Here is a 71,908-nt window from a genome sequence, read left to right as displayed (position 1 = left end):
AATGGGCCCTGGGGACAAAGGGGGTCCTGGGACTTCACTATGGGCCCTGGGGACAAGGGGGTCCCCAGGATGTCACAATGGGCCCTTAGGACAAGCGGGGTCCCCAAGGTGTCACAATGGGCCCTGGGGACAATGGGGAGTCCTGGGACATCACAACAGGCCTGGGGACAAGGGGGATCTCCACCCTGTCACAATGGGCCCTGGGGACAAAGGGGGGTCCTGGGATGTCACAATTGGCCCTGGGGACATAGGGGGTCCCCAGGATGTCACAATGGGCCCTGAGGACAAGGGGAGGTCCCCATGGTGTCACAATGGGTCCTCAGTGAGAAGGGGGTCCCCCATGGTGTCACAATGGGCCCTGGGGACAAGGGGGATCCCCAGGGTGTCACAATGGACCCTGGGGACAAGGGGTTAGGGGGTTGTGTTAGGGGGTTGGAGGATTAGGTGGTGCAGGATTTGGGGGTGCAAGGATTTTGCGGGGCCTGATTTGTGGCTGCAGAGTCTGGGGTTGCAGGTTCCAGGGGTGCAGGATTTGGGGGTTCAGGGTTAGGGCAGTAGGATATTTGGGTGCAGGAGTTTGGGGTGCCGGGTTTGGGGGCCAGGATTTGGGGTTGCAGGATTTAGGGGTGCAGTGGTTTGGAGTGCAGTGTTTTGGGGTGCAGGGTTTGGGGAAGGAGGATATGGGGGTGCAGGGTTTAGGGTGCAGGATCTTGGGGTGCAGGGGTTTGGGGTGGGGGGCTTGGTAGGGCAGGATTTGGGGGTGGAAATTTTATTGGGTAGGGCTGGGGGTGCAGGATTTGGGGGTGAAGGGGTTGTGGGGTGCAGGGTTGTGGGGTGCAGGGTTTGGGAGATCGGTACGTGGGGCTGGAGGATTTGGGGGTGCAGGGTTTGGAGCAGCAGGATCTGGGGGTGCAAGATTGGGGGTAGCAGGGTTTTGGGGAGCAGGGTTTCGGGGTCAGGCTTTAGGGGGACAGGGTTTGGGGGGCAGGGTTGGGAGGGATGATTTTGGGGTGCAGGGTTTAGGGCAGCAGGATCTTGGGGTGAAGGGGTTTGGGGTGAAGGGTTGGGTAGGACAGGATTTGGGGTGCAGGTTTTTAGGGTGCAACTTGTGGGGGTCAGGATTTGGGGTACAGGGTTTGGGGGTGCAGGGTTTAGTGGTGCAGGGTTTGGGGGTGCAGGTCTTGGGGACGCAGAATTAGGGTGCAAGACTTGAGGGTGCAGGGTTTGGGGGTTTGGGACATGGGGCTGGAGGATTTGGGGGTGCAGGATTTGGGGTGCAGTGTGTGGGGGTGTGTCCTGGTTTTGTTAAAAACAAGTTTCTCTTTTAGTGAATTTGCCTGTCAGCCAAAGCCTTCATGTCAGCTGCATTTTCCTGGAGAACCAGACACATGTTTTGGTTAAACCCAGCAAGGGAATGGAAACTTATTGACAAGCACAGATGGACATCTCGCGAGAGGGGCAACGAGAAACTGGTGATCGAGAGACTGACCAACGGTGAATAACATTCCATTCACGTGAATACTTCATATAAAAGTGGGAGATCACGAGAATCTCGTCCCCTTTGCCTTTTCCCTTTTTTCCTCATGGCCGACATCAGGAGAGGACCTTGCTGGTCGTCCCTGCGAACGGAGGCCAGTGAGAGATTGAATCCAGCTCCGGTTGGCTGCAGAGTCTGATCCAGGACTTTGGGTGCTGGCTCTGCAGTTGCTCAGACTTACAAGATTGGTTTTGTATATTTGTATCATTTTCTCTGTTCTCATCAGTAGCATCAGTAAAACATCTTGAACTTTTCCAGCTCTCTCCCCTCTGTGCTTCTTCCCCTCCCGATCGCCTGTGCTGAGTGGGAAGGGGGGAGAGGGAGGGGCAAAAGGGGGAGTGGGGGGCAGAGGAGGTTGACAACACATCTGCCAGGGTTTGATTGTCACCCCGCAATCCTAACCCTCGACAGATAATTGGCGCCCAACGTGGGGCCAGAGAACGGGGTAAATTTGGAGATTTTTGGCTTTTCTACTGCTCTGACGTACCTTTCAATTTTCTTGGCACGGTGCCAGCTCATAGAGTTGTGATACTCGCGCGTCTGTTTGATTCGGATATTATTTAGTCGTGATGATGATCCTGTGTGGTTTGGCACTGGTTTATTTCATTATACTGCAGCCGCTAATGAATTTCTACTCGTTTTTGCTTTACCTTGAAAAACCTCCAGGAGAGATGAAAGAGCAGAATGGCTCTATATTTGCTAATTGGTCAAGCGAATCTTTAGAAAGGCTGACTAACAATACTTTTGTGATTTCGCTGGGACAGTTTGCAAATGTTTTAGAGAACTTTGAATACCCTTGGAGCTTTGATAGAACTGTGATGGTGTTATCTGGTTTGCTGAATGTGTGTCAGTTTGTGTTACTGTTAAGAGAAATGAGGTTCAATAGGAGGTTTGCGTCTCTTTTTAGTCTGAGATTTGCGGTGCGCCTTCGGAAGCTTTAGCAAAAAGCACTCCGAGCCGCTCGAGAAAAGGCAAAACAGCCAAAGCTGCTGCTGCAGCCACTGCCCCCCAACCGCGGCTTCGCAGGCTGAAGCTCCAGCTCCTCCGCATTGCTCCTCTGCCAAGGGCGCTGCAGATAACGTTACTTCTCCAGCCTCAAAGGCTGACAAGGCAGCCCCCCCGCCTTCACACACTGGGCACTGTTGCTGCTGTAACCACAGCAATCACTGTGACAGCCATTCAGACTCTGGAAATGAATCAGATGATGGTGAACCCATATCAGCATCAGTTGCTGGTTGTAAGAAAGTCACTAGAAAGACCACCCGTGCAGCAGGTGATGGCACAGGGCCAACATCAACCCAAGGGGCATCATCAGGGCAGGGAGGAGATGAAGTGACCACCACTCGGTCCTTTTCTCCAGGTGAGCTGAGAGACCTGCGAAAAGACTTCAGTCGTCGTGAAGGCGAGAATATTTTAACCTGGCTGCTGCGATGCTGGGACAATGGGGCAGAAACAATTGAATTGGAAGGTGGTGAAGCCAGGCAGCTGGGATCTCTGTCAAAAGATTCCGCCATTGATAGGGCAATTTCAAGAGAGTCTAATGCCGCTACTCTCTGGACCCGACTCCTGCAGCTATGAAAGTCAGATTTCCCTACAAGGAAGATTGTATATCCAAGTTAGGGAAATGGAATACTATGGAGAGAGGTATCCAGTTCCTGAGAGAATGAGCTGTGCGAGAGATCATCTATCTAGGACCAAACAGCCAAGAGGGGACAGACCCAGATAGAATCAATTGTACACGATCTATGTGGCGCAGATTCGTACAAAGTGCACCACCTGCATATGCTAAGTCATTGGCAGGAATGGTCTGGTCAGCTAGAGGTGTACAAGACATTAATGAAGTGATTGAGCAGCTCTGGAACTTTGAGGACAGCCTTGCTGGTTCTCTACGGGCTTGTGCTCCACTGTGGAGAAACTGTGTGAAAAATCTGATGACCGGTTTGAAAAGCTGTTGCAAGAAATCCAAGAGCTCAGAGCAGACTCGTACCGTTCACGACCTGCACAAACCTATGTTTCAGCTGTTAGGAGAAGGCGTTTCCAATCTCAAGAGAGAGGGCAGAGACAGCCCACAAAAAGAGGTTCACTGTGGTTCTTCCTACATGAGCAGGGAGAAAACATGAACAAGTGGCATGGAAGGCCGACCTCAGAACTTCAGGAACGAGTACGTGAGATAAAAGGAAAAACTCCTAGGAAGGTGGCTGCTCCAGTTTACAAAAGGAGCAGAAGAAATTCTGATGCTCTTGAAGGAACCTCTAATTCACACCCAGAGACTGTGCAAAACAGGAATTAGAGGTGCCCTGCCTCCAACCAGGTGGAGGAAAGGGATAACAGAGTTTATTGGACTGTACAAATACAATGGCCTGGTACAACACAACCCCAGGAGTACAAAGCTTTAGTGGACACTGGTGCTCAGTGCACAATAATTCCTTCTGATTATAAAGGAACGCAATCCATCAATATTGTTGGAGTGACTGGGGGATCCCAGGAGCTGACTGTTGTAGAGGCTGAAATGAGCCTAACTGGAAAGAACTGGCAAAAGCATCCCATTGTGACTGGTCCAGATGCTCCGTGCATCCTTGGCATAGACCACCTCAGGAGAGGGTATTTTAAGGACCCAAAAGGGTATAGGTGGGCATTTGGTATAGCAGCTGTGGACACTGAGAAAATTGAACAACTGTCTGATTTGCCGGGTCTTTCAGATGACCCCTCTGTTGTAGGACTGCTGAGGGTTGACGATCAGCAGGTGCCAACTGCTACCACGACGGTGCATCGCCGGCAATATCGCACCAATCGAGACTCTTTGATTCCTATCCAGAAGCCGATCCGTCAATTGGAAAGCCAGGGTGTGATCAGTAAGACCCGCTCACCTTTTAACAGCCCAGTCTGGCCAGTGCGTTAGTCTGGTGACGAGTGGAGACCAACTGTAGGCTATCGTGGCCTGAATGAAGTTACAGCACACTGAGTGCTGCTGTGCCTGACATGCTAGAACTGCAGTTTGAACTGGAGTCAAAGGCAGTGAAGTGCGATGCTACAATTGACATTGCTCATGCATTTTTCTCTATTCCTGCAGCAGCAGAGTGCAGGCCGCAGTTTGCTTTCACCTGGAGGGGCATCCAGTACACATGGAATCGCTTGCCCCAGGGGTGGAAACACAGTGCTACCATCTGCCATGGGCTGATCCAGACCACGCTGGAGCAAGGTGAAGCTCCAGAACACTTGCAGTATATTGATGACATCATTGTATGGGGCGACACAGCGAAAGAAGTCTTCGAGAAAGGTGAGAGAATAATTCATATTCTTTTGGATGCTGGTTTTGCCATAAAACGGAGCAAGGTCAAGGGACCTGCACGGGAGATCCAGTTTTTAGGAATAAAATGGCAAGATGGCCGTCGTCAGATCCCAATGGATGTGATCAACAAAATTGCAGCAATGTCTCCACCTACTAATAAAAAGGAGACACAGACTTTCTTGGGCGTTGCAGGTTTTTGGAGAATGCACATTCCTGACTACAGCCACATTGTGAGCCTCTCTATCGAGTGACTCGTAAAAAGAACCAATTCGAGTGGGGCCCTGAACAACGCCAAGCCTTTGAACAAATGAAGCGTGAGATAACTCATGCGGTGGCCCTGGGACCAGTCCGAACTGGACCAGATGTTAAAAATGTGCTCTACACCGCAGCCGGAGATAATGGACTTACCTGGAGCCTCTGGCAGAAAGCACCAGGAGAAACCCGAGGTCGACCCTTAGGTTTTTGGAGTCGAGGATACAAAGGATCTGAGGCCAACTGTACTCCAACTGAAAAGGAGATACTGGCAGCATATGAAGGAGTTCGAGCTGCTTCAGAAGTGATCGGCACTGAAGCACAGCTCCTCCTGCACCTCGACTGCCGGTGCTGAGCTGGGTGTTCAAAGGGACGGTTCCCTCTCCACATCATCGCACCAAAGTTACATGGAGTAAATGGATTGCACTGATCACGCAATGAGCTCGAATTGGGAGTCCCAACCGTCCAGGGATCTTGGAAGTGATTACAGACTGGCCAGAAAGCAAAGACTTTGGGATGTCTGCAGATGAGGAGGAAGTAAAACGTGCTGAAGAAGCACCACCATATAATCCGCTTTCAGAGACTGATAAGCAGTGTGCACTGTTCACAGGTGGATCCTGTCGTCTGTAGGAAAACATCGACGGTGAAAGCTGCTGTGTGGAGTCCCACACGACAAGTTACAGAAGCCACTGAAGGACAAGGTGAATCCAGTCAGTTTGCAGCAGTGAAAGCCATCCAGCTGGCTTTGGACATTGCCGAACGAGAGAAGTGGCCAATGCTTTGTCTCTATACTGACTCATGGATGGGAGCAAATGCCTTGTGGGGGTGGCTACGGCAATGGAAGAAAAGTAACTGGCAGCGCAGAGGTGAAACCATTGGGAACCACGCTGTGGGAAGACATTGCTGCTCGGCTGGAGAGCCTGCCTGGGGAAGTTGGTCATGTAGATGCTCATGTGCCTAAAAGTCGAGCCACCGAGGAACATCGAAACAACCAACAAGCGGATCAAGCTGCTAAGGTTAAAGTAGCTGAGGTGGACTTGGGCTGGCAACATAAAGGTGAACTTTTCCTAGCTCGGTGGGCCCATGGTGCTTCAGGGCATCAAGGTAGAGATGCAACATACAAATGGGCTCGTGATTGAGGGGTGCATTTAACTATGGACACTGTTTCACAGGTTATTCATGAATGTGAAACTTGTGCCGAAATCAAACAAGCAAAACGGTTAAAGCCTGTATGGTATGGGGGGCGATGGTTAAAGTGTAAGTATGGAGAAGCTTGGCAGATTGATTATATTACACTTCCACAAACACGCCAAGGTAAGCGTTATGTACTTACAATGGTGGAAGCAACCACTGGATGGTTGGAAACATCTGCCGTACCTCATGCTACAGCCCGAAATACCATCTTGGGCCTTGAGAAGCAAGTCCTTTGGCGGCACGGTACGCCAGAAAGAATTGAATCAGACAATGGTACTCATTTCAAAACCAGTATTATAGACAATTGGGCCAAAGAACATGGTATTGAGTGGGTGTATCATATTCCATATCATGCACCAGCCTCTGGGAAAATGGAAAGGTGCAATGGTTTGTTAAAAACTACACTAAAGGCACTGGGTGGTGGGGCCTTTAAAAACTGGGATTCACATTTAGCAAAAGCCACTTGGTTGGTCAACACCAGGGGATCAACCAATCGAGCCGGGCCTGCCCAATCAGAAATTCTATGGACTGTGGAAGGAGATAAAGTCCCTGTAGTACACATGGAAAATATCTTAGGAAAGGCAGTCTGGGTTCCTCCTGCATCGGGCACAGGCAAACCTATTCGTGGGATTGTTTTTGCCCAGGGACCTGGCAGCACCTGGTGGGTGATGCTCAAGGATGGAGAAGTTCGGTGTGCACCTCAAGGGGATTGGATTTTAGGTGAAAATGTGCAATGCTGAACTGTACGATGTGAATTGCCGCACTAACAATGTTTAATAAGTGTCTTTCAGATCAAGACAATGGTGATGAAACCAGCGCTGGCTTCTTCGAGTGGCGCCCGACACCTTCTTGGAAGTTGGTGTCCTTAACCCACCAACAGGGGTCATGAGATGCACTTGGACCATTTTCCCTGCCCTGGGAGACTGTGGTGACAAAATGAACTTAATGAACTTTTCAAAGGATGGTCCACTGATTAATTACTCCTGTGTATATATGTACATATGTATATATATATAGTAGTAGTGATTAATTAGATTGTATTGATAGATTGTATTGATAAGGTTTAAGTATTCAGTGAATGTCATATGATAAGGGGTGGAATGTCCTGGTTTTGTTAAAAACAAGTTTCTCTTTTAGTGAATTTGCCTGTCAGCCAAAGCCTTCATGTCAGCTGCATTTTCCTGGAGAACCAGACACATGTTTTGGTTAAACCCAGCAAGGGAATGCAAACTTATTGATAAGCACGGATGGACATCTCGCGAGAGGGGCAACGAGAAACTGGTGATCGAGAGACTGACCAACGGTGAATAACATTCCATTCACGTGAATACTTCATATAAAAGTGGGAGATCACGAGGATCTCGGCCCTTTTGTCTCTTTTCCCTTTTTTTTTTTTCCTCATGGCCGACATCAGGAGAGGACCTTGCTGGTCGTCCCTGCGAACGGAGGCCAGTGAGAGACTGAATCCAGCTCCGGTTGGCTACAGAGTCTGATCCAGGACTTTGGGTGCTGGCTCTGCAGTTGCTCAGACTTAGAAGATTGGTTTTGTATATTTTGTATTATTTTCTCTATTCTTATTACTAGCATTAGTAAAACATCTTGAACTTTTCCAACTCCCTTCTCTCTGTGCTTCTTTCCCTCCCGATCGCCTGCCCTGAGTGGGAAGGGGGGAGAGGGAGGGGCAAAAGGGGGAAGTGGGGGGCAGAGGAGGTTGACAACACATCTGCCAGGGTTTGATTGTCACCCCGCAATCCTAACCCTCGACACTCTGTCTACAACTACCTAATAGGGAGTTATAGAGAAGACTGAGCCAATTTTTTTTGGAGGTGTATAGCAAAAGGACAAGAGGTAACAAACTGCAGGAAGGGAAATTCCAACTGAAATAAAAATATATCAGCTTCACCGTGGAGTGGGTTTAGTGGTGTGACAAGGGTCGGAGAGGTTATGGGAACTCCAGTCATGGAAACATTCAAAACTTGGCTGATCAGCCTGACCTGACTTTGAAGCCAGCACTGCACAAGAAGGGTTTGGACAAGAGAGTGTGAGCTAAATTATGAGTTTATGAAGATTGAATGAAAGTAACACATGGAAATGCATTCCCGGAGTCCAGAGCTTCTTTCACACTCAATTTCAGGAAGAAAATTGTGTTCCCGTAGGGACAAACAGGATATCAGGAGATCTCAAAAACTCAAGAATATTTAATGTGAAGGAATAATCAAGAATGAATCCAAAAGGTAAGGAAGGATTTCAAGAAAAATTGGACCACTATTTCAATAAACATTATGAAGCCCAGGAGCCAGACTCCCCCACTCCTGAAGCCACGTGATAAACAAAACAACACCTGAGCTCAGTCGCTGCTCCTGCCCCAGCATCCAGACCTGGCAGGACATTTCCTAATATCCCACAACCTGAGCACCTTTCAAGCAGGTTACAGTTAAAATTAAAGCTTCCCATGGAAATGCTGCTTTTCTCTCTCTGCCTTTCAAAGCACAGATTAACTAGAAGTCAGGAGTTAACACGACCCACATCTAACATCAAAAGCTGCTGATGTTTAGCTGAGCATAAGTGACAGGTCTGATTCTTTCTTGGCACAAAAGAGTTATTAACTTTTTCAAGGCCCTGTTTTTGCATTTCCCACTACGTCATTACTTCAGTTCTTGTGTGATGGACCAGACCACAAGGCACCAAACTTTCAGTACGTACTTAGGAGAACAGGTGTTAAGAAGGACAGCAACAAGTTACAAACCGGGGTTCTACAAGAGTTTATGGTGTTCCAAACCTCTCGATTTGGCTGCTGAGAACCTTCTCAAATTTTACTAATCAGCCTTAAACTCTGAAAGGCTCTTTGAGCAGTAATATCTACTGCTTCAAAGAATGAGATTTCAGGGGAAAAAAAAGTCTCTCCGTTGTTGGAAGAAAATATTTCTAAATCTGAACAACTTCCCCTTGGTACAGAACTGGCTCTGGTGGAAATTCAGTTTTAGCAATTAAGTCAAAGCTGGGTTTGATTCAATTATCACCTTTTTAAATGCCACCCTTCATGCACATACTGAGCATCTGACCATCAAGAAGCTCAGAGGACATGCCAGTACAGGCCAACAAGCTAAGCTGGATCTAACTTCAGGGCCAGTAACCCACTAACTATCCACCACCTGCTTCAGTACAATAAAATAATTTGCCTGTGTGGTGGAACAGTGCCATTAATCCCCACATTTACACGTGTGGAACTGAGGCTCCCAAAGATGAGCGCAGCTCCATCGCACTCACCATCAGTCATTTAAGTGCTGAAGTCGGAAGCCCAAAGCTCCCTTCAGCTGGTCCCTTCTACAGCCAGAGGGCGTTTCAACCCACCCCAAACCTGCACATCCATCTGGAACTACTCATCCCTCCCCGCTGACCACAAGAGGCTGGAAAGTAACTAAGCTTCTCAAAGCCATGGGCAATGGTTCTGGAATCCATCCAAAACTAACAAGGAATTAAGGAATGGCCTAAGGTCACCCACTTTACTCAGGGCACACATGTGCTGTGTCATTTTTAGGTAGGAGACTGCATTCTGCCCACCAGAGCTAGAGGAACACAGCTCCGCAGCCTCTTGTAGCATCGGGACAAGCTTCAAGTCCCACAGGACAGCAACTGCGCTTACTTGGAAGATATTGGAGAAGTCTCTCAAGTTGAAAATGTAGTGGAACTTGATGGCTGTTGGAAGGAATGTAGCGGCTACTTTTTGGTGCAGTCCCAGGGCAAGGGCAATCAGCTGCTGAGCTGATTTTTGCACAGCCCCCGAGAAATTTCCACTTGTCAGGTGCTGCGTTAAAATGGTGCTATAGATCCTGGACAGGGCATCCTGCCCAGGGATGGACAGCGCGAAGACACAGAAGTGACGCTGAGGGAGAGAAAGGAAGGCATGGAAAGGTCAGAGAGGTAGAAAAACACCTTTCAAGCAAAATGCCCTTGGGGATTTGCTGTGATAATCTCATCTAGGCTCCCTTTCCCATGAAATGCTGGACCAGATGATCTTTTGAGGTCCCTTCCAACCTGGGTTGTTCTATGATTCTCTGATTTGCAGTCCACCTGAACAAGGTTATTTCCCTCTCCCAGTTTGCCAGCAGAGCTCAGGTGGGAAGTGACATCACTCTGCTCACTAAACCAGGGATTTTCAACTGCATCTCACCAATGCTGCACTGGAAGTGCAGTCCATTGAAGAGCCAAAGGGCTCTGAAGGTCCCACCGACCTCTGACAAAGCCCAGTCACTGTCTCTATTAAGAGCAGCCCCTGGAAGGTGCCATCTCCCAGAGGACCTCTTTACTAATTTGGAACTTGCAAAGTTGCCCATGGGACACTTCATTTTAACTCCACACCTTGCTGAAGAGGAGCCAGGGTCCAAGCTGACTCTGGTCATTAGGTTTCTCCATGATGAAATGAATTTTGCTCACTGCTACCCAGTCCCTCCATCGGTTGGCAGCTCCCAAAAATCAAAGTCTAATGTTTAAGATCTCTTCCCAAATCTTCTGTTATCAGCAGCGCTTGAACTGCTTTTTGTTTGGCTTGGGGTTTTTTTGTTCGGTTAGGTTTTTGGGGGGATTTGGTTGGTTGGTTGGTTTTGGTGTTCTTTGTTTTGTTGGTTTTGTTTGGTTGCTTGGTTTGGGGTTTGTTGGGGTTTTTGTTGTTGTTGTGTTTTGGTGTGGCTTGGGTTTTTTTTTAGTTTTGTCTGTTTTCTTCGTTTGGGTTTCTCCCCCACACCTCTTTTTACTGACAGCTGCAGCAGACAATTCTGGAAAGCAGGCGGCGTTAATGCACCATGCTTCAGAGCTAAATACGAGCTAAATGAAGGCAAAATCTGCCTGTATGGACCAGAAGGTTGTCCTGAAAGTAGGTGTTAAGCTGGCTGGCAACTTTTGACTTCCTCCTCTGACGGAGCTGCAGAATGCGAGGAAAAACAAACAAGGGAATAAGGGACCCAGTTCGGTGCTTCACTATTAGGAATCACAGTCACTCGACAGATTCGTGCCATTTGTACTGATAAAACAACAGCAGGATCTGCCAGTGGTTGTCCTCTAACCTCACGTTTAAATGATCCACCCCAAAATAAACCCAGCGATGCACCTGCCGTTGTGCAGGGCTTTACCTGCAGCCGAGGGTTGATGGTGAAGCTCCCCGCCGTCGGGTTCACGCACGACACATACTGCACGTTCGTGATCTCCTTCAGCGACAGCTTGGTCCGGTCGTACCTTCGGGCAAAACACAAGCAGCAGCACAGTGACCACGGCCACTGCCTCTCTCAGTACGTGTCCCTGGGCTGCCAGAGGCCGCTTGTCTTCAGGGGGTCAAATTCTGCGTCTTGCCAAGATGAGGCCCAGGCCCAGGTTGCCGGCCTATCTGTACACGGCCTGGCACACGCGAGTCCTGCTCCTGGTGGAAATCCTTCAGCTTCAACAACCTGTAGCTAATATTTCTATCAGTAATAAGCACTGAGCAAAGCCCCTGGGCCATACTCTTCACTTGCATGGAAATGGCAGAAAACAGCAGGAGTGTCTCTGGTTTGATCCCAACCCGGGACAGGGTGTGAGAGACTACAAGGGTGACTCTCAAACACTGTGGCAAACCCAGCCCTGCAACACCCAGTCATGGGAGACGGGCCATCGTGAGCAGGTGAATGGTGATTTACATGTCAAGGCCGAGGTGACAGCCACAGACAAAGGCTGGGTGACACAGGCAGTGCTGTGTTGAAGGACACGCAGCCTGTGCGCTGACAGGCCCGACACGGTGTCAAGGCCCAGGCTGAGAGACCCTTCGGGCCTCCCCCATCTTCCACAATCACCCCCAGTGACGCCTGCACAAAAGCCCAGGTGATCCCGAGGGCTATAAACCCTATAAAACCTGTGCCAGCACGGGCAGGGTGCCACCCTGGGGACCCTTCCACCCACCGGGCTGACCACGGGAACCGAACCACACACCACAGGGTGCTGAACCCTGACTACAGACCCAAGCATTCCTGCACAGGAACTGGACCTGAGACTACAAACCCCTCAAACACACCACGGAGCCCTAAGGGTGGTGAGACCTTTCCTTTCCCTTTCCTTTTCCTTCCCTTCCCATTTCCTTCCCCCTTCCTTTCCCCTTCTTTTCTTCCTCTCTCTTTCCTTCCTATATTCCTATTTCTTTGCCTTCCTTTTTGTGAGTAATACAGTAACATAAGGTTTAGAGCCCCACTTGTGCCACAAAACTCTTTCATGTGAATCTTTTCGCTGCTAAACTGTTTATCGATTGAGCTTAAGTAACATAAATCCTTCTGCCACTGAGTCATTTGCCAATTGGACCAAGCTACAAAAAATAAAGGTCTTTTGTTTGTGGACCTTCAGGATTGTATGTACTTTTTTCCAACCCAGGGGACTGACAAATCTCAGTCACACTTCCCCCAACCATAGCGCCAGGTGGGACATGACAAGGGTCAGCAGGCTGCTGCTGCCGGGGGAGGACAGGGAGTCCTGGGCTCCCTGGTTTAAGAAGGACAAGGAATTACTGGAGAGAGTCCAGCGGTGGCTACAAAGATGCTAAGGGATCTGGAGCACCTTTCTTGTGACAAGAAACTGAGAGAGCTGGGGCTGTTGAGCTGGAGAAGAGAAGCTGAGAGGGATCTGATCAATGGGATCAATATCTCAGGGTGGCTGTCAGAGGATGGACCAGACTCTGTTCAGTGGTGCCCAACGCCAGGGTGAGGGGCAACGGGCACAGACCGAAACACAGGAGGCTCCATCTGAACATGAGCAGAAACTTGTTTGCTGGGAGGTGCCAGAGCCTGGCCCAGGCTGCCCAGAGCGGGTGTGGAGGAATTGAAAACCATTCCAGTGGTTAAAATTCAGACAGTCAAGAAAACACACCTTCAATGAAAATAAAGAAATAATGGGAAGGGTTATTAGAATGGAGTCGTGAGACAGGTAAACTGAGCCTTGGCAGCTAGGAAGTGTCAGGTAGTCTGTAAACCCTGCCGTACCCAACCAACGGGGAACTGGGGAGGGAATTTGCAGTTGGGATTAGGGGTGGATATAAGCAGTGGCTTTTTGCCCTGTTTTGTGTGCCTACCTTTAGGTGGAACACCCGACCTTGCAAAACCGTTAATAAAATATGCTTTGCTGAGAGATCCTACCTGAGCCTATTATATTGGTGAGATGATAACTTCCTGCATGCAATACAGTGCCCAGTGGGCACTGCTGAGCACATGGGCAGAAGGCCTCGATGTGTCTGGGAGGGGACCCATGGCATGCTGCATCCGCCCGCACCTCGCTGCATCCCCTGTACGTTGCTGCATCCCCCCGCACCTCGCTGCATCCCCTGTACGTTGCTGCATCCGCCCGCACCTCGCTGCATCCCCTGTACGTTGCTGCATCCGCCCGCACCTCGCTGCATCCCCTGTACGTTGCTGCATCCCACCGCACCTCGCTGCATCCCCTGTACGTTGCTGCATCCGCCCGCACCTCGCTGCATCCCCTGTACGTTGCTGCATCCCCCCGCACCTCGCTGCATCCCCTGTACGTTGCTGCATCCGCCCGCACCTCGCTGCATCCCCTGTACGTTGCTGCATCCGCCCGCACCTCGCTGCATCCCCTGTACGTTGCTGCATCCCCCCGCACCTCGCTGCATCCCCTGTACGTTGCTGCATCCCCCCGCACCTCGCTGCATCCCCTGTACGTTGCTGCATCCGCCCGCACCTCGCTGCATCCCCTGTACGTTGCTGCATCCCCCCGCACCTCGCTGCATCCCCTGTACGTTGCTGCATCCCCCCGCACCTCGCTGCATCCCCTGTACGTTGCTGCATCCCCCCGCACCTCGCTGCATCCCCTGTACGTTGCTGCATCCCCCCGCACCTCGCTGCATCCCCTGTACGTTGCTGCATCCCCCCGCACCTCGCTGCATCCCCTGTACGTTGCTGCATCCCCCCGCACCTCGCTGCATCCCCTGTACGTTGCTGCATCCCCCCGCACCTCGCTGCATCCCCTGTACGTTGCTGCATCCCACCGCACCTCGCTGCATCCCCTGTACGTTGCTGCATCCCCCCGCACCTCGCTGCATCCCCTGTACGTTGCTGCATCCGCCCGCACCTCGCTGCATCCCCTGTACGTTGCTGCATCCCCCTGCACCTCGCTGCATCCCCTGTACGTTGCTGCATCTGCCCGCACCTCGCTGCATCCCCTGTACGTTGCTGCATCTGCCCGCACCTCGCTGCATCCCCTGTACGTTGCTGCATCCCACCGCACCTCGCTGCATCCCCTGTACGTTGCTGCATCCCCCCGCACCTCGCTGCATCCCCTGTACGTTGCTGCATCCCACCGCACCTCGCTGCATCCCCCATGCCTCACTCCATCCCCCACACCTCGTTGCATCCCTCTGCGCCTCACTGCATCCCCCTACTCCTCGCTGCAGCCCCTTGTGCCTCCAACGCTCCCTCGCAGCTCCCTCACCCTCTATCTGCCTGACTTCCCTGACACCCACAGCCCAAGATTTCTGCCTCCGCTCCACTGTCTCTGTTCCTCGGAAGCTTTTGGCAGAGCTCAGGCATGCACACAGCTGAGGAGAGTGGAAATTGCAATGCGTCCCTGCCCTGTATTCCCTGTGGAGAGATGCAAATATTCATGTCCCACACAGAGCTGCTGGCTAAAGTGTAAAACACACCAATCTCCTTCCAAAACAGCCACTGCTTTTCCTTCAAATCACCTCTGCCTAGATAATGGTTGTTTGCTGCTGCCTGACAGAAGACAATGTTAGGTGCTCACAGCAGGGGGGTTCACCCCAGCTGAGGCCAAATCCACAGCCGCCTCTGCTCTCAGCGTCGCGGGGCAGCAAGGCCGAGCATCGCGCTCCCCTCGCAGGCTTTGCACTGGGACCACAGTCACAAGCCACAGCAAGAGCAGAGCAAAGCTCCTCTCAACCCAGCTATGAGTAAGCAATCAAGCGGTATTAAAGAAGCGATGGACAACGTGCACCCCAAATCCCTGCAACCCCAAATCCCAACTAACCCTGCACCCCAAATCCTGACCCCCAGATAATGTCCCCAAAACCCCTACATCTCCGATTCTTCCCCCTAAGCTCTGCACCCTTAAAACGTGCACCCCTAAATTCTGCACCCCCAAATCCTTCCTCCCAAGCCATGAACCCCTCAAACCTGTGATACCAAACCCTGCAACCCTGAACCCTGCGCCCCCAAACCCTGCACATCCCATAATCCTGTACCCCCAGATACTGCTCCCCAAAACCCTGCACCCCCAAACTGTATACCCAAAATGCTGCCATCCCCAAACTTGCACCCCAAACCCTGCACCCTAAAATCAAGTCCTCCCCCAACTTGCACTCAAAACGCTGCCCCCTAAGCTTTGCACCCCCAAATGCTGACCCCCAAACCCCGTGCCCCCAAATCCCACCACCCTAAATCCTTCCCCCTAATCAATGCATTTCCAAACCTTGCACCCCCAAATCCTCAACCCCATGTCCTGAACTCCAAAACCCTGCACCCCCAATTCTGCCTCCCCAAACCCGGTACCCACGGGTTCTGCACCCCAAACTCTGCACCCACAGGTTCTGAACCCCAAACTCCTGCTCCCCCAAGCCCTGCCCCCCAAACTCTGCACCCTCAATTCCCGCACTACCAAACCCTGCACCCCCAGATCCCTCACCCAGACCTGCACCCCAAATATGGCCTCACCCAGCCCTGTGCCCCAAAACCCAAGATCCTGCTCGCCTACATCTTGAACACCCAAACCTTGCACCATCAGATTTTGCATCCTCAAATCCTGCACCCCAAAAGTATTCATGCCCAAATCCTGCACCCCCAGATCCTGCACCCCAAAACCTTCACCACAAACCCTGCACCCTCCACCACCTTAGCACTGCACGCCCAAACCCTGCACCCCCAAATCCTGCACCCCAAATCCTGCTCCTTCAAACCCTTTGCCCCCAAATTTTACCCCCCTAGACCTGCACCCCCAAGCCTTTCTCCCTAAAACCCTACACCCCCAAATTCTGCACCCTAAACCCTGCACCCCCAGATCCTTCCTGCAAGACTCTGCACCCCAAAATCGAGCACCCCAGATCCCGCACTTCACTGCATCCCTGAACCCCGAACCCTAAATCCTGCACCCAGATCCTGCAGCCCAAAGCGAGCACCCTAAAATCAAGTCCCCCCAAACCTGCACTGAAAATGCTGAACCCCAAATCCTGCCCCCCGATCCTGAACCCTCAGATCCTCCTGCCAAAAACCCTGCACCCCAAACCCTGAACTCCCAAACTCTGCACCCAGAGCCCTGCACCCTCAAATCCTGCACCCCCAGTTCCTGAACACATGAACCCTGCACCCCCAAACCTCACCCGAAAGTCCTGCACCCCCAAATCCTGCTCTACCAAACCCTTCAGTGCAGACCCCTGCACCCCAAGATTGTGCTGCCCTAAACACTGAACCCCCAAATCCTGCAGCCCCAGATCCTTGCCTCCCAAAACTCTGCACCCCCAAATCCTGCACCCCAAATCTCTCACCCCCAAATCCTTCCCCCACCACCCTGCAGCCTCAAATCCTTCACCCCATCCCCTGCACCCCAAAACTCCACACCTCCAAATCCTGAACCCTGAAACCCTGCACCCCCAAATCCTGTGCCCCAGTCCTGTGCACCCCACACTCTGCAACCTTAAATTTCCCCCCAAACCCCTGCACCCCAAACTCTGCACTCTTAGACCTGACTTCTAAACCCTGCACCCCCAACAGTGCACCCCCAAATCCTGAAGCCCCAGATCCTTCCCTCCCATACCCTGCAGCCCCAAATCCTGAACCCCACAAATCCTGCACCACTAATCCTCCACGCCTTAACACTGCACTCCCAAAACCAGCACCACCAAATCCTTCACCCCCAAAACCTCCCTCCTCCAAACCCTGCACTTCAAAATGCTGCACCCCCAAATCCTTCTCCCCAACACCCTGCACGCCCAGATCCTGACCCCAAAACCCTGCACCCCAAATCCTGTACCCCAAAGCCCTGCACTCTCAAATCATACATGCCCAGAACGTGCACCCTAAACTGTGCACCCCAAAATCCTAAACCCCTTAACCCTGCACCCCCAAAACCTGTACCCCAGATCCTTCCCCCCCATAACTGGCACCCTGAAATCCCTCACCCCAAATCCCTGCACCCTCAAATCCTCCAGCCCACAAGTCCTGCACCCCCAGGTCCTGAACACCTGAACCCTGCAGACCCAAATGCTGCACCCAGAACTCTTGGTGCCCAAATCCCTGCACCCAAAAGTCTGTCTCCCGAACCTTCACACCAAAGCCCTGCACCCCAATATCCAAAAGCATCCTCTTGTGACTGGCCCAGATGCTCCGTGCATCCTTGGCATAGAGCACCATCATCATCCAACCACCATCATCATCCAACCACCACCATCATCATCCAACCACCACCATCATCCAACCACCACCATCATCATCCAACCACCACCATCATCATCCAACCACCATCATCATCCAACCACCACCATCATCATCCAACCACCATCATCATCCAACCATCATCATCATCATCCAACCAACCAATCCTGAACCCAACCAGTGACCCCATCACCCAATCAGTGACTCCACAACCCAACCAATGACTCCATCGTTCAACCAATGACCCCATCACGCAATCAGTGACCCCATGACCCAACCAATGACCCCATCATTCAACCAATGACCCCATCATTCAACCAATGACCCCATTATTCAACTAATGACCCCATCACCCAACCAGTGACTCCATGACCCAACCAATGACCCCAGGGACCACAGTGCTACCATCTGCCATGGGCTGATCCAGACCACGCTGGAGCAAGGTGAAGCTCCAGAACACTTGCAATACATTGATGACATCATCGTATGGGGCGACACAGCGAAAGAAGTCTTCAAAAAAGGTGAGAGAATAATTCCTGTTCTTTTGGATGCTGGTTTTGCCATAAAACGAAGCAAGGTCAAGGGACATGCACGGGAGATCCAGTTTTTAGGAATAAAATGGCAAGATGGCCATCGTCAGATCCCAGTGGATGTGATCAACAAAACTGCAGCAATGTCTCCACCTACTAATAAAAAGGAGACACAGACTTTCTTGGGCGTTGCAGGTTTTTGGAGAATGCACATTCCTGATCACAGCCACATTGTGAGCCTCTCTATCGAGTGACTCGTAAAAAGAACCAATTTGAGTGGGGCCCTGAACGCCAAGCCTTTGAACAAATGAAGCGTGAGATAACTCATGCGGTGGCCCTGGGACCAGTCCGAACTGGACCAGATGTTAAAAATGTGCTCTACACCGCAGCCGGAGATAATGGACTTACCTGGAGCCTCTGGCAGAAAGCACCAGGAGAAACCCGAGGTCGACCCTTAGGTTTTTGGAGTTGAGGATACAAAGGATCTGAGGCCAACTGTACTGCAACTGAAAAGGAGAGACTGGCAGCATATGAAGGAGTTCGAGCTGCTTCAGAAGTGATGGGCACTGAAGCACAGCTCCTCCTGCACCTCGACTGCCGGTGCTGAGCTGGGTGTTCAAAGGGACGGTTCCCTCTCCACATCATCGCACCAAAGTTACATGGAGTAAATGGATTGCACTGATCACGCAATGAGCTCGGATTGGGAGTCCCAACCGTCCAGGGATATTAGAAGTGATTACAGACTGGCCAGAAAGCAAAGACTTTGGGATGTCTGCAGATGAGGAGGAAGTAAAACGTGCTGAAGAAGCACCACCATATAATCCGCTTTCAGAGACTGATAAGCAGTGTGCACTGTTCACAGGTGGATCCTGTCGTCTGTAGGAAAACATCGACGGTGAAAGCTGCTGTGTGGAGTCCCACACGACAGGTTACAGAAGCCACTGAAGGACAAGGTGAATCCAGTCAGTTTGCAGCAGTGAAAGCCATCCAGCTGGCTTTGGACATTGCCGAACGAGAGAAGTGGCCAATGCTTTGTCTCTATACTGACTCATGGATGGGAGCAAATGCCTTGTGGGGGTGGCTACGGCAATGGAAGAAAAGTAACTGGCAGCGCAGAGGTGAAACCATTGGGAACCACGCTGTGGCAAGACATTGCTGCTCGGCTGGAGAGCCTGCCTGGGGAAGTTGGTCATGTAGATGCTCATGTGCCTAAAAGTCGAGCCACCGAGGAACATCGAAACAACCAACAAGCGGATCAAGCTGCTAAGATTAAAGTAGCTGAGGTGGACTTGGGCTGGCAACATAAAGGTGAACTTTTCCTAGCTCGGTGGGCCCATGGTGCTTCAGGGCATCAAGGTAGAGATGCAACATACAAATGGGCTCGTGATTGAGGGGTGCATTTAACTATGGACACTGTTTCACAGGTTATTCATGAATGTGAAACTTGTGCCGAAATCAAACAAGCAAAACGGTTAAAGCCTGTATGGTATGGGGGGCGATGGTTAAAGTGTAAGTATGGAGAAGCTTGGCAGATTGATTATATTACACTTCCACAAACACGCCAAGGTAAGCGTTATGTACTTACAATGGTGGAAGCAACCACTGGATGGTTGGAAACATCTGCCGTACCTCATGCTACAGCCCGAAATACCATCTTGGGCCTTGAGAAGCAAGTCCTTTGGAGGCACGGTACACCAGAAAGAATTGAATCAGACAATGGTACTCATTTCAAAACCAGTATTATAGACAATTGGGCCAAAGAACATGGTATTGAGTGGGTGTATCATATTCCATATCATGCACCAGCCTCTGGGAAAACTGAAAGGTACAATGGTTTGTTAAAAACTACACTAAAGGCACTGGGTGGTGGAGCCTTTAAAAACTGGGATTCACATTTAGCAAAAGCCACTTGGTTGGTCAACACCAGGGGATCAACCAATCGAGCCGGGCCTGCCCAATCAGAAATTCTATGGACTGTGGAAGGAGATAAAGTCCCTGTAGTACACATGGAAAATATGTTAGGAAAGGCAGTCTGGGTTCCTCCTGCCTCAGGCACAGGCAAACCTATTCGTGGGATTGTTTTTGCCCAGGGACCTGGCAGCACCTGGTGGGTGATGCTTAAGGATGGAGAAGTTCGGTGTGCACCTCAAGGGGATTTGATTTTAGGTGAAAATATGCAATGCTGAACTGTACGATGTGAATTGCCGCACTAACAATGTTTAATAAGTGTCTTTCAGATCAAGACAATGGTGATGAAACCAGCGCTGGCTTCTTCGAGTGGCGCCCGACACCTTCTTGGAAGTTGGTGTCCTTAACCCACCAACAGGGGCCATGAGATGCACTTGGACCATTTTCCCTGCCCTGGGAGACTGTGGTGACAAAATGAACTTAATGAACTTTTCAAAGGATGGTCCACTGATTAATTACTCCTGTGTATATATGTACATATGTATATATATATATATAGTAGTAGTGATTAATTAGATTGTATTGATAGATTGTATTGATAAGGTTTAAGTATTCAGTGAATGTCATATTATAAGGGGTAGAATGTCCTGGTTTTGTTAAAAACAAGTTTCTCTTTTAGTGAATTTGCCTGTCAGCTCAAGCTTCATATCAGCTGCATTTTCCTGGAGAACCAGACACATGTTTTGGTTAAACCCAGCAAGGGAATGGAAACTTATTGACAAGCACAGATGGACATCTCGCGAGAGGGGCAACGAGAAACCGGTGAGCAACTGTGTATAACATTCCGTTCACGTGAATACTTCATATAAAAGCGGGAGATCACGAGGATCTCGTCCCTTTTCCTTCCCTTTTGCCTTTTTCCTTCCCTTCTGCTCATGGCCGACATCAGGAGAGGACCTTGCTGGTCGTCCCTGCGAACGGAGGCCAGTGAGAGACTGAATCCAGCTCCGGTTGGCTGCAGAGTCTGATCCAGGACTTTGGGTGCTGGCTCTGCAGTTGCTCAGACTTACAAGATTGGTTTTGTATATTTGTATCATTTTCTCTGTTCTCATCAGTAGCATCAGTAAAACATCTTGAACTTTTCCAGCTCTCTCCCCTCTGTGCTTCTTCCCCTCCCGATCGCCTGTGCTGAGTGGGAAGCGGGGAGAGGGAGGGGCAGAAGGGGGAATTGGGGGGGGGAGAGGAGGTTGACAACACATCTGCCAGGGTTTGATTGTCACCCCGCAATCTTAACCCTCGACAGGGACAAAGGGGGTCCTGGGATGTCACAATGGGCCCTGGGGACAAAGGGCGGTCGCCAGGATATCACAATGGGCTCTGGTGACAATGGGGTCCCCAGGATGTCACAATGGGCCCTGGGGACAAGTTGGGGTCCCCTGAAATTCACAATGGGCCCTGGGGACAAAGAGGGCTCCCCAGCATATCACAATGGGCCCTGGGGACAATGGGGGGTCCTGGGACGTCACAATGAGCCCTGCGGACAAGGGTGGTACCCAGGACGTCACAATGGGCCCTGGGGACAAGGGGGGGTCCCCAGGATGTCACAATGGGCCCTGGGGACAAAGAGCGTCCCCAGCATGTCACAATGGGCCCTGGGGACAAAGGGGGTCCCCACGGTATCAGAATGGGCCCTGGGGACAAAGGGGAGTCCCCTGAATGTCACAATGGGCCCTGGGGACAATGGGGGGTCCTGGGATGTCTCAATGAGCCCTGCGGACAAGGGTGGTACCCACGGTGTCACAATGGGCCCTGGGCACAACGGGGGGTCCCCATAGTGTCACAATGGGTCCTGGGGACAATGGGGGGTCCTGGGACGTCACAATGGGCCCTGGGGACAAGGGGGGGTCCCCAGGATGTCACAATGGGCCTTGAGAACAAGGGGGTCCCCCAGATATCACAATGGGCCCTGGGGACAATGTAAGGTCCTGGGCTGTCACAATGGATCCTGAGGACAAGGGGGGACCCCAGGATGTCACAATGAAGTCTTGGGACAAAGGGGGTCCCCAGGATGTCACAATGGGCCCTGGGGACAAAGGGGGTCCCCACGGTGTCAGAATGGGCCCTGGGGACAAGGGGGGTCGCCTGAATGTCACAATGGGCCCTGGGGACAATGGGGGGTCCTGGGATGTCACAATGGGCCCTGGGCACAAGGGGGGGTCCCCAAAGTGTCACAATGGACCCTGGGGACAAGGGGGTGCCGAGGATGTCACAATGGGCCCTGGGGACAATGGGGGGTCCTGGGACCTCACAATGGGCCCTGAGGACAATGGTGGGTCCCCTGAATGTCAAAATGGGCCCTGGGGACAAAGGGGGGTCCGCAGGATGTCACAATGGGCACTGGGGACAAAGGGGGGGTCCCCATGGTGTCACAATGGGCCCAAGTGACAAGGAGGGTCCCCACGGTGCCACGATGGGTCCTGGGGACAAGGGCGTCCCCCAGATGTCACAATGGGCCCTGGGGACAATGGGAGGCCCCAAGGTGTTCAGAACGAGCCCTGGGGACAAAGTGGAATCCTGGGATGTCACAATGGCCCCCAGTGACAAAGGGGTTCCCCATGGTGCCACAATGGGCCCTGGGGACAAAAGGGGTCCCCAGGATTTCACAATAGCACTGGGGACAAAGGGGGGTCGTGGGATGTCACAATGGGCCCTGGGGACAAGGGAGATCCCCATGGTGTCACAATAAGCCCTGGGGACAAAGGGTAGTCCTGGGACATTTCAATGGGCCCTGGGGACAAAGGGGGGACCCCAGGATGTCACAATGGGCCCTGGGGACAAAGGGGGGTCCCCATGGTGTCACAATGGGCCCTGGGGACAAGGGGGTCCCCCAGATATCGCAATGGGCCCTGGGGACAAAGTAAGGTCCTGGGCTGTCACAATGGACCCTGAGGACAAGGGGGGTCCCCCAGATGTCACGATGGGCCCTGGGGACCAGGGGGGGTCCTGGGATGTCACAATGGGCCCCAGTGACAAAGAGGGTCCCCTGGATGTCACAATGGTCACTGGGACAAGGTGGGGTCCCTATAGTGTCACAATGGGTCCTGGGGACAAGTGGGGTCCCCTGAAAGTCACAATGGGCCCTGGGGACAATGTGGGGTCCTGGGATGTCACAATGGGCCCCAGTGACAAACGGGGGCCCCTGAATGTCACAATGGGCCCTGGGGACAATGGGGGGTCCTGGGACGTCACAATGGGCCCTGGGGACAAGGGGGGGTCCCCAGGACATCACAATGGGCCCTGGGGACAAAGAGGGGTCCCCTGAATGTCACAATGGGCCCTGGGGACAAGGGGCTGCAGTGGATGTTACAATGGGCCCTGGGGACAATGGGGGGTGTCCAGGATGTGAGAATGAGTCCTGAGGACAAGGGGGTGTCCCCATGGTGTCACAATGGGTCCCTAGTGACAAGGAGGGGTCCCCATGGTGTCACAATAGGCCCTGGGGACAAAGTGGGGTCCAAGAATGTCACAATGGGCCCTGGGGACAAAAGGGGTTGCCATGGTGCCACAATGGGCCCTGGGGTCAAAGGGGGTCCCCATGGTGCTACAATGGGCCCTGGGGACAAAGGGGGGTCCTGGGATGTCACAATGGGCCCTGGGGACAAAGGGGTGCAGAGGATGTCACAACGGGCCCTGGGAGCAAGGGGGTGCCCAGGATGTCACAATGGGTCCTGGGGAAAATGGGGGGTGCCCAGGATGTCACAATGGACCCTGAGGACAAGCGGGGGTCTCCATGGTGTCACAATGGGCCCCAGTGACAAAGGGGGTCCCCTGAATGTCACAATAGGTCCTGGGGACAATGGGGGGTCCTGGGATGTCACAATGGGCCCTGGGGACAAGGAGGGATCCCCAGGATGTCAGAATGGGCCCTGGGGACAAAGAGGGGTCCCCTGAATGTCACAATGGGCCCTGGGGACAAGGGGGTGCAGAGGATGTCACAATGGGCCCTGGGGACAATGGGGGGTCCCGGGACATCACAATGGGCCCTGGAGACAAGGAGGGATCCCCAGGGTGTCACAATGGGCCCTGGGGACAATGGGGGGTCCTGGGATGTCACAATGGGCCCTGGGGACAAGGGTGGGTCCCCAGGATGTCACAATGGGCCTTGGGAACAAGGGGGTCCCCCAGATATCACAATGGGCCCTGGGGACAATGTAAGGTCCTGGGCTGTCACAATGGACCCTGAGGACAAGGGGGGTCCCTAGGATGTCACAATGAAGTCTTGGGACAAAGGGGGTCCCCAGGATGTCACAATGGGGCCTGGGGACCAGGGGGGGTCCCCAGGATGTCTCAATGGGCCCCAGTGACAAAGGGGGTCCCTATGGTGCCACAATGGGCCCTGGGGACAAAGGGGGTCCCCTGGATGTCACAATGGGCTCTGGGGATAAGGAGGGTCCCCAGGATGTCACAATGGGCCCTGGGGACAAAGAGCATCCCCAGCATGTCACAATGGGCCCTGGGGACAAAGGGGGTCCCCACGGTATCAGAATGGGCCCTGGGGACAAAGGGGGCTCCCCTGAATGTCACAATGGGCCCTGGGGACAATGGGGGGTCCTGGGATGTCACAATGAGCCCTGCGGACAAGGGTGGTACCCACGGTGCCACGATGGGTCCTGGGCACAAGGCGGGGTCCCCATAGTGTCACAATGGGTCCTGGGGACAAGTGGGGTCCCCAGGATGTCACAATGGGCCCTGGGGACAATGTGGGGTCCCCTGAATGTCACAATGGGCCCTGGGGACAAGGGGGTGCCGAGGATGTCACAATGGGCCCTGGTGGCAATGGGGGGTCCTGGGACCTCACAATGGGCCCTGAGGACAATGGTGGGTCCCCTGAATGTCAAAATGGGCCCTGGGGACAAAGGGGGGTCCGCAGGATGTCACAATGGGCACTGGGGACAAAGGGGGTGTCCCCTGGATGTCACAATGGGCCCTGGGGACAATGTGGGGTCCTGGGATTTTACAATGGGCCCCAGTGACAAAGGGGGTCCCCTAAATGTCACAATGGGTCCTGGGGACAATGGGGGGTCCTGGGACGTCACAATGGGCCCTGGGGACAAGGAGGGATCCCCAGGATGTCACAATGCGCCCTGGGGACAAGGGGGTGTCCCCAGGATGTCACAATGGGCCCTGCGGACAAGGGTGGTACCCACGGTGTCACAATGGGCACTGGGCACAAGGGGGGGTCCCTATAGTGTCGCAATGGGTCCTGGGGACAAGTGGGGTCCCCTGAAAGTCACAATGGGCCCTGGGGACAATGGTGGGTCCCCTGAATGTCAAAATGGGCCCCAGTGACAAACGGGGGCCCCTGAATGTCACAACGGGCCCTGGGGACAATGGGGGGTCCCGGGACGTCACAATGGGCCCTGGGGACAAGGAGGGATCCCCAGGATGTCACAATGGGCCCGGGGGACAATGGCGGGTCCTGGGACGTCACAATGGGCCCTGGGGACAAGGGGGGGTCCCCTGGATGTCACAATGGGCCTTGGGGACAAGGAGGGATTCCCAGGATGTCACAATGGGCCCTGGGGACAAGGGGGTGTCCCCAGGATGTCACAATGGGCCCTGCGGACAAGGGTGGTACCCACGGTGTCACAATGGGCACTGGGCACAAGGTGGGGTCCCTATAGTGTCACAATGGGTCCTGGGGACAAGTGGGGTCCCCTGAAAGTCACAATGGGCCCTGGGGACAATGTGGGGTCCTGGGATGTCACAATGGGCGCCAGTGACAAACGGGGGCCCCTGAATGTCACAATGGGCCCTGGGGACAATGGGGGGTCCCGGGACGTCACAATGGGCCCTGGGGACAAGGAGGGATCCCCAGGATGTCACAATGGGCCCTGGGGACAAGGGGGTGCCGAGGATGTCACAATGGGCCCTGGGGACAAGGGAGATCCCCATGGTGTCACAATAAGCCCTGGGGACAAAGTGGGGTCCTGGGATGTCACAATGGGCTCTGGGGACAATGGGGGTCCTGGGACGTCACAATGGGCCCTGGGGACAATGGGGGTCCCCACGGTGCCACGATGGGTCCTGGGGACAAGGGCGTCCCCCTAGATGTCACAATGGGCCCTGGGGACAATGGGGTTGCCCAGGATGTCACAATGGACCCTGGGGACAAAGGGGGGTGGGCAGGATGTCACAATGGGCACTGGGGACAAAGGTGGGGTCCCCATGGTGTCACAATGGGTCCCCAGTGACAAGGAGGGTTCCCCATGGTGTCACAATAGGCCCTGGGGACAAAGTGGGGTCCTAGAATGTCACAATGAGCCCTGGGGACAAAGGGGGGTCCTGGGATGTCACAATGGGCCCTGGGGACAAGAGGGGATTCCTAGGATGTCACAATGGGCCCTGGGGACTAATGTGGTCCCCACGGTGTCACAATATGTCCTGGAGACAAAGAGGGGTCCCCAGGATGTCACAATGGGCCCTTGGGACAATGGGGTTCCTGGGATGTCACAATGGGTCCCCAGTGACAAAGGCGGTCCCCAGGATGTCTCAATGGGCCCTGAGGACAATGGGAGGTCCCCATGGTGTCACAATGGGTCCCCAGTGACAAGGGAGGTCTCCACAGTGCCAGGATGGGTCCTGGGGACAAGGAGGTCCCCAGGATGTCACAATGGGCCGTGGGGACAAAGAGGCTCCCCAGGATGTCACAATGGGACCTGGGGACAAGGGGGTCCCCAGGAACTCACAATGGGCTCTGGGGACAATGGAGGTTCCCCAGGATGTTCACAATAGGCCCTGAGGACAAGGGGTGGTCCCCATGCTGTCACAATGGGTCTCCAGTGACAAGGGGGTCCCCAAGGTGTCACAATGGGCCCTGGGGACAATGAGGGGTCCTGGGACGTAACAATAGGCCCTGGGGACAAGGGGGTTCCCCACAGTGTCACAATGGGCCCTGGGGACAAACGGGGTCCGCACGGTGTTACAATGGTCCCGGGGGACAAAGGGGGATGCCCAGGGTGTCACAAAGGGCCCTGAGGACAAGGGGGGGTCCCCATGGTGTCACAATGGGTCCCCAGTGACAAGGAGGGTCCCCATGGTGTCATGATGGGTCCTGGGGACAAGGGGGTCCCCAGGATGTAACAATGGACCCTGGGGACAATGGGGGGTCCTGGGACGTCACAATGGGTCCCAGTGACATGGGGGTTCCCAGGATGTCACAATGGGCCCTGGGGACAAAGGGGGGTCCTGGGATGTCACAATGGGCCCCAGTGACAAAGGGGGTCCCCTGAATGTCACAATGGGCCCTGGGGACAATGGGGGGTCCTGGGACGTCACAATGGGCCCTGGGGACAAGGAGGGATCCCCAGGATGTCACAATGGGCCCTGGGGACAATGGGGGGTCCTGGGACGTCACAATGGGCACTAGGGACAAGAGGGGGTCCCCAGGATGTCACAATGGGCCCTGGGGACAAAGAGGGGTCCCCTGAATGTCACAATGGGCCCTGGGGACAAGGGGGTGCCGAGGATGTCACAATGGGCCCTGGGGACAATGGGGGTCCTGGGACGTCACAATGGGCCCTGGGGACACAGAGGGGCCCTAGGACGTCACAATCAGCCCTGGCGACAAGATGGGGTCCCCTGAGAGTCACAATGAGCCCTGGGAAGAGAGGGGGCTCCCAAGGACATCACAATGGGCCCTGGGAACAATGGGGGGTCCTGGGACGTCACAATGGGCCCCAGTGACAAAGGGGGTCCCCTGAATGTCACAATGGGCCCTGGGGACAATGGGGGGTCCTGGGACGTCACAATGGGCCCTGGGGACTAGGAGGGATCCCCAGGATGTCACAATGGGCCCTGGGGACAAGGGGGGGTCGCCAGGATGTCACAATGGGCCCTGGGGACAAAGTAAGGTCCTGGGATGTCACAATGGGCCCTGGGGACAAGGTAGGGTCCCCAGGATGTCACAATGGGCCCTGCGGACAAGGGTGGTACCCACGGTGTCACAATGGGCACTGGGCACAAGGGGGGGTCCCTATAGTGTCACAATGGGTCCTGGGGACAAGTGGAGTCCCCTGAAAGTCACAATGGGCCCTTGGGACAATGTGGGGTCCTGGGATCTCACAATGGGCCCCAATGACAAACGGGGGCCCCTGAATGTCACAATGGGCCCTGGGGACAATGGGGGGTCCTGGGACGTCACAATGGGCCCTGGGGACAAAGGGCGGTCCTCAGGATATCACAATGGGCCCTGGGGACAAAAGGTGGTCGCCAGGATATCACAATGGGCTTTGGTGACAATGGGGTCCCCAGGATGTCACAATGGGCCCTGGGGACAAAGAGTGTCCCCAGGATATCAGAATGGGCCCTGAGGACAAGTTGGGGTCCCCTAAATTTCACAATGGGCCCTGGGGACAAAGAGGGCTCCCCAACATATCACAATGGGCCCTGGGGACAATGGGGGGTCCTGGGACGTCACAATGGGCCCTGGGGACAAGGAGGGATCCACAGGATGTCACAATGGGCCCTGGGGACAATGGGGGGTCCTGGGACGTCACAATGGGCCCTGGGGACAAGGGGGGGTCCCCAGGATGTCACAATGGGCCCTGGGGACAAAGAGGGGTCCCCTGAATGTCACAATGGGCCCTGGGGACAAGGGGGTGCAGTGGATGTCACAATGGGCCCTGGGGACAATGGGGGGCGTCCAGGATGTGAGAATGAGTCCTGAGGACAAGGCGGGGTCCCCATGGTATCACAATGGGTCCCCAGTGACAAGGAGGGGTCCCCATGGTGTCACAATAGGCCCTGGGGACAAAGTGGGGTCCAAGAATGTCACAATGGGCCCTGGGGACAAAAGCGGTTGCCATGGTGCCACAATGGGCCCTGGGGTCAAAGGGGGTCCCCATGGTGCTACAATGGGCCCTGGGGACAAAGGGGGGTCCTGGGATGTCACAATAGGCCCCAGTGACAAAGAGGGTCCCCAGGATGTCACAATGGGCCCTGGGGACAAAGAGGGGTCCCCTGAATGTCACAATGGGCCCTGGGGACAAGGGGGTGCAGAGGATGTCACAATGGGCCCTGGGGACAAGGGTGGTACCCACGGGGTCACAATGGGCCCTGGGCAAAAGGGGGGTCCCCATAGTGTCACAATGGGTCCTGGGGACAATGGGGGGTCCCAGGACGTCACAATGGGCTCTGGGGACAAGGGGGGGTCCCCAGGATGTCACAATGGGCCCTGGGGACAAAGAGGGGTCCCCTGAATGTCACAATGGGCCCTGGGGACAAGGGGTTGCAGTGGATGTCACAATGGGCCCTGGGGACAATGCGGGGTGTCCAGGATGTGAGAATGAGTCCTGAGGACAAGGGGGGGTCCCCATGGTGTCATAATGGGTCCCCAGTGACAAGGAGGGGTCCCCATGGTGTCACAATGGGCCCCAGTGACAAAGGGGGTCCCCTGAATGTCACAATAGGTCCTGGGGACAATGGGGGGTCCTGGGACGTCACAATGGGTCCCAGTGACATGGGGGTTCCCAGGATGTCACAATGGGCCCTGGGGACAATGTGGGGTCCTGGGATGTCACAATGGGCCCCAGTGACAAAGGGGGTCCCCTGAATGTCACAATGGGCCATGGGGACAATGGGGGGTCCTGGGACGTCACAATGGGCCCTGGGGACAAGGAGGGATCCCCAGGATGTCACAATGGGCCCTGGGGACAATGGGGGGTCCTGGGACGTCACAATGGGCACTAGGGACAAGAGGGGGTCCCCAGGATGTCACAATGGGCCCTGGGGACAAAGAGGGGTCCCCTGAATGTCACAATGGGCCCTGGGGACAAGGGGGTGCCGAGGATGTCACAATGGGCCCTGGGGACAATGGGGGTCCTGGGACGTCACAATGGGCCCTGGGGACACAGAGGGGCCCTAGGACGTCACAATCAGCCCTGGCGACAAGATGGGGTCCCCTGAGAGTCACAATGAGCCCTGGGAAGAGAGGGGGCTCCCAAGGACATCACAATGGGCCCTGGGAAAAATGGGGGGTCCTGGGACGTCACAATGGGGCCCAGTGACAAAGGGGGTCCCCTGAATGTCACAATGGGCCCTGGGGACAATGGGGGGTCCTGGGACGTCACAATGGGCCCTGGGGACTAGGAGGGATCCCCAGGATGTCACAATGGGCCCTGGGGACAAGGGGGGGTCGCCAGGATGTCACAATGGGCCCTGGGGACAAAGTAAGGTCCTGGGATGTCACAATGGGCCCTGGGGACAAGGTAGGGTCCCCAGGATGTCACAATGGGCCCTGCGGACAAGGGTGGTACCCACGGTGTCACAATGGGCACTGGGCACAAGGGGGGGTCCCTATAGTATCACAATGGGTCCTGGGGACAAGTGGAGTCCCCTGAAAGTCACAATGGGCCCTTGGGACAATGTGGGGTCCTGGGATCTCACAATGGGCCCCAATGACAAACGGGGGCCCCTGAATGTCACAATGGGCCCTGGGGACAATGGGGGGTCCTGGGACGTCACAATGGGCCCTGGGGACAAAGGGCGGTCCTCAGGATATCACAATGGGCCCTGGGGACAAAAGGTGGTCGCCAGGATATCACAATGGGCTTTGGTGACAATGGGGTCCCCAGGATGTCACAATGGGCCCTGGGGACAAAGAGTGTCCCCAGGATATCAGAATGGGCCCTGAGGACAAGTTGGGGTCCCCTAAATTTCACAATGGGCCCTGGGGACAAAGAGGGCTCCCCAACATATCACAATGGGCCCTGGGGACAATGGGGGGTCCTGGGACGTCACAATGGGCCCTGGGGACAAGGAGGGATCCACAGGATGTCACAATGGGCCCTGGGGACAATGGGGGGTCCTGGGACGTCACAATGGGCCCTGGGGACAAGGGGGGGTCCCCAGGATGTCACAATGGGCCCTGGGGACAAAGAGGGGTCCCCTGAATGTCACAATGGGCCCTGGGGACAAGGGGGTGCAGTGGATGTCACAATGGGCCCTGGGGACAATGGGGGGCGTCCAGGATGTGAGAATGAGTCCTGAGGACAAGGCGGGGTCCCCATGGTATCACAATGGGTCCCCAGTGACAAGGAGGGGTCCCCATGGTGTCACAATAGGCCCTGGGGACAAAGTGGGGTCCAAGAATGTCACAATGGGCCCTGGGGACAAAAGCGGTTGCCATGGTGCCACAATGGGCCCTGGGGTCAAAAGGGGTCCCCATGGTGCTACAATGGGCCCTGGGGACAAAGGGGGGTCCTGGGATGTCACAATAGGCCCCAGTGACAAAGAGGGTCCCCAGGATGTCACAATGGGCCCTGGGGACAAAGAGGGGTCCCCTGAATGTCACAATGGGCCCTGGGGACAAGGGGGTGCAGAGGATGTCACAATGGGCCCTGGGGACAAGGGTGGTACCCACGGGGTCACAATGGGCCCTGGGCAAAAGGGGGGGTCCCCATAGTGTCACAATGGGTCCTGGGGACAATGGGGGGTCCCAGGACGTCACAATGGGCTCTGGGGACAAGGGGGGGTCCCCAGGATGTCACAATGGGCCCTGGGGACAAAGAGGGGTCCCCTGAATGTCACAATGGGCCCTGGGGACAAGGGGTTGCAGTGGATGTCACAATGGGCCCTGGGGACAATGCGGGGTGTCCAGGATGTGAGAATGAGTCCTGAGGACAAGGGGGGGTCCCCATGGTGTCATAATGGGTCCCCAGTGACAAGGAGGGGTCCCCATGGTGTCACAATGGGCCCCAGTGACAAAGGGGGTCCCCTGAATGTCACAATAGGTCCTGGGGACAATGGGGGGTCCTGGGACGTCACAATGGGCCCTGGCGACAAGGAGGGATCCCCAGGATGTCACAATGGGCCCTGGGGACAAAGAGGGGTCCCCTGAATGTCACAATGGGCCCTGGGGACAAGGGGGTGCAGAGGATGTCACAATGGGCCCTGGGGACAATGGGGGGTCCTGGGACGTCACAATGGGCCCTGGGGACAAGGGGGGGTCCCCAGGATGTCACAATGGGCCCTGGGGACAAAGAGGAGTCCCCTGAATGTCACAATGGGCCCTGGGGACAGGGGGGTGCAGTGGATGTCACAATGGGCCCTGGGGACAATGGGGGGTGTCCAGGATGTCAGAATGACTCCTGAGGACAAGGGGGGGTCCCCATGGTGTCACAATGGGTCCCCAGTGGCAAGGAGGGGTCCCCATGGTGTCACAATAGGCCCTGGGGACAAAGTGGGGTCCAAGAATGTCACAATGGGCCCTGGGGACAAAAGGGGTTGCCATAGTACCACAATGGGCCCTGGGGTCAAAGGGGGTCCCCATGGTGCTACAATGGGCCCTGGGGACAAAGGGGGTCCTGGGATGTCACAATGGGCCCTGGGGACTAAGGGGGTGTCCCCATGGTGCCACAACGGGCCCTGGGAGCAAGGGGATGGCCAGGATGTCACAATGGGTCCTGGGGAAAATGGGGGGTGCCCAGGATGTCACAATGGAGCCTGAGGACAAGCGGGGGTCTCCATGGTGTCACAATGGGCCCCAGTGACAAAGGGGGTCCCCTGAATGTCACAATAGGTCCTGGGGACAATGGGGGGTCCTGGGATGTCACAATGGGCCCTGGGGACAAGGAGGGATCCCCAGGATGTCACAATGGGCCCTGGGGACAATGGGGGGACCTGGGACGTCACAATGGGCCCTGGGGACAAGGGGGTGCAGAGGATGTCACAATGGGCCGTGGGGACAAGGGTGGGTCCCCAGGATGTCACAATGGGCCCTGGGGACAAAGAGGGGTCCCCTGAATGTCACAATGGGCCCTGGGGACAAGGGGGTGCAGAGGATGTCACAATGGGCCCTGGGGACAATGGGGGGTCCTGGGACATCACAATGGGCCCTGGGGACAAGGAGGGATCCCCAGGATGTCACAATGGGCCCTGGGGACAATGGGGGGTCCTGGGACGTCACAATGGGCCCTGGGGACAAGGGGGGGTCCCCAGGATGTCACAATGGGCCCTGGGGACAATGGGGGGTCCTGGGATGTCACAATGGGCCCTGGGGACAAGGGGGGGTCCCCAGGATGTCACAATGGGCCTTGGGAACAAGGGGGTCCCCAAGATATCACAATGGGCCCTGGGGACAATGTAAGGTCCTGGGCTGTCACAATGGATCCTGAGGACAAGGGGGGACCCCAGGATGTCACAATGAAGTCTTGGGACAAAGGGGGTCCCCACGATGTCACAATGGGCCCTGGGGACAAAGGGGGGTCCCTTGAATGTCACAATGGGCCCTGGGGACAATGGGGGGTCCTGGGATGTCACAATGGACCCTGGGGACAAGGGGGTGCCGAGGATGTCACAATGGGCCCTGGGGACAATGGGGGGTCCTGAGACCTCACAATGGGCCCTGAGGACAATGGTGGGTCCCCTGAATGTCAAAATGGGCCCTGGGGACAAAGGGGGGTCCGCAGGATGTCACAATGGGCACTGGGGATAAAGGGGGGGTCCCCATGGTGTCACAATGGGCCCAAGTGACAAGGAGGCTCCCCACGGTGCCACGATGGGTCCTGGGGACAAGGGCGTCCCCCAGATGTCACAATGGGCCCTGGGGACAATGGGGTTGCCCAGGATGTCACAATGGGCCCTGGGGACAATGGGAGGCCCCAAGGTGTTCAGAACGAGCCCTGGGGACAAAGTGGAATCCCGGAATGTCACAATGGCCCCCAGTGACAAAGGGTTTCCCCATGGTGCCACAATGGGCCCTGGGGACAAAAGGGGTCCCCAGGATTTCACAATAGCACTGGGGACAAAGGGGGGTCATGGGATGTCACAATGGGCCCTGGGGACAAGGGAGATCCCCATGGTGTCACAATAAGCCCTGGGGACAAAGTGGGGTCCTGGGATGTCACAATGGGCTCTGGGGACAAGGAGGATCCCCAGGATGTCACAATGGCCCCCAGTGACAAAGAGGGTCCTCATGGTGCCACAATGGGCCCTGGGGACAAAGGGGGTCCCCAGGATGTCACAATGGGCCCTGGGGACAGTGGGGGGTCCTGGGACGTCACAATGGGCTCTGGGGACAAGGGGGGGTCCCCAGGATGTCACAATGGGCCCTGGGGACAAAGAGGGGTCCCCTGAATGTCACAATGGGCCCTGGGGACAAGGGGGTGCAGTGGATGTCACAATGGGCCCTGGGGACAATGGGGGGTGTCCAGGATGTGAGAATGAGTCCTGAGGACAAGGGGGGGTCCCCATGGTGTCACAATGGGTCCCCAGTGACAAGGAGGGGTCCCCATGGTGTCACAATAGGCCCTGGGGACAAAAGGGGTTGCCATGGTGCCACAATGGGCCATGGGGTCAAAGGGGACCCCATGGTGCTACAATGGCCCTGGGTACAAAGGGGGGTCCTGGGATGTCACAATGGGCCCTGGGGACAAACGGGGTGTCCCCACGGTGCCACAACGGGCCCTGGGAGCAAGGGGGTGGCCCCAGGATGTCACAATGGGTCCTGGGGAAAATGGGGGGTGCCCAGGATGTCACAATGAAGTCTTGGGACAAAGGGGTCCCCAGGATGTCACAATGAGGCCTGGGGACCAGGGGGGGTCCTGGGATGTCACAGTGGGCCCCAGTGACAAAGGGGGTCCCTATGGTGCCACAATGGGCCCTGGGGACAAAGGGGGTCCCCTGGATGTCACAATGGGCTCTGGGGACAAGGAGGGTCCCCAGGATGTCACAATAGGCCCTGGGGACAAAGAGCGTCCCCAGCATGTCACAATGGGCCCTGGGGACAAAGGGGGTCCCCACGGTATCAGAATGGGCCCTGGGGACAATGGGGGGTCCTGGGATGAAACAATGAGCCCTGCAGACAAGGGTGGTACCCACGGTGTCACAATGGGCACTGGGGACAAGTGGGGTCCCCAGGATGTCACAATGGGCCCTGGGGACTAAGAGGGGTCCCCTGAATGACACAATGGGCCCTGGGGACAAGGGGGTGCAGAGGATGTCACAATGGGCCCTGGGGACAATGGGGGGTCCCCTGAATGTCAAAATGGGCCCCAGTGACAAGGAGGGATTCCCAGGATGTCACAATGGGCCCTGGAGATAAGGGGGTGTCCCCAGGATGTCACAAGGGCCCTGGGGACAATGTGGGGTCCTGGGATGTCACAATGGGCCCCAGTGACAAACGGGGGCCCCTGAATGTCACAATGGGCCCTGGGGACAATGGGGGTCCTGGGAAGTCCCAATTGGCCCTGGGGACAAGGAGGGATCCCCAGGATGTCACAATGGGCCCTGGGGACAATGGCGGGTCCTGGGACGTCCCAATGGGCCCTGGGGACAAGCAGGGATCCCCAGGATGTCACAATGGGCCCTGGGGACAATGGCGGGTCCTGGGACGTCACAATGGGCCCTGGGGACAAGGCGGGGTCCCCAGGATGTCACAATGGGCCCTGGGGAAAAAGAGGGGTCCCCTGAATGTCACAATGGGCCCTGGGGACAATGGGGGGTCCTGGGATGTCACAATGGGCCCTGGGGACAAAGGGGCCCCCTGAATGTCACAATGGGTCCTGGGGACAATGGTGGGTCCTGGGACGTCACAATGGGCCCTGGGGACAAGGCGGGGTCCCCAGGATGTCACAATGGGCCCTGGGGAAAAAGAGGGGTCCCCTGAATGTCACAATGGGCCCTGGGGACAATGGGGGGTCCTGGGATGTCACAATGGGCCCTGGGGACAAAGGGGCCCCCTGAATGTCACAATGGGTCCTGGGGACAATGGTGGGTCCTGGGACGTCACAATGGGCCCTGGGGACAAGGAGGGATCCCCAGGATGTCACAATGGGCCCTGGGGACAATGGGGGGTCCTGGGACGTCACAATGGGCCCTGGGGACAAGGGGGGGTCCCCAGGATGTCACAGTGTGCCCTGGGTACAAAGAGGCGTCCCCGGAATGTCACAATGGGCCCTGGGGACAAGGGGGTGCCCTGAATGTCACAATGGGGCCTGGGGAAAATGGGGTGTCCTAAGACGTCACAATGGGCCCTGGGGACAATGGGAGTCCCCAAGGTGTCAGAACGAGCCCTGGGGACAAAGTGGAATCCTGGAATGTCATAATGGCCCCCAGTGACAAAGGGGTTCCCCATGGTGTCACAATGGGCCCTGGGGACAAAAGGGGTCCCCAGGATTTCGCAATAGCACTGGGGACAAAGGGGGGTCATGGGATGTCACAATGGGCCTTGGGGACACAGAGGGGCCCTAGGACGTCACAATCAGCCCTGGGGACAAGGGGGGGTCCCCTGAAAGTCACAATGAGCCCTGGGAACAGAGGGGGCTCCCCAGGACATCACAATGGGCCCTGGGAACAATGGGGGGTCCTGGGACGTCACAATGGGCCCTGGGGACAAGGGGGGGTCTCCAGGATGTCACAATGGGCCCTGGGGACAAAGAGGGGTCCCTAAAGTGTCACAATGGGCCCTGGGGACACAGAGTGGCCCTGGGACGTCACAATCAGCCCTGGGGACAAAGTGGGGTCCTGGGATGTCACAATGGGCCCCAGTGACAAAGGGGGTCCCCATAGTGCCACAATGGGCCGTGGGGACAAAAGGGGTGCCCAGGATGTCACAATGGGCCCTGGGGACCAGGGTGGTCCTGCGATGTCACAATGGGCCCTGGGGACAAAGGGTGTCCCCTGGTTTTCACAATGGGCTCTGGGGACAAAGGGGGGTCCTGCGATGTCACAATGAGCCCTGCGGTCAAGGGTGGTACCCACGGTGTCACAATGGGCCCTGGGGACAAAGAGGGGTCCGCTGAATGTCACAATGGGCCCTGGGGACAAGGGGGTGCAGAGGATGTCACAATGGGCCCTGGGGATAATGTGGGGTCCTGGGATGTCACAATGGGCCCCAGTGACAAAGGGGGTCCCCTGAATGTCACAATGGGTCCTGGGGACAATGGGGGGTCCTGGGACGTCACAATGGGCCCTGGGGACAAGGAGGGATCCCCAGGATGTCACAATGGGCCCTGGGGCCCAGGGGGGTCCTGCGATGTCACAATGGGCCCTAGGGACAAGAGGGGGTCATAAGACGTCACAATGGGCTCTGGGGCCAAGCAGGGATCCCCAGGATGTCACAATGGGCCCTGGAGACAATGGGGGGTCCTGGGACGTCACAATGGGTCCCGGTGACAAGGGGGCATCCCCAGGATGTCAAAATGCGCCCTGGGGCCCAGGGGGGTCCTGCGATGTCACAATGGGCCCTGGGGACAAAGGGGGTCCCCTGGATGTCACAATGGGCTCTGGGGACAATGGAGATCACCACGGTATCAGAATGGGCCCTGGGGACAAAGGGGGGTCCTGGGATGTCACAATGAGCCCTGCGGACAAGGGTGGTACCCACGGTGTCACAATGGGCCCTGGGAACAAGGGGGGGTCCCCATAGTGTCACAATGGGTCCTGGGGACAAGTGGGGTCCCCAGGATGTCACAATGTGTCCTGGGGACAATGGGGGGTCCTGGGACGTCACAATGGGCCCTGGGGACAAGGGGGGGTCCCTTGGATGTCACAATGGGCCCTGGTGACAACGGGGGTCCCCAGGATGTGACAATGGGCCCTGGGGACAAAGAGGGGTCCACTGAATGTCACAGTGGGCCCTGGGGACAAGGGGGTGCAGTGGATGTCACAATGGGCCCTGGGGACAATGGTGGGTCCTGGAATGTCACAATGGGCCTTGGGGACAATGGGGGTCCCCAGGATGTCACAATGGGCCCTGGGGACAATGGGGTTGCCCAGGATGTCACAATGGGCCCTGGGGACAATGGGAGTCCCCAAGGTGTCAGAACGAGCCCTGGGGACAAAGTGGAATCCTGGAATGTCACAATGGCCCCCAGTGACAAAGGGGTTCCCCATGGTGCCACAATGGGCCCTGGGGACAAAAGGGGTCCCCAGGATTTCACAATAGCACTGGGGACAAAGGGGGGTCATGGGATGTCACAATGGGCCCTGGGGACAAAGGGAGATTCCCATGGTGTCACAATAAGCCCTGGGGACAAAGTGGGGTCCTGGGATGTCACAATGGGCTCTGGGGACAAGGAGGGTCCCCCAGGATGTCACAATGGGCCCTGGGGACAAAGGGGGTCCCGGGATGTCACAATGGGCCCCAGTGATAAAGAGGGTCCTCACGGTGCCACAATGGGCCCTGGGGACAAAGGGGGTCCCCTGGATGTCACAATGGGCTCTGGGGACAAGGAGGGTCCCCAGGATGTCACAATGGGCCCTGTGGACAAAGAGCGTCCCCAGCATGTCACAATGGGCCCTGGGGACAAAGGGGGGTCCCCTGAATGTCACAATGGGCCCTGGGGACAGTGGGGGGTCCTGGGACGTCACAATGGGCCCTGGGGACAAGGGGGGGTCCCTTGGATGTCACAATGGGCCCTGGGGACAAAGGGGGGTCCCCAGGATGTCACAATGGGCCCTGGGGACAATGTGGGGTCCCCTGAATGTCACAATGGGCCCTGGGGACAGGGAGGTGCCGAGGATGTCACAATGGGCCCTGGAGACAAGGGGGTGTCCCCTGAATGTCACAATGGGCCCTGCGGACAAGGGTGGTACCCACGGTGTCACAATGGTCACTGGGCACAAGGGGGGGTCCCTATAGTGTCACAATGGGTCCTGGGGACAAGTGGGGTCCCCAGGATGTCACAAGGGCCCTGGGGACAATGTGGGGTCCTGGGATGTCACAATGGGCCCCAGTGACAAAGGGGGTCCCCATGGTGCCACAATGGGCTGTGGGGACAAAAGGGGTGCCCAGGATGTCACAATGGGCCCAAGTGACAAGGAGGGTCCCCACGGTGCCACGATGGGTCCTGGGGACAAGGGCGTCCCCCAGATGTCACAATGGGCCCTGGGGACAATGGGGTTGCCCAGGATGTCACAATGGGCCCTGGGGACAATGGGAGTCCCCAAGGTGTCAGAACGAGCCCTGGGGACAAAGTGGAATCCTGGGATGTCACAATGGCCCCCAGTGACAAAGGGGTTCCCCATGGTGCCACAATGGGCCCTGGGGACAAAAGGGGTCCCCAGGATTTCACAATAGCACTGGGGACAAAGGGGGGTCGTGGGATGTCACAATGGGCCCTGGGGACAAGGGAGATCCCCATGGTGTCACAATAAGCCCTGGGGACAAAGTGGGGTCCTGGGATGTCACAATGGGCCCCAGTGACAAAGGGGGTCCCCATGGTGCCACAATGGGCCGTGGGGACAAATGGGGTCCCCAGGATGTCATAATGAACCCTGGGGACAAACGGTGGTCCTGGGACATTTCAATGGGCCCTGGGGACAAAGGGGGGACCCCAGGATGTCACAATGGGCCCTGGGGACAAAGGGGGTCCCCTGGATGTCACAATGGGCTCTGGGGACAAGGAGGGTCCCCAGGATGTCACAATGGGTCCTGGGGACAAAGGGGGGTCCCGTGAATGTCACAATGGGCCCTAGGGACAAGGGGGTGTCGAGGAGGTCACAATGGGCCCTGGGGACAATGGGGGGTCCTGGGACGTCACAATGGGCCCTGGGGACAAGGAGGGATCCCCAGGATGTCACAATGGGCCCTGGGGACAACGGGGGGTCCTAAGACGTCACAATGGGCCCTGGGGACAAGCAGGGATCCCCAGGATGTCACAATGGGCCCTGGACACAATGGGGGGTCCTGGGACGTCACAATGGGCCTTGGGGACAAGGGGGCATCCCCAGGAGGTCAAAATGCGCCCTGGGGCCCAGGGGGGTCCTGCGATGTCACAATGGGCCCTGGGGACAAAGGGGGTCCCCTGGATGTCACAATGGACTCTGGGGACAAAGGGGATCCCCACGGTATCAGAATGGGCCCTGGGGACAAAGGGGGGTCCTGCGATGTCACAATGAGCCCTGCAAACAAGGATGGTACCCACGGTGTCACAATGGGCCGTGGAAACAAGGGGGGGTCCCCATAGTGTCACAATGTGTCCTGGGGACAATGTGGGGTCCTGGGATGTCACAATGGACCCCAGTGACAAAGGGGCCACCTGAATGTCACAATGGGTCCTGGGGACAATGGGGGGTCCTGGGACGTCACAATGGGCCCAGGGGACAAGAAGGGATCCCCAGGATGTCACAATGGGCCCTGGCGACAATGGGGGGTCCTGGGACGTCACAATGGGCCCCAGTGACAAGGGGGGGTCCCCAGGATGTCACAGTGTGCCCTGGGTACAAAGAGGCGTCCCCGGAATGTGATAATGGGCCCTGGGGACAAGGGGGTGCCCTGACTGTCACAATGGGCCCTGGGGACAAGGGGGTGCAGTGGATGTCACAATGGGCCTTGGGGACAATGGGGGGTCCTGGAATGTCACAATGGGCCCTGGGGACAATGGGGGTCCCCAGGATGTCACAATGGGCCCTGGGGACAATGGGAGTCCCCAAGGTGTCAGAACGAGCCCTGGGGACAAAGTGGAATCCTGGAATGTCACAATGGCCCCCAGTGACAAAGGGGTTCCCCATGGTGTCATAATGGGCCCTGGGGACATAAGGGGTCCCCAGGATTTCACAATAGCACTGGGGACAAAGGGGGGTCATGGGATGTCACAATGGGCCCTGGGGACAAGGGAGATCCCCATGGTGTCACAATAAGCCCTGGGGACAAAGTGGGGTCCTGGGATGTCACAATGGGCCCTGGGGACAAAGGGGGGTCCTGGGATGTCACAATGGGGCCCAGTGACAAAGAGGGTCCTCACGGTGCCACAATGGGCCCTGGGGACAAAGGGGGTCCCCTGGATGTCACAATGGGCTCTGGGGACAAGGAGGGTCCCCAGGATGTCACAATGGGCCCTGGGGACAAAGAGGGGTCCCCTGAATGTCACAATGGGCCCTGGGGACAATGGGGTGCAGTGGATGTCACAATGGGCCCTGGGGACAATGGGGGGTGTCCAGGATGTGAGAATGAGTCCTGAGGACAAGGGGGGGTCCCCATGGTGTCACAATGGGTCCCCAGTGACAAGGAGGGGTCCCCATGGTGTCACAATAGGTCCTGGGGACAAAGTGGGGTCCAAGAATGTCACAATGGGCCCTGGGGACAAAAGGGGTTGCCATGGTGCCACAATGGGCCCTGGGGTCAAAGGGGGGTCCTGGGATGTCACAATGGGCCCTGGGGACAAGCGGGGGTCTCCATGGTGTCAGAATGGGCCCCAGTGACAAAGGGTGTCCCCTGAATGTCACAATAGGTCCTGGGGACAATGGGGATCCTGGGACGTCACAATGGGTCCTGGGGACAAGGAGGGATCCACAGGATGTCACAATGGGCCCTGGGGACAATGGGGGGTCCTGGGACGTCACAATGGGCCCTGGGGACAAGGGGGGGTCCCCAGGATGTCACAATGGGCCCGGGGGACAAAGGGGTGCCGAGGATGTCACAATGGGCCCTGGGGACAATGGGGGGTCCTGGGATGTCACAATGGGCCCTGGGGACAAGGAGGTCCCCCAGATATCACAATGGGCCCTAGGGACAATGTAAGGTCCTGGGCTGTCACAATGGACCCTGAGGACAAGGGGGGTCCCCAGGATGTCACAATGAAGTCCTCGGACAAAGGGGGTCCCCAGGATGTCAGAATGGGGCCTGGGGACCAGGGGGTGTCCTGGGATGTCACAATGGGCCCCAGTGACAAAGGGGGTCCCTATGGTGCCACAATGGGCCATGGGGACAAAGGGGGTCCCCTGGATGTCAGAGTGGGCTCTGGGGACAAGGAGGGTCCCCAGGATGTCACAATGGGCCCTGGGGACAAAGAGCGTCCCCAGCATGTCACAATGTGTCCTGGGGACAATGTGGGGTCCTGGGATGTCACAATGGGCCCCAGTGACAAAGGGGCCCCCTGAATGTCACAATGGGTCCTGGGGACAATGGGAAGTCCTGGGACGTCACAATGGGCCCCAGTGAGAAGGGGGGTCCCCAGGATTTCACAATAGCACTGGGGACAAAGGGGGGTCATGGGATGTCACAATGGGCCCTGGGGACAAGGGAGATCCCCATGGCGTCACAATAAGCCCTGGGGACAAAGTGCGGTCCTGGGATGTCACAATGGGCTCTGGGGACAAGGAGGGTCCTCAGGATCTCACAATGGGCCCTGGGGACAAAGGGGGGTCCTGGGATGTCACAATGGGTCCTGGGGACAATGGGGGTCCCCACGGTGCCACGATGGGTCCTGGGGACAAGGGCGTCCCCCTAGATGTCACAATGGGCCCTGGGGACAATGGGGTTGCCCAGGATGTCACAATGGACCCTGGGGACAAAGGGGGGTGGGCAGGATGTCACAATGGGCACTGGGGACAAAGGGGGGGTCCCCATGGTGTCACAATGGGTCCCCAGTGACAAGGAGGGTTCCCTATGGTGTCACAATAGGCCCTGGGGACAAAGTGGGGTCCTAGAATGTCACAATGAGCCCTGGGGACAAAGGGGGGTCCTGGGATGTCACAATGGGCCCTGGGGACAAGAGGGGATTCCTAGGATGTCACAATGGGCCCTGGGGACTAATGTGGTCCCCACGGTGTCACAATATGTCCTGGAGACAAAGAGGGGTCCCCAGGATGTCACAATGGGCCCTTGGGACAATGGGGTTCCTGGGATGTCACAATGGGTCCCCAGTGACAAAGGGGGTCCCCAGGATGTCTCAATGGGCCCTGAGAACAATGGGAGGTCCCCATGGTGTCACAAAGGGTCCCCAGTGACAAGGGAGGTCCCCACGGTGCCACGATGGGTCCTGGGGACAAGGAGGTCCCCAGGATGCCACAATGGGCCCTGGGGACAATGGAGGGTCCTGGGACGTCACAGTGGGCCCTGGGGACAAAGAGGCTCCCCAGGATGTCACAATGGGACCTGGGGACAAGGGGGTCTCCAGGTACTCACAGTGGGCTCTGGGGACAATGGAGGTTCCCCAGGATGTTCACAATAGGCCCTGAGGACAAGGGGTGGTCCCCATGCTGTCACAATGGGTCCACAGTGACAAGGGGGTCCCCAAGGTGTCACAATGGGCCCTGGGGACAATGGGGGGTCCTGGGACGTAACAATAGGCCCTGGGGACAAGGGGGTTCCCCACAGTGTCACAATGGGCCCTGGGGACAAAGGGGGTCCGCACGGTGTTACAATGGTCCCGGGGGACAAAGGGGGATGCCCAGGATGTCACAATGGGCCCTGAGGACAAGGGGGGGTCCCCATGGTGTCACAATGGGTCCCCAGTGACAAGGAGGGTCCCCATGGTGTCATGATGGGTCCTGGGGACAAGGGGGTCCCCAGGATGTAACAATGGACCCTGGGGACAATGGGGGGTCCTGGGATGTCACAATGGGTCCCAGTGACATGGGGGTCCCCAGGATGTCACAATGGGCCCTGGGGACAATGCGGGGTCCTGGGACGTCACAATGGGCCCCAGTGACAAAGGGGGTCCCCTGAATGTCACAATGGGCCCTGGGGACAATGGGGGGTCCTGGGACGTCACAATGGGCCCTGGGGACAAGGAGGGATCCCCAGGATGTCACAATGGGCCCTGGGGACAATGGGGCGTCCTGGGACGTCACAATGGGCCCTAGGGACAAGAGGGGGTCCCCAGGATGTCACAATGGGCTCTGGGGACAAAGAGGGGTCCCCTGAATGTCACAATGGGCCCTGGGGACAAGGGGGTGCCGAGGATGTCACAATGGGCCCTGGGGACAATGGGGGTCCTGGGACGTCACAATGGGCCCTGGGGACACAGAAGGGCCCTAGGACGTCACAATCAGCCCTGGCGACAAGATGGGGTCCCCTGAGAGTCACAATGAGCCCTGGGAAGAGAGGGGGCTCCCAAGGACATCACAATGGGCCCTGGGAACAATGGGGGGTCCTGGGACGTCACAATGGGCCCTGGGGACTAGGAGGGATCCCCAGGATGTCACAATGGGCCCTGAGGACAAGGGGGGGTCCCCAGGATGTCACAATGGGCCCTGGGGACAAAGAGGGGTCCCCTGAATGTCACAATGGGCCCTGGGGACAAGGGGGTGCAGAGGATGTCACAATGGGCCCTGGGGACAATCGGGGGTCCTGGGATGTCACAATGGGCCCTGGGGACAAGGAGGGATCCCCAGGATGTCACAATGGGCCCTGGGGACAAGGGGGGGTCACCAGGATGTCACAATGGGCCCTGGGGACAAAGTAAGATCCTGGGATGTCACAATGGGCCCTGGGGACAAGGGGGGGTCCCCAGGATGTCACAATGGGCCTTGGGAACAAGAGGGTCCCCCAGATATCACAATGGGCCCTGGGGACAATGTAAGGTCCTGGGCTGTCACAATGGACCCTGAGGACAAGGGGGGTCCCCAGGATGTCACAATGAAGTCTTGGGACAAAGGGGTCCCCAGGATGTTCACAATGGGCCCTGGGGACCAGGGGGGGTCCTGGGATGTCACAATGGGCCCCAGTGACAAAGGGGGTCCCTATGGTGCCACAATGGGCCCTGGGGACAAAGGGGGTCCCCAGCATGTCGCAATGGGCCCTGAGGACAAAGGGGGTCCCCACGGCATCAGAATGGGCCCTGGGGACAAGGGGGCCCCCTGAATGTCACAATGGGCCCTGGCGACAATGGGGGGTCCTGGGATGTCACAATGAGCCCTGCAGACAAGGGTGGTACCCACAGTGTCACAATGGGCCCTGGGCACAAGGGGGGGTCCCCATAGTGTCACAATGGACGCTGGGGACAAGGGGGTGCCGAGGATGTCACAATGGGCCCTGGGGACAATGGGGGGTCCTGGGACCTCAGAATGGGCCCTGAGGACAATGGTGGGTCCCCTGAATGTCAAAATGGGCCCTGGGGACAAAGGGGGGTCCGCAGGATGTTACAATGGGCACTGGGGACACAGGGGGGGTCCCCAGGATGTCACAATGGGCCTGGGGACAGTGTGGGGTCCTGGGATTTCACAATGGGCCCCAGTGACAAAGGGGGTCCCCTGAATGTCACAATGGGTCCTGGGGACAATGGGGGCTCCTGGGACGTCACAATGGGCCCTGGGGACAAGGAGGGATCCACAGGATGTCACAATGGGCCCTGGGGACAATGGGGGGTCCTGGGACGTCACAATGGGCCCTGGGGACAAGGGGGGGTCCCCAGGATGTCACAATGGGCCCTGGGGACAAAGAGGGGTCCCCTGAATGTCACAATGGGCCCTGGGGACAAGGGGGTGCAGTGGATGTCACAATGGGCCCTGGGGACAATGGGGGGTCCTGGGACCTCACAATGGGCCCTGAGGACAATGGTGGGTCCCCTGAATGTCAAAATGGGCCCTGGGGACAAAGGGGGGTCCGCAGGATGTCACAATGGGCACTGGGGATAAAGGGGGGGTCCCCATGGTGTCACAATGGGCCCAAGTGACAAGGAGGGTCCCCACGGTGCCACGATGGGTCCTGGGGACAAGGGCGTCCCCCAGATGTCACAATGGGCCCTGGGGACAATGGGGTTGCCCAGGATGTCACAATGGGCCCTGGGGACAATGGGAGGCCCCAAGGTGTCAGAACGAGCCCTGGGGACAAAGTGGAATCCTGGAATGTTACAATGGCCCCCAGTGACAAAGGGGTTCCCCACGGTGCCACAATGGGCCCTGGGGACAAAAGGGGTCCCCAGGATTTCACAATAGCACTGGGGACAAAGGGGGGTCGTGGGATGTCACAATGGGCTCCAGTGACAAAGAGGGTCCTCATGGTGCCACAATGGGCCCTGGCGACAAAGGGGGTCCCCAGGATGTCACAATGGGCCCTGGGGACAAAGTGGGGTCCCCTGAATGTCACAATGGGCCGTGGGGACAATAGGGGTTCCTGGGACGTCACAATGGGCCCTGGGGACAAGGGGGTGCAGAGGATGTCACAATGGGCCCTGGGGACAATGTCGGGTCCTGGGACGTCACAATGGGCCCTGGGGACAAGGGGGGGTCCCCAGGATGTCACAATGGGCCCTGGGGACAAAGGGGGGTCCTGGGATGTCAAAATGGGCCCTGGGGACAAAGGGGGTGTCCCCATGGTGCCACAACGGGCCCTGGGAGCAAGGGGGTGCCCAGGATGTCACAATGGACCCTGAGGACAAGCGGGGGTCTCCATGGTGTCACAATGGGCCCCAGTGACAAAGGGGGTCCCCTGAATGTCACAATAGGTCCTGGGGACAATGGGGGGTCCTGGGACGTCACAATGGGCCCTGGGGACAAGGAGGGATCCCCAGGATGTCAGAATGGGCCCTGGGGACAAAGAGGAGTCCCCTGAATGTCACAATGGGCCCTGGGGACAAGGGGGTGCCGAGGATGTCACAATGGGCCCTGGTACCAAGGGGGTGCCGAGGATGTCACAATGGGCCCTGGAGACAATGGGGGGTCCTGAGATGTCACAATGGGCCCTGGGGACAAGGGGGGGTCCCCAGGATGTCACAATGGGCCTTGGGAACAAGGGGGGCCCCCAGATATCACAATGGGCCCTGGGGACAAAGGGGGGTCCTTGGATGTCACAATGGGCCCCAGTGACAAAGGGGGTCCCTATGGTGCCACAATGGGCCCTGGGGACAAAGGGGGTCCCCTGGATGTCACAATGTGCTCTGGGGACAAGGAGGGTCCCCAGCATGTCACAAGGGGTCCTGGGGACAAAGGGGGTCCCCACGGTATCAGAATGGGCCCTGGGGACAAAGGGGGGTCCCCTGAATGTCACAATGGGCCCTGGGGACAGTGGGGGGTCCTGGGATGTCACAATGAGCCCTGGGGACAAGGGTGGTACCCACGGTGTCACAATGGGCCCTGGGCACAAGGGGGGGTCCCCATAGTGTCACAATGGGTCCTGGGGACAAGTGGGGTCCCCAGGATGTCACAATGGGCCCTGGGGACAATGGGGGGTCCTGGGATGTCACAATGGGCCCTGGGGACAAGGGGGCGCCGAGGATGTCACAATGGGCCCTGGGGACAATGGGGGGTCCTGGGACCTCACAATGGGCCCTGAGGACAATGGTGGGTCCCCTGAATGTCAAAATGGGCCCTGGGGACAAAGGGGGGTCCGCAGGATGTCACAATGGGCACTGGGGACAAAGGGGGGGTCCCCAGGATGTCACAATGGGCCCTGGGGACAATGTGGGGTCCTGGGATTTCACAATGGACCCCAGTGACAAAGGGGGTCCCCTGAATGTCACAATGGGTCCTGGGGACAATGGGGGGTCCTGGGACGTCACAATGGGCCCTGGGGACAAGGAGGGATCCCCAGGATGTCACAATGGGCCCTGGGGACAAGGGGGTGTCCCCAGGATGTCACAATGGGCCCTGCGGACAAGGGTGGTACCCACGGTGTCACAATGGGCACTGGGCACAAGGGGGGGTCCCTATAGTGTCACAATGGGTCCTGGGGACAAGTGGGGTCCCCTGAAAGTCACAATGGGCCCTGGGGACAATGTGGGGTCCTGGGATGTCACAATGGGCCCCAGTGACAAACGGGGGCCCCTGAATGTCACAATGGGCCCTGGGGACAATGCGGGGTCCTGGGATGTCACAATGGGCCCTGGGGACAAGGAGGGATCCCCAGGATGTCACAATGGGCCCTGGGGACAAGGGGGTGTCCCCAGGATGTCACAATGAGCCCTGCGGACAAGGGTGGTACCCACGGTGTCTCAATGGGCACTGGGCACAAGGGGGGGTCCCTATAGTGTCACAGTGGGTCCTGGGGACAAGTGGGGTCCCCTGAAAGTCACAATGGGCCCTGGGGACAATGTGGGGTCCTGGGATGTCACAATGGGCCCCCGTGACAAACGGGGGCCCCTGAATGTCACAATGGGCCCTGGGGACAAAGGGGGGTCCTAGGATGTCACAATGGGCCCCAGTGACAAAGGGGTTCCCCATGGTGCCACAATGGGCCGTGGGGACAAATGGGGTCCCCAGGATGTCACAATGAACCCTGGGGACAAACGGTGATCCTGGGACATTTCAGTGGGCCCTGGGGACAAAGGGGGGACCCCAGGATGTCACAATGGGACCTGGGGACAAGGGGGTCTCCAGGTACTCACAGTGGGCTCTGGGGACAATGGAGGTTCCCCAGGATGTTCACAATAGGCCCTGAGGACAAGGGGTGGTCCCCATGCTGTCACAATGGGTCCACAGTGACAAGGGGGGTCCCCAAGGTGTCACAATGGGCCCTGGGGACAATGGGGGGTCCTGGGACTTAACAATAGGTCCTGGGGACAATGGGGTTCCCCACAGTGTCACAATGGGCCCTGGGGACAAAGGGGGTCCGCACGGTGTTACAATGGTCCCGGGGGACAAAGGGGGATGCCCAGGATGTCACAATGGGCCCTGAGGACAAGGGGGGGTCCCCATGGTGTCACAATGGGTCCCCAGTGACAAGGAGGGTCCCCATGGTGTCATGATGGGTCCTGGGGACAAGGGGGTCCCCAGGATGTAACAATGGACCCTGGGGACAATGGGGGGTCCTGGGACGTCACAATGGGCCCTGGAGACAAAGAGGGTCTCCAGGATGTCACAATGGGCTCTGGGGACAATGCGGGGTCCTGGGACGTCACAATGGGCCCCAGTAACATGGGGATCCCCAGGATGTCACAATGGGCCCTGGGGACAAAGGGGTTCCTGGGATGTCACAATGGGCCCCAGTGACAAAGGGGGTCCCCTGAATGTCACAATGGGCCCTGGGGACAACGGGGGGTCCTGGGACGTCACAATGGGCCCTGGGGACAAGGAGGGATCCCCAGGATGTCACAATGGGCCCTGGGGACAAAGGGGGTCCCCTGGATGTCACAATGGCCTCTGGGGACAAGGAGGGTCCCCAGGATGTCACAATGGGCCCTGGGGACAAAGGGGGGTGTCGACGGTGTCAAAATGGGCCCTGGGGACAAAGGGCGTCCCCAGGATGTCACAATGGGCCCTGGGGACAATGGGGGGTCCTGGGACGTCACAATGGGCCCTGGAGACAAGAGGGGATCCCTAGGATGTCACAATGAGCCCTGGGGACTAATGTGGTCCCCACGGTGTCACAATATGTCCTGGAGACAAAGGGGGGTCCCCAGGATGTCACAATGGGCCCTTGGGACAATGGGGTTCCTGGGATGTCACAACGGGTCTCCAGTGACAAAGGGGGTCCCCAGGATGTCTCAATGGGCCCTGAGGACAATGGGAGGTCCCCATGGTGTCACAATGGGTCCCCAGTGACAAGGGAGGTCTCCACGGTGCCAGGATGGGTCCTGGGGACAAGGAGGTCCCCAGGATGTCACAATGGGCCGTGGGGACAAAGAGGCTCCGCAGGATGTCACAATGGGACCTGGGGACAAGGGGGTCTCCAGGAACTCACAGTGGGCTCTGGGGACAATGGAGGTTCCCCAGGATGTTCACAATAGGCCCTGAAGACAAGGGGTGGTCCCCATGCTGTCACAATGGGTCTCCAGTGACAAGGGGGTCCCCAAGGTGTCACAATGGGTCCTGGGGACAATGGGGGTTCCTGGGACGTAACAATAGGCCCTGGGGACAAGGGGGTTCCCCACAGTGTCACAATGGGCACTGGGGACAAAGGGGGTCCGCACGGTGTTACAATGGTCCCGGGGGACAGGGGGGATGCCCAGGATGTCACAATGGGCCCTGAGGACAAGGGGGGGTCCCCATGGTGTCACAATGGGTCCCCAGTGACAAGGAGGGTCCCCATGGTGTCATGATGGGTCCCAGTGACAAGGGGGTCCCCAGGATGTAACAATGGACCCTGGGGACAATGGGGGGTCCTGGGACGTCACAATGGGTCCTGGAGACAAAGGGGGTCTCCAGGATGTCACAATGGGCTCTGGGGACAATGCGGGGTCCTGGGACGTCACAATGGGCCCCAGTGACATGGGGATCCCCAGGATGTCACAATGGGCCCTGGGGACAAAGGGGGGTCCTGGGATGTCACAATGGGCCCCAGTGACAAAGGGGGTCCCCTGAATGTCACAATGGGCCCTGGGGACAATGGGGGGTCCTGGGAGGTCACAATGGGCCCTGGGGACAAGGAGGGATCCCCAGGATGTCACAATGGGCCCTGGGGACAATGGCGGGTCCTGGGACGTCACAATGGGCCCTGGGGACAAGAGGGGGTCCCCAGGATGTCACAATGGGCCCTGGGGACAAAGAGGGGTCCCCTGAATGTCACAATGGGCCCTGGGGACAAGGGGGTGCCGAGGATGTCACAATGGGCCCTAGGGACAATGGGGGTCCTGGGACGTCACAATGGGCCCTGGGGACACAGAGGGGCCCTAGGACGTCACAATCAGTCCTGGGGACAAGGTGGGGTCCCCTGAGAGTCACAATGAGCCCTGGGAAGAGAGGGGGCTCCCAAGGACATCACAATGGGCCCTGGGAACAATGGGGGGTCCTGGGACGTCACAATTGGCCCTGGGGAGAAGGGGGGGTACCCATAGTGTCACAATGGGTCCTGGGGAAAATGGGGTCCCCAGGATGTCACAATGGGCCCTGGGGACAATGTGGGGTCCTGGGATGTCACAATGGGCCCCAGTGACAAAGGAGTCCCCTGAATGTTACAATAGGTCCTGAGGACAGTGGGGGGTCCTGGGACGTCACAATGGGCCCTGGGGACAAGGAGGGATCCCCAAGATGTCACAATGGGCCCTGGGGACAACGGGGGGTCCTAAGACGTCACAATGGGCCCTGGGGCCAAGCAGGGATCCCCAGGATGTCACAATGGGCCCTGGACACAATGGGGGGTCCTGGGACGTCACAATGGGCCCCGTTGACAAGGGGGCATCCCCAGGATGTCAAAATGCGCCCTTGGGCCCAGGGGGGTCCTGCGATGTCACAATGGGCCCTGGGGACAAAGGGGGTCCCCTGGATGTCACAATGGACTCTGGGGACAAAGGGGATCCCCACGGTATCAGAATGGGCCCTGGGGACAAAGGGGGGTCCTGGGATGTCACAATGAGCCCTGCGGACAAGGGTGGTACCCACGGTGTCACAATGGGCCCTGGGCACAAGGGGGGGTCCCCATAGTGTCACAATGGGTCCTGGGGACAAGTGGGGTCCCCAGGATGTGACAATGTGTCCGGGGACAATGTGGGGTCCTGGGATGTCACAATGGGCCCCAGTGACAAAGGGGCCCCCTGAATGTCACAATGGGTCCTAGGGACAATGGGGGGTCCTGGGACGTCACAACGGGCCCTGGGGACAAGGAGGGATCCCCAGGATGTCACAATGGGCCCTGGGGACAATGGGGGGTCCTGGGACGTCACAATGGGCCCCAGTGACAAGGGGGGGTCCCCTGAATGTCACAATGGGCCCTGGGGACAAAGAGGGGTCCCCTGAATGTCACAATGGGCCCTGGGGACAAGGGGGTGCAGTGGATGTCACAATGGGCCCTGGGGACAATGGGGGGACCTGGAATGTCACAATGGGCCCTGGGGACAATGGGGGTCCCCAGGATGTCACAATGGGCCCTGGGGACAATGGGGTTGCCCAGGATGTCACAATGGGCCCTGGGGACAATGGGAGTCCCCAAGGTGTCAGAACGAGCCCTGGGGACAAAGTGGAATCCTGGAATGTCACAATGGCCCCCAGTGACAAAGGGGTTCCCCATGGTGTCACAATGGGCCCTGGGGACAAAAGGGGTCCCCAGGATTTCACAATAGCACTGGGGACAAAGGGGGGTCATGGGATGTCACAATGGGCCCCAGTGACAAAGAGGGTCCTCATGGTGCCACAATGGGCCCTGGGGACAAAGGGGGTCCCCAGGATGTCACAATGGGCTCTGGGGACAAGGAGGGTCCCCAGGATGTCACAATGGGCCCTGGGGACAAAGGGGGTCCCCAGGATGTCACAATGGGCCCTGGGGACAAAGGGGGTCCCCACGGTATCAGAATGGGCCCTGGGGACAAAGGGGGGTCCCCTGAATGTCACAATGGGCCCTGGGGACAGTGGGGGGTCCTGGGACGTCACAATGGGCCCTGGGGACAAGGGGGGGTCCCCAGGATGTCACAATGGGCCCTGGGGACAAAGGGGGGTCCCCTGAATGTCACAATGGGCCCTGGGGACAGTGGGGGGTCCTGGGACGTCACAATGGGCCCTGGGGACAAGGGGGGGTCCCCAGGATGTCACAATGGGCCCTGGGGACAAAGAGGGGTCCCCTGAATGTCACAATGGGCCCTGGGGACAATGGGGGGTGTCCAGGATGTGAGAATGAGTCCTGAGGACAAGGCGGGGTCCCCATGGTGTCACAATGGGTCCCCAGTGACAAGGAGGGGTCCCCATGGTGTCACAATAGGCCCTGGGGACAATGTGGGGTCCAAGAATGTCACAATGGGCCCTGGGGACAAAAGGGGTTGCCATGGTGCCACAATGGGCCATGGGGTCAAAGGGGACCCCATGGTGCTACAATGGCCCTGGGTACAAAGGGGGGTCCTGGGATGTCACAATGGGCCCTGGGGACAAGCGGGGTGTCCCCACGGTGCCACAACGGGCCCTGGGAGAAAGGGGGTGGCCCCAGGATGTCACAATGGGTCCTGGGGAAAATGTAAGGTCCTGGGCTGTCACAATGGACCCTGAGGACAAGGGGGGTCCCCAGGATGTCACAATGAAGTCTTGGGACAAAGGGGTCCCCAGGATGTCACAATGGGGCCTGGGGACCAGGGGGGGTCCTGGGATGTCACAATGGGCCCCAGTGACAAAGGGGGTCCCTATGGTGCCACAATGGGCCCTGGGGACAAAGGGGGTCCCCTGGATGTCACAATGGGCTCTGGGGACAAGGAGGGTCCCCAGGATGTCACAATGGGCCCTGGGGACTAGGGGAGGTCCTGGGATGTCACAATGGGCCCTAGTGACAAAGGGGGTCCCTATGGTGCCACAATGGGCCCTGGGGACAAAGGGGGTCCCCTGGATGTCACAATGGGCTCTGGGGACAAGGAGGGTCCCCAGGATGTCACAATGGGCCCTGGGGACAAAGAGCGTCCCCAGCATGTCACAATGGGCCCTGGGGACAAAGGGGGTCCCCACGGTATCAGAATGGGCCCTGGGGACAAAGGGGGGTCCCCTGAATGTCACAATGGGCCCTGGGGACAATGGGGGGTCCTGGGATGAAACAATGAGCCCTGCGGACAAGGGTGGTACCCACGGTGTCACAATGGGCACTGGGCACAACGGGGGGTCCCCATAGTGTCACAATGGGTCCTGGGGACAAGTGGGGTCCCCAGGATGTCACAATGGGCCCTGGGGACTAAGAGGGGTCCCCTGAATGTCACAATGGGCCCTGGGGACAAGGGGGTGTAGAGGATGTCACAATGGGCCCTGGGGACAATGGGGGGTCCCCTGAATGTCAAAATGGGCCCCAGTGACAAGGAGGGATTCCCAGGATGTCACAATGGGCCCTGGAGATAAGGGGGTGTCCCCAGGATGTCACAAGGGCCCTGGGGACAATGTAGGGTCCTGGGATGTCACAATGGGCCCCAGTGACAAACGGGGGCCCCTGAATGTCACAATGGGCCCTGGGGACAATGGGGGTCCTGGGACGTCCCAATTGGCCCTGGGGACAAGGAGGGATCCCCAGAATGTCACAATGGGCCCTGGGGACAATGGCGGGTCCTGGGATGTCACAATGGGCCCTGGGGACAAGGGGGGGTCCCCAGGATGTCACAATGGGCCCTGGGGAAAAAGAGGGGTCCCCTGAATGTCACAATGGGCCCTGGGGACAAGGGGGTGCTGAGGACGTCACAATGGGCCCTGGGGACAATGGGGGGTCCTGGGATGTCACAATGGGCCCTGGGGACAAAGGGGCCCCCTGAATGTCACAATGGGTCCTGGGGACAATGGTGGGTCCTGGGACGTCACAATGGGCCCTGGGGACAAGGAGGGATCCCACAGGATGTCACAATGGGCCCTGGGGACAATGGGGGGTCCTGGGACGTCACAATGGGCCCCAGTGACAAGGGGGGGGTCCCCAGGATGTCACAGTGTGCCCTGGGTACAAAGAGGCGTCCCCGGAATGTCACAATGGGCCCTGGGGACAAGGGGGTGCCCTGAATGTCACAATGGGGCCTGGGGAAAATGGGGGGTCCTAAGACGTCACAATGGGCCCTGGGGACAATGGGAGTCCCCAAGGTGTCAGAACGAGCCCTGGGGACAAAGTGGAATCCTGGAATGTCACAATGGCCCCCAGTGACAAAGGGGTTCCCCATGGTGTCACAACGGGCCCTGGGGACAAAAGGGGTCCCCAGGATTTCGCAATAGCACTGGGGACAAAGGGGAGTCATGGGATGTCACAATGGGCCTTGGGGACACAGAGGGGCCCTAGGACGTCACAATCAGCCCTGGGGACAAGGGGGGGTCCCCTGAAAGTCACAATGAGCCCTGGGAACAGAGGGGGCTCCCCAGGACATCACAATGGGCCCTGGGAACAATGGGGGGTCCTGGGACGTCACAATGGGCCCTTGGGACAAGGGGGGGTCTCCAGGATGTCACAATGGGCCCTGGGGACAAAGAGGGGTCCCTAAAGTGTCACAATGGGCCCTGGGGACACAGAGTGGCCCTGGGACGTCACAATCAGCCCTGGGGACAAAGTGGGGTCCTGGGATGTCACAATGGGCCCCAGTGACAAAGGGGGTCCCCATAGTGCCACAATGGGCCGTGGGGACAAAAGGGGTCCCCAGCATGTCACAATGGGCCCTGGGGACAAAGGGGGTCCCCACGGTATCAGAATGGGCCCTGGGGACAAAGGGGGGTCCCCTGAATGTCACAATGGGCCCTGGGGACAGTGGGGGGTCCTGGGACGTCACAATGGGCCCTGGGGACAAGGGGCGGTCCCCTGGATGTCACAATGGGCCCTGGGGACAAAGGGGGGTCCCCAGGATGTCACAATGGGCCCTGGGGACAATGTGGGGTCCCCTGAATGTCACAATGGGCCCTGGGGACAAGGAGGTGCCGAGGATGTCACAATGGGCCCTGGGGACAAAGGGGGGTCCCCAGGATGTCACAATGGGCCCTGGGGACAATGGGGGGTCCCCTGAATGTCAAAATGGGCCCTGGGGACAAGGAGGGATTCCCAGGATGTCACAATGGGCCCTGGAGACAAGGGGGTGTCCCCAGGATGTCACAATGGGTTCTGGGGACAAAGAGGGGTCCCCTGAATGTCACAATGGGCCCTGGGGACAAGGGGGTGCAGTGGATGTCACAATGGGCCCTGGGGACAATGGGGGGTCCTGGAATGTCACAATGGGCCTTGGGGACAATGGGGGTACCCAGGATGTCACAATGGGCCCTGGGGACAATGGGAGTCCCCAAGGTGTCAGAACGAGCCCTGGGGACAAAGTGAAATCCTGGAATGTCACAATGGCCCCAGTGACAAAGGGGTTCCCCACGGTGTCACAATGGGCCCTGGGGACAAAAGGGGTCCCCAGGATTTCACAATAGCACTGGGGACAAAGGGGGGTCATGGGATGTCACAATGGGCCCTGGGGACAAAAGGGGTCCCCAGGATTTCACAATAAGCCCTGGGGACAAAGTGGGGTCCTGGGATGTCACAATGGGCTCTGGGGACAAGGAGGGTCCCCAGGATGTCACAATGGGCCCTGGGGACAAAGGGGGGTCCTGGGATGTCACAATGGGCCCCAGTGACAAAGAGGGTCCTCATGGTGCCACAATGGGCCCTGGGGACAAAGGGGGTCCCCTGGATGTCACAATGGGCTCTGGGGACAAGGAGGGTCCCCAGGATGTCACAATGGGCCCTGGGGACAAAGAGCGTCCCCAGCATGTCACAATGGCCCCTGGGGACAATTGGGGGTCCCCACGGTATCAGAATGGGCCCTGGGGACAAAGGGGGTCCCCTGAATGTCACAATGGGCCCTGGGGACAGTGGGGGGTCCTGGGACGTCTCAATGAGCCCTGGGGACAAGGGGGTTCCCCAGGATGTCACAATGGGCCCTGGGGACAAAGAGGCGTCCCCTGAATGTCACAATGGGCCCTGGGGACAAGGGGGTGCAGTGGATGTCACAATGGGCCCTGGGGACAATGGGGGGTGTCCAGGATGTGAGAATGAGTCCTGAGGACAAGGGGGGGTCCCCATGGTGTCACAATGGGTCCCCAGTGACAAGGAGGGGTCCCCATGGTGTCACAATAGGCCCTGGGGACAAAGTGGGGTCCAAGAATGTCACAATGGGCCCTGGGGACAAAAGGGGTTGCCATGGTGCCACAATGGGCCCTGGGGTCAAAGGGGGTCCCCATGGTGCTACAATGGCCCTGGGGAGAAGGGGGGTCCTGGGATGTCACAATGGGTCCTGGGGACAAAGGGGGTGTCCCCAGGATGTCACAATGGGCCCTGGGGAAAAAGAGGGGTCCCCTGAATGTCACAATGGGCCCTGGGGACAAGGGGGTGCTGAGGATGTCACAATGGGCCCTGGGGACAATGGGGGGTCCTGGGACGTCACAATGGGCCCTGAGGACAATGGTGGGTCCCCTGAATGTCACAATGGGCCCTGGGGACAACGGGGGGTCCGCAGGATGTCACAATGGGCACTGGGGACAAAGGGTGGGTCCCCAAGGTGTCACAATGGGCCCAAGTGACAAGGAGGGTCCCCACGGTGCCAGGATGGGTCCTGGGGACAAGGGCGTCCCCCAGATGTCACAATAAGCCCTGGGGACAAAGTGGGGTCCTGGGATGTCACAATGGGCCCTGGGGACAATGGGAGTCCCCAAGGTGTCAGAACGAGCCCTGGGGACAAAGTGGAATCCTGGAATGTCACAATGGCCCCAGTGACAAAGGGGTTCCCCATGGTGCCACAATGGGCCCTGGGGACAAAAGGGGTCCCCAGGATTTCACAATGGCCCTGGGGACAAAGGGGGGTCCTGGGATGTCACAATGGGCCCTGGGGACAAAGGGGGTGTCCCCATGGTGCCACAACGGGCCCTGGGAGCAAGGGGGTGGCCAGGATGTCACAATGGGTCCTGGGGAAAATGGGGGGTGCCCAGGATGTCACAATGGAGCCTGAGGACAAGCGGGGGTCTCCATGGTGTCACAATGGGCCCCAGTGACAAAGGGGCTCCCCTGAATGTCACAGTAGGTCCTGGGGACAATGGGGGGTGCTGGGACGTCACAATGGGCCCTGGGGACAACGAGGGATCCCCAGGATGTCACAATGGGCCCTGGGGACAACGAGGGATCCCCAGGATGTCACAATGGGCCCTGGGGACAATGTGGGGTCCCCTGAATGTCACAATGGGCCCTGGGGACAATGGGGGGTCCCCTGAATGTCAAAATGGGCCCTGGGGACAAGGAGGGATCCCCAGGATGTCACAATGGGCCCTGGAGACAAGGGGGTGTCCCCAGGATGTCACAATGGGCCCTGCGGACAAGGGTGGTACCCACGGTGTCACAATGGTCACTGGGCACAAGGGGGGGTCCCTATAGTGTCACAATGGGTCCTGGGGACAAGTGGGGTCCCCAAGTGGGGTCCACAGGATGTCACAAGGGCCCTGGGGACAATGTGGGGTCCTGGGATTTCACAATGGGCCCCAGTGACAAAGGGGGTCCCCTGAATGTCACAATGGGTCCTGGGGACAATGGGGGGTCCTGGGACGTCACAATGGGCCCTGGGGACAAGGAGGGATCCCCAGGATGTCACAATGGGCACTGGGGATAAAGGGGGGGTCCCCATGGTGTCACAATGGGCCCAAGTGACAAGGAGGGTCCCCACGGTGCCACGATGGGTCCTGGGGACAAGGGCGTCCCCCAGATGTCACAATGGGCCCTGGGGACAATGGGGTTGCCCAGGATGTCACAATGGGCCCTGGGGACAATGGGAGTCCCCAAGGTGTCAGAACGAGCCCTGGGGACAAAGTGGAATCCTGGGATGTCACAATGGCCCCCAGTGACAAAGGGGTTCCCCATGGTGCCACAATGGGCCCTGGGGACAAAAGGGGTCCCCAGGATTTCACAATAGCACTGGGGATAAAGGGGGGTCATGGGATGTCACAATGGGCCCTGGGGACAAAGGGGGGACCCCAGGATGTCACAATGGGTCCTGGGGACAAAACGGGGTCCCGTGAATGTCACAATGGGCCCTAGGGACAAGGGGGTGCCGAGGAGGTCACAATGGGCCCTGGGGACAATGGGGGGTCCTGGGACGTCACAATGGGCCCTGGGGACAAGAGGAGATCCCTAGGATGTCACAATGGGCCCTGGGGACTAATGTGGTCCCCACGGTGTCACAATATGTCCTGGAGACAAAGAGGGGTCCCCAGGATGTCACAATGGGCCCTTGGGACAATGGGGTTCCTGGGATGTCACATTGGGTCCCCAGTGACAAAGGGGGTCCCCAGGATGTCTCAATGGGCCCTGAGGACAATGGGAGGTCCCCATGGTGTCACAATGGGTCCCCAGTAACAAGGGAGGTCTCCACGGTGCCAGGATGGGTCCTGGGGACAAGGAGGTCCCCAGGATGTCACAATGGGCCGTGGGGACAAAGAGGCTGCCCAGGATGTCACAATGGGACCTGGGGACAAGGGGGTCTCCAGGAACTCACAATGGGCTCTGGGGACAATGGAGGTTCCCCAGGATGTTCACAATAGGCCCTGAGGACAAGGGGTGGTCCCCATGCTGTCACAACGGGTCTCCAGTGACAAGGGGGTCCCCAAGGTGTCACAATGGGCCCTGGGGACAATGCGGGGTCCTGGGACGTCACAATGGGTCCCAGTGACATGGGGGTCCCCAGGATGTCACAATGGGCCCTGGGGACAATGTGGGGTCCTGGGATGTCACAATGGGCCCCAGTGACAAAGGGGGTCCCCTGAATGTCACAATGGGTCCTGGGGACAATGGGGGTTCCTGGGACGTCACAATGGGCCCTGGGGACAAGGAGGGATCCCCAGGATGTCACAATGGGCCCTGGGGACAATGGGGGGTCCTGGGACGTCACAATGGGCCCTGGGGACAAGAGGGGTCCCCTGAATGTCACAATGGGCCCTGGGGACAAGGGGGTGCCGAGGATGTCACAATGGGCCCTGGGGACAATGGGGGTCCTGGGACGTCACAATGGGCCCTGGGGACACAGAGGGGCCCTAGGACGTCACAATCAGTCCTGGGGACAAGGTGGGGTCCCCTGAGAGTCACAATGAGCCCTGGGAAGAGAGGGGGCTCCCAAGGACATCACAATGGGCCCTGGGAACAATGGGGGGTCCTGGGACGTCACAATGGGCCCCAGTGACAAAGGGGGTCCCCTGAATGTTACAATAGGTCCTGAGGACAGTGGGGAGTCCTGGGACGTCACAATGGGCCCTGGGGCCAAGCAGGGATCCCCAGGATGTCACAATGGGCCCTGGACACAATGGGGGGTCCTGGGACGTCACAATGGGCCCCGTTGACAAGGGGGCATCCCCAGGATGTCAAAATGCGCCCTGGGGCCCAGGGGGGTCCTGCGATGTCACAATGGGCACTGGGGACAAAGGGTGGGTCCCCATGGTGTCACAATGGGCCCAAGTGACAAGGAGAGTCCCCACGGTGCCAGGATGGGTCCTGGGGACAAGGGCGTCCCCCAGATGTCACAATAAGCCCTGGGGACAAAGTGGGGTCCTGGGATGTCACAATGGGCCCTGGGGACAATGGGAGTCCCCAAGGTGTCAGAACGAGCCCTGGGGACAAAGTGGAATCCTGGAATGTCACAATGGCCCCCAGTGACAAAGGGGTTCCCCATGGTGCCACAATGGGCCCTGGGGACAAAAGGGGGTCCTGGGATGTCACAATGGGCCCTGGGGACAAAGGGGGTATCCCCATGGTGCCACAACGGGCCCTGGGAGCAAGGGGGTGGCCAGGATGTCACAATGGGTCCTGGGGAAAATGGGGGGTGCCCAGGATGTCACAATGGACCCTGAGGACAAGCGGGGGTCTCCATGGTGTCACAATGGGCCCCAGTGACAAAGGGGCTCCCCTGAATGTCACAGTAGGTCCTGGGGACAATGGGGGGTGCTGGGACGTCACAATGGGCCCTGGGGACAACGAGGGATCCCCAGGATGTCACAATGGGCCCTGGAGACAATGTGTGGTCCCCTGAATTTCACAATGGGCCCTGGGGACAAGGGGGTGCAGAGGATGTCACAATGGGCCCTGGGGACAATGTGGGGTCCTGGGATGTCACAATGGGCCCCAGTGACAAAGGGGGTCCCCTGAATGTCACAATGGGTCCTGGGGACAATGGGGGGTCCTGGGACGTCACAATGGGCCCTGGGGACAAGGAGGGATACCCAGGATGTCACAATGGGCCCTGGGGACAATGGGCGGTCCTGGGACGTCACAATGGGCCCTGAGGACAAGGAGGGATCCCCAGGATGTCACAATGGGTCCTGGGGACAATGGGGGGTCCCCTGAATGTCACAATGGGCCCTGGGGAAAATGGGGGGTCCTGGGACGTCACAATGGGCCCCAGTGACAAGAGGGGGTCCCCTGGATGTCACAATGGGCCCTGGGGACAAACAGGGGTCCCCTGAATGTCACAATGGGCCCTGGGGACAAGGGGGTGCAGAGGATGTCACAATGGGCCCTGGGGACAATAGGGGGTCCTGGGACGTCACAATGGGCCCTGCAGACAAGGAGGGATCCCCAGGATGTCACAATGGGCCCTGGGGACAATGGGGGGTCCTGGGACGTCACAATGAGCCCTGCGGACAAGGGTGGTACCCAGGATGTCACAATGGGCCCTGGGAACAAGGGGGCGTCCCCATAGTGTCACAATGGGCCCTGGGGACAAGGAGGGATCCCCAGGATGTCACAATGGGCCCTGGGAACAATGGGGGGTCCTGGGACGTCACAATGGGCTGTGGGGACAAGGGGGGGTCCCCAGGATGTCACAATGTGCCCTGGGTTTCAAAGAGGCGTCCCCTGAATGTCACAATGGGCCCTGGGGACAATGGGGGGTCCTAAGACGTCACAATGGGCCCTGAGGACAAGGAGGGATCCCCAGGATGTCACAATGGGCCCTGGGGATAATGGGGGGTCCTGGGACGTCACAATGGGCCCTGGGGACAAAGAGGGGTCCCCTGAATGTCACAATGGGCCCTGGGGACAAGGGGGTGCAGTGGATGTCACAATGGGCCCTGGGGACAATGGGGGGTCCTGGAATGTCACAATGGGCCCTGGGGACAAAGGGGATGTCCCCATGGTGCCACAATGGGCCCTGGGAGCAAGGGGGTCCCCAGGATGTCACAATGGGTCCTGGGGACAATGGGAGGTGCCCAAGATGTCACAATGGACCCTGAGGACAAGCAGGGGTCTCCATGGTGTCACAATGGGTCCCCAGTGACAAGGGGGGGTCCCCATGGTGTCACAATGGGCCCTGGGGACAAACGTGGTTCCCCTCAATATCAAAATGGGTCCTGGGGACAAAGTGGGCTCCTCGGATGTCACAATGGACACTGGGGACAACGGGAGGTCCTGGGACGTCACAATGGGCCCTGGGGACAAAGTTGGTCCCCACGATGTCTCAATGAGCCCCAGTGACAAAGGGGGGTCCCCAGGATGTCACAATGGGCCGTGGGGACAATGAGGGGTCCTGGGACATCACAATGGGTCCTGGGGACAAGGGGGGGACCCCTGAATGTCACAATGGGCCCTGGGGACAATGTGGGGTCCTGGGATGTCACAATGGGCCCCAGTGCCAAAGGGGTCCCCTGAATGTCACAATGGGCCCTGGGGACAATGGGGGATCCTGGGACGTCACAATGGGCCCTGGGGACAAGGGGGGTGTCCCCTGAATGTCACAATGGGCCCTGGGGAGAAAGGGGGTCCCCAGGATGTCAAAATGGGCCTTGGGGACAAAGTGGGGTTCTTGGATATCACAATGTGACACAGTGCAAAGGGGGTCCCCATGGTGCCACAATGAGCCCTGGGGACAAAGGGAGGTCCCTAGGATGTCACAATGGGCCCTTGGGACAATGGGGTTCCTGGGATGTCACAACGGGTCCCCAGTGACAAAGGGGGTCCCCAGGATGTCTCAATGGGCCCTGAGGACAATGGGAGGTCCCCATGGTGTCACAAAGGGTCCCCAGTGACAAGGGAGGTCCCCACGGTGCCAGGATGGGTCCTGCGGACAAGGAGGTCCCCAGGATGTCACCATGGGCCCTGGGGACAAAGGGGGTCCCCAGGATGTCACAATGGGCCCTGGGGACAAAGAGACTCCCCAGGATGTCACAATGGGACCTGGGGACAAGGGGGTCCCCAGGAACTCACAATGGGCTCTGGGGACAATGGAGGTTCCCCAGGATGTTCACAATAGGCCCTGAGGACAAGGGGTGGTCCCCATGGTGTCACAATGGGTCCCCAGTGACAAGGGGGTCCCCAAGGTGTCACAATGGGCCCTGGGAACAACGGGGGGTCCTGGGGCGTAACAATAGGCCCTAGGGACAAAGGGGGTCCCCACGGTGTTACAATGGTCCCGGGTGACAAAGGGGGATGCCCAGGATGTCACAATGGGCCCTGAGGCAAGGAGAGGTATCCATGGTGTCACAATGGGTCCCCAGTGACAAGGAGGGTCCCCATGGTGTCACGATGGGTCCTGGGGACAAGGGGGTCCCCAGGATGTAAGAATGAACCCTGGGGACAATGGGTAGGTCCTGGGACGTCACAATGGGTCCTGGGGACAAAGGGGGTCTCCAGGATGTCACAATGGGCTCTGGGGACAATGCAGGGTCCTGGGACGTCACAATGGGTCCTTAGGACAAAGAGGGGTCCCCAGGATGTCACAATGGGCCCTGGGGACAATGTGGGGTCCTGGGATGTCACAATGGGCCCCAGTGACAAAGGGGGTGCCCTGAATGTCACAATGGGCCCTGGGGACAATGGGGGGGTCTTGGGACGTCACAATGGGCCCTGGGGACAAGAGGGGGTCCCCAGGATGTCACAATGGGCCCTGGGGACAAAGAGGTGTCCCCTGAATGTCACAATGGGCCCTGGGGACAAGGGGGTGCAGAGGATGTCACAATAGGCCCTGGGGACAATGGGGGGTCCTGGGACGTCACAATGGGCCCTGGGGACAAGGAGGGATCCCCAGGATGTCACAATGGGCCATGGGGACAATGGGGAGTCCCGGGACATCACAATGGGCCCGGGGAACAAGGGGGTTCCCCAGGATGTCACAATGGGCCCTGGGGACAAAGAGGGGCCCTACAACGTCACAATCAGCCCTGGGTACATGGGGGGATCCCCTGAAAGTCACAATGAGCCTTGGGAGCAGAGGGGGCTCCCCAGGACGTCACAATGGGCCCTGGGAACAATGGGGGTCCCTTGAAGGTCACAATGGGCCCTGGGAACAATGGTGGGTCCCCTGAATGTCAAAATGGGCCCTGGGGACAAAGGGGGGTCCGCAGGATGTCACAATGGGCACTGGGGACAAAGGGGAGGTCCCCATGGTGTCACAATGGGCCCAAGTGACAAGGAGGGTCCCCACGGTGCCACGATGAGTCCTGGGGACAAGGGGGTCCCCCAGATGTCACAATGGGCCCTGGGGACAATGGGGTTGCCCAGGATGTCACAATGGACCCTGGGGACAATGGGGGATCCCCAGGATGTCACAAAGGGCCCTGGGGACCAGGGGGGTCCTGCGATGTCACAATGGGCCCTGGGGAGAAAGGGGGTCCCCTGGATATCACAATGGGCTCTGGGGACAAGGAGGGTCCCCAGGATGTCACAATGACCCCTGCGGACAAGGGGGGTGTCGATGGTTTCACAATGGGCCCTGGGAACAAGGTGGGGTCCCCACAGTGTCACAATGGGTCCTGGGGACAATGTGGGGTCCTGGGATGTCACAATGGGCCCCAGTGACAAAGGGGTTCCCCATGGTGCCACAATGGTCCCTGGGGACAAAGGGGTTCCCCAGGATTTGACAATAGCACTGGGGACAAATGGGGGTCATGGGATGTCACAGTGGGCCCTGGGGACAAGGGAGGTCCCCATGGTGTCACAATAAGCCCTGGGGACAAAGTGGGGTGTTGGGATGTCACAATGGGCCCCAGTGACAAAAGGGGGTCCCCATGGTGCCACAATGGGCCGTTGGGACCAGGGGGGGTACTGCAATGTCACAATGGGCCCTGGGGAGAAAGGGGGTCCCCTGGATGTCACAATGGGCTCTGGGGACAAGGAGTGTCCCCAGGATGTCACAATGGGCCCTAGGGACAATAGGGGGTGTCGACGGTGTCAAAATGGGTCCTGGGGACAAAGGGCGTCCCCAGGATGTCACAATATGCCCTGGGGACAAAGGGGGTCCCCACGGTATCAGAATGGGCCCTGGGGACAAAGGGGGGTCCCCTGAATGTCACAATGGGCCCTGGGGACAATGGGGGTCCTGGGATGTCACAATGAGCCCTGCGGACAAGGGTGGTACCCACAGTGTCACAATGGGCCCTGGGCACAAGGGGTGGTCCCCATAGTGTCACAATGGGTCCTGGGGACAAGTGGGGTCCCCAGGATGTCACAATAGGTCCTGGGGACAATGTGGGGTCCTGGGATGTCACAATGGGCCCCAGTGACAAAGGGGGTCCCCTGAATGTCACAATGGGTCCTGGGTACAATGTGGGGTCCTGGGACGTCACAATGGGCCCTGGGGACAAGGAGGGATCCCCAGGATGTCACAATGGGCCCTGGGGACAATGGGGGGTCCTGGGACATCACAATGGGCCCCAGTGACAAGGGGGGGTCCCCAGGATGTCACAATGGGCCCTGAGGACAAAGAGGGGTCCCCTGAATGTCACAATGGGCCCTGGGGACAAGGGTGTGCCGAGGATGTCACAATGGGCCCTGGGGACAATGGGGGGTCCTGGAATGTCACAATGGGCACTGGGGACTATGGGGGTCCCCAGGATGTCACAATGGGCCTTGGGGACAATAGGAGGTTCTGGGATGTCACAATGGGCCCTGGGGACAATGGGGGGTGCCCAGGATGTGAAAATGAGTCCTGAGGACATGGGGGGGTCCCCATGGTGTCACAATGGGTCCCCAGTGACAAGGAGGGGTCCCCATGGTGTCACAATAGGCCCTGGGGACAATGGGGTCCCCTGAATGTCACAATGGGCCCTGGGAACAAAAGTGGTTGCCATGGTGCCACAAGGGGCCCTGGGGTCAAAGGCGGTCCCCATGGTGCTAAAATGGGCCCTGGGAGCAAGGGGGTGGCCAGGATGTCCCAATGGGTCCTGGGGACAATGGGGGGTGCCCAGGATGTCACAATGGACCCTGAGGACATGGGGGGGTCCCCATGGTGTCACAATGGGTCCCCAGTGACACGGGGGGGTCCCCATGGGGCCACAATGAGCCCTGGGGACAAAGGGAGGTCCCTACAATGTCACAATGGGCCCTGGGGACTAATGAGGTCCCCACGGTGTCACAATGCGTCCTGGAGAAAAAGGGGTGTCCCCAGGATGTTACAATCTGCTCTTGGCACAATGGGGTTCCTGGGATGTCACAATGGGCCCTGGGGACAATGGGGTTGCCCAGGATGTCACAATGGACCCTGGGGACAAAGGGGGGTGGGCAGGATGTCACAATGGGCACTGGGGACAAAGGGGGGGTCCCCATGGTGTCACAATGGGTCCCCAGTGACAAGGAGGGTTCCCCATGGTGTCACAATAGGCCCTGGGGACAAAGTGGGGTCCTAGAATGTCACAATGAGCCCTGGGGACAAAGGGGGGTCCTGGGATGTCACAATGGGCCCTGGGGAAAAGAGGGGATTCCTAGGATGTCACAATGGGCCCTGGGGACTAATGTGGTCCCCACGGTGTCACAATATGTCCTGGAGACAAAGAGGGGTCCCCAGGATGTCACAATGGGCCCTTGGGACAATGGGGTTCCTGGGATGTCACAATGGGTCCCCAGTGACAAAGGGGGTCCCCAGGATGTCTCAATGGGCCCTGAGAACAATGGGAGGTCCCCACGGTGCCACGATGGGTCCTGGGGACAAGGAGGTCCCCAGGATGCCACAATGGGCCCTGGGGACAAAGAGGCTCCCCAGGATGTCACAATGGGACCTGGGGACAAAGAGGCTCCCCAGGATGTCACAATGGGACCTGGGGACAAGGGGGTCCCCAGGACTCACAGTGGGCTCTGGGGACAATGGAGGTTCCCCAGGATGTTCACAATAGGCCCTGAGGACAAGGGGTGGTCCCCATGGTGTCACAATGGGTCCCCAGTGACAAGGGGGGTCCCCAAGTGTCACAATGGGCCCTGGGGACAATGGGGGTCCCGGGACGGAATAATAGGCCCTGGGGACAAAGGGGGTTCCCACAGTGTCACAATGGGCCCTGGGGACAAAGGGGGTCCCCACGGTGTTACAATGGTCCAGGGGGAAAAAGGGGGATGCCCAGGATGTCACAATGGGCCCTGAGGACAAGGGGGGCTCCCCAGGGTGTCACAATGGGTCCCCAGTGACAAGGAGGGTCCCCATGGTGTCACGATGGGTCCTGGGGACAAAGGGGGTCTCCAGGATGTAACAATGGACCCTGGGGACAATGTGGGGTCCTGGGACGTCACAATGGGCCCCAGTGACAAAGGGGGTCCCCAGGATGTCACAATGGGCCCTGGGGACAATCTGGGGTCCTGGGACGTCACAATGGGCCCTGGGGACAAGGAGGGATCCCCAGGATGTCACAATGGGCCCTGGGGACAATGGGGGGTCCTGGGACGTCACAATGGGCCCTGGGGACAAGAGGGGGTCCCCAGGATGTCACAATGGGCCCTGGGGACAAGGGGGTGCCGAGGATGTCACAATGGGCCCTGGGGACAAGGGGGGGTCCCCAGGATGTCACAATGGGCCCTGGGGACAAAGAGGGGTCTCTAAAGTGTCACAATGGGCCCTGGGGACACAGAGGGGCCCTAGGACGTCACAATCAGCCCTGGGGACAAGGGGGGGGTCCCCTGAAAGTCACAATGAGCCCTGGGAACAGAGGGGGTCCCCAGGACGTCACAATGGGCCCTAGGAACAATGGGGGTCCCTTGAAGGTCACAATGGGCCCTGGGGACAATGGTGGGTGTCCTGAATGTCAAAATGGGCCCTGGGGACAAAGGGGGGTAGCAGGATGTCACAATGGGTACTGGGGACAAAGGGGGCGTCCCCATGGTGTCACAATGGGCCCAAGTGACAAGGAGGGCCCCACGGTGCCACGATGGGTCCTGGGGACAAGGGGGTCCCCCAGATGTCACAATGGGCCCTGGGGACAATGGGGTTGCCCAGGATGTCACAATGGACCCTGGGGACAAAGGGGGTTGCCCAGGATGTCACAATGGGCCCTGGGGACAATGGGAGTCCCCAAGGTGTTCAGAACGAGCCCTGGGGACAAAGTGGAATCCTGGGATGTCACAATGGCCCCCAGTGACAAAGGGGTTCCCCATGGTGCCACAATGGGCCCTGGGCACAAAGGGGGTCCCCAGGATTTCACAATAGCACTGGGGACAAAGGGGGGTCACGGGATGTCACAATGGGCCCTGGGGACAAGGGAGGTCCCCATGGTGTCATAATAAGCCCTGGGGACAAAGTGGGGTCCTGGGATGTCACAATGGGCCCCAGTGACAAAGGGGGTCCCCATGGTGCCACAATGGGCCGTGGGGACAAAAGGGGTCCGCAGGATGTCACAATGGGCCCTGGGGACCAGGGGGGGTCCTGCGATGTCACAATGGGCCCTGGGGACAAAGGGGGTCCCCAGGATGTCACAATGGGCTCTGAGGACAAGGGTGGTACCCACGGTGTCACAATGGGCCCTGGGAACAAGGCGGGGTGCCCATAGTGTCACAATGGGTCCTGGGGACAAGTGGGGTCCCCAGGATGTCACAATGGGCCCTGAGGACAATGTGGGGTCCTGGGATGTCACAATGGGCCCCAGTGACAAAGGGGCCCCCTGAATGTCACAATGGGTCCTGGGGAAAATGGGGGGTCCTGGGACATCACAATGGGCCCTGGGGACAAGGAGGGATCCCCAGGATGTCACAATGGGCCCTGGGGACAAAGAGGCGTCCCCGGAATGTCACAATGGGCCCTGGGGACAAAGAGGAGTCCCCTGAATGTCACAATGGGCCCTGGGGACAATGGGGGATCCTGGGACGTCACAATGGGCCCCAGTGACAAGGGGGGGTCCCCAGGATGTCACAATGTGCCCTGGGGACAAAGAGGCGTCCCCGGAATGTCACAATGGGCCCTGGGGACAAGGGGGTGCCCTGAATGTCACAATGGGCCCTGGGGACAATGGGGGGTCCTAAGACGTCACAATGGGCCCTGGGGACAAGGAGGGATCCTGGGATGTCACAATGGGCCCCAGTGACAAGGGGGGGTCCCCAGGATGTCACAATGGGCCCTGGGGACAAAGAAGGGTCCCCAGGATGTCAAAATGGACCCTGGGGACAATGGGGGGTCCTAAGCCGTCACAATGAACCCTGGGGACAACGGGGGGTCCTGGGACGTCACAATAGGCCCCAGTGACAAGGGGCGGTCCCCAGGATGTCACAATGGGCCCTGGGGACAAAGAGGAGTCCCCTGAATGTCACAATGGGCCCTGGGGACAATGGGGGTCCCCAGGATGTCACAATGGGCCCTGGGGACAATAGGAGGTGCTGGGATGTCACAATGGGCTCTTGGGGTTTAGAAGTCACGTCTAAGAGTGCAGCGTTTGGGGTGCAGGGGCTTGGGGGGAAATTTAAGGTTGCAGAGTGTGGGGTTCACAGGACTGGGGCACAGGATTTGGGGGTGCGGGGTTTCAGGGTTCAGGATTTGGAGGTGTGGAGTTTTGGGGTGCAGGGGTTGGGAGTGCAGGGTGGTGGGGGTGAGAGATTTGGGTGCAGGATTTGGGGGTGCAGAGTCTTGGGAGGCAAGGATCCGGGTCTTCAGGATTTGGGGGTTCAGTGTTTAGGGCAGCACAACCTCGGGGTGCAGGGGTTTGCAGTGAAAGGTTTGGTAGGCAGGATTTGGGGTGCAGGATTCTGGGGTGCTGGGTTTGGGGTACAGGATTTGGTGTTGCAGGGATGGGGTTGAAGGGCTTGGGTTGCCAGGCCTTTGAGGTGCAGGATTTGGAGGTGCAGGGTTTGGGAGGGAATTCTTTGGGGTGCAGGGTTTGGGGGCAGGGTTTAGGGGTGGAGGGTATAGGACGGAAAGATTTGGGAATGCAGGGTTTGGGGTGCAGGTTTCGGGGTTCAGGAAGGTAGGGAGGGCAGGATTAGGGGGTGCAAGGTTTCAGTTGTAGGGTTTAGGGGTGCAGAGTTTGGTAGGGCCGAATTTGGGGGTGCAGGATCTGGGGTGCAGGGTTTGGGAAGACAGGATCGGGGGTGGAGGATTTGGGGGTGCAGGATTGAGGGGCAGGGTTTTGGTGCAGGGCTTGGGGTCAGGATCTGGGGTGCAGGTTTGGGAAGAGTATTTTGGGGTGCAGGATTTTGGGTGCCGTGTCTGCGGGGCAGGTTTGGGGTGATCACTGCTGATCCGCACACACTCTCTCTCTCTGTCCCCATTGTCCCCAATGCCCCCTTACCTGTCTCACCTCCCTCTCCAGCTCCGCTCCCACCCCCCCAATCCCCCTCAGCGGGGCCAGCCCGGGGTGCAGCTCCTGCAACGGCTCCTCCTCTGCATTCATTAACAATTAACACCCTCAGCAGCGCTAATTAACACCCCCCCCACCCCCCCGTATCCCCGCTGCCCCCTAATTACCCCCTAATTCGCGCTAATCACCCCTAATTCCCCCTCATTACTCACCCAGCAGCCCCTCGATGTCCGGAGCCGCCATCTTGCCCCGCCGGGAGGGCCACAAACCACCTCAAAATTGACCCAAAATAGCGCTTTTTCAACCCAAAACCCTCCCGCTGAGGCTCCCCGAGCTGTGTCCCCAAAGCCCCCGCTGTTGTCACCTCGGGAAAAGCGCGAAAAAAGCGGCCCCGGGGGTCCCCGCGCTTCGCTTCGCGCTCTGAGGGAAAGCGCGGGAAAACGAGCGGAGACGGAAAGAGCCGAGCGGAGCCGAGCGGCGCCCGAGCGGAGCCGAGCGGCGCCCGAGCAGCGCCTGAGCGGAGCCGAGCGGCGCCCGAGTCCCGGCCGGGGCCGAACGCACCCGAAGGGACCCGAAGTCTTCCCGAAGGGGTCCGAGTGGAGCCGAACGCACCCGAACGCACCCGAAGGGGCCGAACGCACCCGAAGGGACCCGAAGTCTTCCCGAAGGGGTCCGAGTGGAGCCGAACGCACCCGAAGGGACCCGAACCCACCCGAAGGGGCCCGAGTGGAGCCGAACAAACCCTAAGGGACCCGAACCCACCCGAAGGGACCCGAACCCACCCGAAGGGACCCGAACGCACCCGAAGGGACCCGAACGCACCCGAAGGGGTCCGAGTGGAGCCGAACGCACCCGAAGGGACCCGAACGCACCCGAAGGGACCCGAAGTCTCCCCGAAGGGGCCCGAAGTCTCCCCGAAGGGACCCGAAGTCTCCCCGAAGGGACCCGAAGTCTCCCCGAAAGTGCCCCAAAAGGCGCCAAACTCCCAAATCCCCCCCTTTTTACCCCAAAACCCGTGTTCCGCTCCCCCCCCGGCCCCTCCTCTTCCTCCCCCCGCCCCCTTTCTTCCCCTTTTCCCGCCTCACGATCGTTTCCCGCCGCGGCGGTTGCTGCGAGCGAGGCCACGCCCCCTTCCTCAGGCGGCGGCCAATGGGAAGCGGGGGGGGTGCGTGGCCACGCCCACTGTGCGTGGCGTGCGCGGAGGCGGCTCCGAGAGGAGCCGAAGATACACGAAGGGAGCCGAAGGGACCCGAGGGGACCCGAAGGGACCCGAACGCACCCGAAGGGACCCGAGTGGGGCCTGAACGCACCCGAGGGGACCCGAAGGCACCCGAAGGCACCCGAAGGGACCCGAACGCACCCGAAGGGACCCGAACGCACCCGAAGGGACCCGAGTGGGACCCGAACACACCCGAAGGGACCCGAAGGGACCGGAGTGGGGCCCGCACTCACCCGAAGGGACCCGAAGGGACCCGAACACACTTAGGGGGCTCCATGAGTCACTTATGGGTCACTATGGGGCACTCCTGGGTCCCTAAGGGGGAAATTATGGGGGTCTATGGGGAGTTCAGGAGGGACCCAGGAGTACCCCAAGGGACCCAGGAGTGCCCCAAAGGACCCAGGAGTTCAGGAGGGACCCAGGAGTGCCCCAAAGGACCCAGGAGTTCAGGAGGGACCCAGGAGTGCCCCAAAGGACCCAGGAGTACCCAAATGTGTTGTGTTTTGTTTTTTCTCTCTTGTTTATGTCCTCTTTTACCTGAAATGGGACAATGGGGTCAATGGGGGGCAATGGGGTCAATGGGGGGCAATGGGGTCAGTGGGGGGCAATGGGGGACAATGGGGGACAATGGGGGACAATGGGGGCAATGGGGGGCAATGGGGGGCAATGGGGGGCAATGTGGGGCAATGGGGGCAGTGGGGGGCAATGGGGGGCAATGGGACAATGGGGGGCAATGGGGTCAATGGGGGCAATGGGAGTCAATGCGGTCAATGGGTCAATGGGAGTCAATGGGGGGCAATGGGGATCAATGGGTCAACGGGGTCAATGGGGGTCAATGGGGGTCAATGGGTCAATGGGGGCAATGGGGATCAATGGGGGGCAATGGGGGGCAATGGGGGGCAATGGTGATCAATGGGGGGCAATGGGGGTCAATGGGGGGTCAATGAAGTCAATGACTCAATGACTCAATGGGGGTCAATGGGGATCAATGGGTCAATGGGGTCAGTGGGGTCAGTGGGTCAATGGGAGTCAATGGGGTCAATGGGGGTCAATGGGGGTCAATGGGGT

At 58.4% G+C, this 71,908-nt stretch overlaps 2 long non-coding RNA genes across 2 annotated transcripts; both read right to left on the bottom strand.

Moving 5' to 3' along the window:
• Window positions 1-8,452: 8,452 nt before the first annotated feature.
• LOC136115877 (uncharacterized) lies at window positions 8,453-12,483 on the bottom strand. Its single transcript, XR_010653323.2, has 2 exons — window positions 11,399-12,483; window positions 8,453-10,155 (listed from the first exon to the last, which is right to left on the bottom strand). It is a non-coding gene; the product is annotated as an uncharacterized lncRNA (long non-coding RNA).
• Window positions 12,484-21,183: 8,700 nt separating this feature from the next.
• LOC139826891 (uncharacterized) lies at window positions 21,184-70,823 on the bottom strand. Its single transcript, XR_011736999.1, has 3 exons — window positions 70,707-70,823; window positions 69,834-69,893; window positions 21,184-21,306 (listed from the first exon to the last, which is right to left on the bottom strand). It is a non-coding gene; the product is annotated as an uncharacterized lncRNA (long non-coding RNA).
• Between the last annotated feature and the right edge of the window lie 1,085 nt (window positions 70,824-71,908).

Source organism: Patagioenas fasciata, unplaced genomic scaffold (genome assembly GCF_037038585.1).
Source record: "Patagioenas fasciata isolate bPatFas1 unplaced genomic scaffold, bPatFas1.hap1 Unplaced_6, whole genome shotgun sequence".
In the NCBI taxonomy this organism is placed as follows: Eukaryota; Metazoa; Chordata; class Aves; order Columbiformes; family Columbidae; genus Patagioenas; species Patagioenas fasciata.
Note: the sequence above shows the minus strand (reverse complement) of the source record. Positions and strands in the feature narration are given on the sequence as shown.